Source organism: Musa acuminata, chromosome BXJ2-6 (genome assembly GCF_036884655.1).
Source record: "Musa acuminata AAA Group cultivar baxijiao chromosome BXJ2-6, Cavendish_Baxijiao_AAA, whole genome shotgun sequence".
NCBI classification, from domain to species: Eukaryota; Viridiplantae; Streptophyta; class Magnoliopsida; order Zingiberales; family Musaceae; genus Musa; species Musa acuminata.
Window position 1 is genome coordinate 26,723,669 of NC_088343.1, and position 72,089 is coordinate 26,795,757.

The window sequence follows — 72,089 nt, forward strand, 5'->3', positions numbered from 1 at the left end:
GTTAGTGGATATAAATTTGTTTTTGAGAACAATGATTGTTCGATATTATTAGATGATAAGATCATCACGAAAGGAACATTGCATAATGGTTTATTTATGTTAGACACCACTCCACATATCATGAATGTAAATGTGTCCAAAAGGAAACGAGATGAGTTGAACAGTGCATACCTGTGGCATTGTAGGCTAGGTCACATCCATAAAAGAAGGATTCAAAAGTTGCTAAATGATGGATATCTAGATCCATTCGACTATATGTCTTATGCAACTTGTGAGCCTTGCATTCGTGGAAAATTGACCAATTCTCCATTTAGTGGAACTGGAGAGAGAGCCACTGAGTTGTTGGAACTCATACATAGTGATGTATGTGGACCCATGTCAACTCATGCCATTGGAGGTTACTCCTACTTCATTACATTTACTGATGATTTCTCAAGGTATGGATATGTGTACTTAATGAAGTACAAGTCCGAGGCCTTTGAGAAATTCGGAGAGTATAAGAATGAGGTGGAGAACCAGACTGGAAAGAGTATCAAAACTCTTCGATCAGATCGAGGAGGTGAGTACTTAAGTACAGAATTTACTCAGTTCCTCAAGGACCATGGGATATTATCCCAATGGACACCTCCTTACACACCTCAGCTCAATGGTGTCTCTGAAAGGAGAAATCGTACTTTATTAGATATGGTACGGTCCATGATGAGTTTCGCTGACCTACCCATCTTATTCTAGGGATATGCCCTAGAAACCGCAGCTTACCTTCTGAACAGAGTTCCAACTAAGTCGGTAGTGTCTACACCATATGAGATATGGAAAGGGAAGAAGCCTGATCTTAAGGTTGTTAAGATTTGGGGCTGCCCAGCCCACGTTAAAAGACACAACCCCGATAAGTTAGAATCAAGGACAGAGCGATGCATATTTGTGGGATACCCCAAGGAAACTTGTGGGTATTATTTCTATCATCTCGAGGACAAAAAGGTCTTTGTAGCTAAGAGAGCAGTGTTCCTTGAGAAGGAACACATTCTTGGCGGAGACAGTGGGAGAATGATAGAGTTGAGCGAAGTTAGAGAACCAAGCTCAAGCACCACTCTACAGCCCGAGTCTGTTCAGGTACCTAATACACAAGTTTCAACTTTACGCAGGTCTGATAGAGTATCTCATCCTCCTAAGAGATATGTGGGACATATTAGAGGAGAGGATGCTGAGGATATTGATCCTCAGACCTACGAGGAGGCTATTATAAGTATAGACTCCGGGAAGTGGCAAGAAGCCATGAATTCTGAGATGGATTCTATGTACTCCAATAAGGTTTGGAACCTAGTTGATGCGCCCGAAGGTATTGTACCCATCGGTTGCAAGTGGATCTTTAAGAAAAAGATCGGAGGAGATGGAAAGGTAGAGACCTATAAAGCAAGGCTAATGGCTAAAGGGTATCGTCAAAGGCAAGGTGTTGACTACGACGAAACCTTCTCACCCGTAGCAATGCTAAAATCCATCAGAATTCTATTGGCTATTGCAGCACACTATGGTTATGAGATCTGGCAGATGGATGTGAAAACCGCATTTCTCAATGGGAACCTCGAGGAGGAGGTGTATATGATGCAACCTGAGGGATTCGTGTCCAAGAACTGCCCAGATAAGGTGTGTAGGTTGCTTAAATTCATTTATGGACTAAAGCAAGCTTCCCGAAGTTGGAACATAAGATTTGATGAGTCAATCAGATCTTATGACTTCGTTAAGAACGAAGATGAGCCTTGTGTGTACAGGAAGGTAAGTGGGAGCGCTATCACCTTTTTGGTGTTATATGTGGATGATATCCTCATCATTGGGAATGACGTAGGAATGCTATCCACTGTAAAGACTTGGTTATCTAGACACTTCTCCATAAAGGACTTAGGGGAAGCATCCTATATCTTGGGGATTAGAATCTATAGAGATAGATCCAAGAGGATGCTTGGCTTGTCCCAGTCCAGGTACATAGTGTTAGGATCGAGAGCACTAAGAGGGGGGGGGTGAATTAGTGCAGCGGAAATCTTTCAGCGATTAAAAAATGAAAGCTGCGTTCGTTCGATAAAAATGATTTCGATGTAAAAGCCGATTTTAAGATTACTTAAGATTCAATGCAGTTTACGTCTAAACATAATTTACGTTTAAATGCAGTTTGCGTCTAAACGCAGATTTACGTCTAAACGCAGATTTACGTCTAAACTCAGTTTACGTCTAAAACGTAGTTTTACGTTTTAAACGTAGTTTGCGTCTAAATGCTGTTTTACGTCTAAACGTAGATTTACGTCTAAACGCAGATTTACGTCTAAACGCAGATTTACGTCTAAACTTAGTTTGGGTAGTTTTACGTCTAAACGCAATTTTACGTCTAGACGTAGTTTTAAAGGGATCTGAACTTAGAAACTCGTTCGTAAAAGCGCAGAAGACAGTTTTGCAGAATCAAGGCGTAAACGTAAACTGCAATGTAAATATCGTACGAAAACACCGATTTACGTCTGAATGCAGATTCGGAAAGAACAGCAGTTAGAACTTGTTCGTAAAAGCGCAGAGAGCAGTAGTTATGAAGGAGGTTTGCAGTAATGATAAAGTGCTCAAAATAAACGCAAACCAGAGATTTAGAGTGGTTCGGTCAGTCTTGACCTACTCCACTTTTGGCTTCCTCCACCGACGAGGTCACCGACGTCAACTAGAGGCCTTCCTTCAATAGCGAAGGCCAACTGCCCTTTTACAGTTTCTCTCCTTTTGACAGGCTCAGGAGACAACCTTTACAGACCCTTTCTCTCCTCACTTTACAACTCAAAACTTGAAGAACAGAAGGAGGAGACTTAAAGGCTTTACAACTCTTTTGAGCTCTTAGAAACACAGAAAAGATTAAGATTTCGGTGTAGGTCTGTGTCTCTTCAGTGCTGAATGGGTGGGGTATTTATAGGCCCCAACCCAATTCAAATTTGGAGCTCAAAACGATCAAATCCCGGAATTCCGGGATCAGGCGGTTGCACCTCTTGACTGGAGAGGTTGCACCGCCTGGCAGAGCTCGAAGACTGAGCCCAGGCGGTGCCACCTCTTGACTGAGGCGGTTGCACCTCTCTGCCAGTGCTCGAAGACCGAGCTCAGGCGGTGCCACCTCTCTGTCAGGGAGGTTGCACCGCCCAGTCTTGCTCGAAGACTGAGCTCAGGCGGTGCTACCTCTCTGTCAGGGAGGTTGCACCGCCCAGTCTTGCTCGAAGACTGAGCTCAAGCGGTGCTACCTCCTGGCTGGGGAGGTTGCACCGCCCAGTCTCGCTGGGAGGCTTAGCCCAGGCGGTGCCACCTCCTGGCCTGGGCGGTTGCACCTCTTGGTGTAATCAAGGTCCGAATGGTTAGCTTCATTCGGCCCAATTTCAATCTTTTAGGGGCCCAATTGCCCCAAGATTAAGCCAATGGGATCACCTCCCATTTTCCAACTTAATCAACGTGCTAACTACGATTAAATCTAAGACAATTTCTGCAGCTTTGCTTCGGTGCGTCAATCGCTTCTTCCGGCAAGTTTCCGGCGAACTTCCGTCGATCATCCGATGAATCCTCGATGATGCTCCTGCGGACTTCCGGCAAACTCCTGGACTTTGCGACGATCCACTTGGCGAGTTCCGACGAGCTTCGCTTGGCAAGCTTCTGGACTTCTCGGATCTGTTCTCGCAGAACCTCCGACGACCGTCCGAACTTCCGTCGAACTCTCGAACTCCCAACGTGATCATGAACTTGACTCCGGCACAACTCCTGCTGCTTATCTAACTTTCATCGTAGTTAATCCTGCACACTTATCTCAACACATAGATTAGACAACAAATGACAATTGACTTCATCATCAAAATCCGAGATTCAACAATCTCTCCCTTTTTGATGATGACAATCAATTGATAATGGAGTTATCCTTAACTCCCCCTGTCTATATGCCATAGTTGAGATAAGTCAACCTTGAATTCAAGACCCAAGAATTCAAGTGACGTATTGATAAGTTAGATCAGTTAAACTTATCAATACTCCCATCATGATACTCATGATGTATCTCTTCAAAGATGATGTCAAGGCTTGACATACATCATCAAGTTTGTATGATTGTGTTTGTAACTATTCATCATGTAGTTTGGACATTATTATATAAAGCTTTGAAGCACTATTACATGATGCACACATTTGAAATATTCTAACAAGTTTTGTATTTTCTTCACATGATAAGATATCAACTCAGGGCATAATGCAAACTTTAGCACATGTTCATATATTTCTTGGTGATGCAAGGATGGCATAATCATAGCAGTGTTTATAGCATCACTCATAGTATTTCTAATCATAGCAGTGTTTATCAATTCATGTATTTCTCCCCCTTTGTCATCAACAAAAAGCATAGTAATTATGATACCAGGAAAATAATATTGGCAAGCTTATAGAGTAATTTTACATAGATTGCTTTAAATACTTATTCCCCTTTTTTGTAAAGATTTTGCAGGATGGAATACATACACATCATTTCATCAAATTTATTCATGAAAGTGTACGAGAAAATCTGTTTTATAGCATTCAAATAAATAAGATGCATTCGGACAAGATTTTGTTGCAGATTTTCACATAGAAACATGGCAATCAAGTGATTTGATAATTTAATATAGTCCAAAAAATAATTTTAGCAAGTTTATCTATTCGGACACATCAACATCCCTAATTCTCTTCGAATGAAATCAAATTGTTCTTCACTTAGAGGTTTTGTAAAAATGTCAGCTAGTTGATGTTTAGTATCAATAAACTCTATGGTTACGTCATGATTAGTGACATGAACTCGTATAAAGTGATGTCTAATATCAATATGTTTTGTTCTTGAGTGTTGTATAGGATTCTTGGTTAAGCAAATTGCACTCGTGTTATCACATTTAATGGGAATATCTTTAAGATTAACTTTGTAATCTTCTAAAGTGTTTTTCATCCATACAACTTGTGCACAGCATGCACTTGCTGCAATATATTCAGCTTCGGTTGTTGATAGTGCAACCGAGTTTTGTTTCTTTGATGACCAGGAAACAAGGGCATGTCCTAAGAATTGAAATGATCCTGATGTGCTTTTTCTATCTAATCTACAGCCAGCAAAGTTTGCATCAGCATAAGCAATTAACTCAAAATTCTCTGATTTTGGGTACCATAATCCTAGATTTGTGGTACCATTAAGATATCTAAATATTCTTTTAACTGCTTTGAGATGAGATATCTTAGGGTTTGATTGAAATCTAGCACAAAGTCCTACACTGAACATGATATCTGGTCTGGTTGTAGTGAGGTAAAGTAAACTTCCTATCATACCCCTATAAGTTTTTTGATCAAAGCTTTCTCCACTTTCATCAATTTCTAACTTAGTGGAGGTGCTCATAGGAGTATTACTAGCCTTTGAGTTGTTCATACTAAACCTTTTTAATAAATTCATGGCATATTTAGTTTGACTAATAAAGATGTCATTGCTTAGTTGTTTGATTTGTAAACCTAAGAAGAATGTTAATTCTCCCATTAAGCTCATTTCGAATTCAAGACTCATAGTTTTAGTAAAAGATTCACAAAGAGATTCATTTGTAGAGCCAAAGATAATATCATCAACATAAATCTAAACAATGAGAAAATTATTTTCAAAATTCTTGATAAATAATGTAGTATCAACCTTGCCTTTTGTAAAGTTATTTTTGATAAGAAAAGAACTAAGTCTCTCATACCAAGCCCTTGGGGCTTGTTTTAAACCATAGAGAGCTTTAGTTAATCTAAACACATGATTAGGGAGGCTATTATTTTCAAATCCAGGAGGTTGTTCAACATAAACTTTTTCGGAAATAAAGCCATTTAAAAAAGCGCTTTTAACATCCATTTGAAATAACTTAAGATTATTACTACTAGCGTAGGCAAGGAGCATCCTTATGGCTTCCAATCGAGCCACAGGTGCGAAGGTTTCTTCGTAATCGATACATTCTTCTTGGTTGAAACCTTTGGCCACTAATCTAGCCTTGTTTCTAACCACAATACCATTTTCATCTTGCTTGTTTCTGAAAACCCATTTAGTACCAATTACTAAATGGTTATTTGGCCTAGGAACAAGCGTCCACACCTCATTTCTCTCAAATTGATTTAATTCATCTTGCATTGCGATAATCCATGAATAATCTTTCATGGCTTCATCAACACATTTGGGTTCAATTTGGGAGAGAAAGGCGGCGTTGGCACAAAAATTTTTAAAAGAAGATCGTGTTTGAACCCCCTTTGATGTGTCTCCTAATATTAGCTCCTTAGGATGAGCATCTACATACTTCCAATCCTTGGGTAAGGATGTTTCGGAAGTGGATGCATCCAAGTTGCTAGTTGGAGAAGGGGTTTCATTTAAATTTAAGGAATCAAAATTAACATCATCATCAAGATCATTTTTCTTAATTTCGAAAATCTCATTAAAAATAACATGAATGGATTCTTCAATAATTAAAGTTCTTTTATTGAAGATACGAAAAGCTTTAGAAACCGAAGAATAACCAAGAAAGATTCCTTCATCGGATTTAGCATCAAATTTTCCTAAGTTATCCTTTTCATTTAAGATAAAACACTTACACCCAAAGACTTTAAAATATGAAACATTGGGTTTTTTGTTATTCCATAACTCATAGGGAGTTTTGGTGAGTAAGGGTCTTACTAGTACTCTATTCAAAATATAACATGCAGTGTTTACGGCTTCGGCCCAAAAGTATTTGGGTAGGCTGTGTTCATTCAACATGGTTCTTGCCATTTCTTGTAGATTTCGATTTTTTCTTTCTACTACCCCATTTTGTTGAGGATTTCTTGGAGTAAAGAAATTATGGTTATATCCGTTGAGTTCACAGAATTCTTGGAAATCGTGGTTTTGAAATTCTCCACCATGATCGCTTCTTATTGACGAAATCATAGAAACCTTCTCATTTTGAACAAGTTTACAGAACTTGGTAAAATATCTAAAGCATTCATTTTTTTGTTTTAAGAAGTAGGTCCATGTATATCTGCTATAGTCATCAACAATGACAAAGGCATATTTGCTACCTCCTAGACTTGATGAAGAGATTGGTCCGAACAAGTCCATATGGATCAATTGTAAGGGCCTAGAGGTACTTATTTGATTTTTAGTCTTAAAACTACTCTTAATCTATTTACCTAATTGGCAAGCATCACATACATTATCTTTGATGAACTTGATATGAGGAATTCCTCTTACAAGTTCTTTAGATGATATTTGAGTGATTAGTTTCATGCTAGCATGACCTAATCTTCTATGCCATAGCCAAGCATCCTTATTTAAAACTGAAAAACACATTTCATTACACAAATCATTGATGTCAATAGTGTATACGTTATTTTGTTTTAATGCAATCATAGATATGTTTTTATGGGGTTTTTCAATGATACAAGCATTGGATTCGAATTTGACAATGTATCCTTTATCACATAATTGACTAATGCTCAAGAGGTTATATTTTAAACCATCAACTAACAAAACATCTTCAATAAAGAAGTTGGATTTGTTACCTATGGTTCCTTTGCCAATGATTTTACCCTTGTTGTTGTCTCCGAAGGTAACATAGCCTTCATCTATGCTAGTGAGCTTAGAGAATTGAGATGGATCTCCGGTCATATGCCTTGAGCATCCACTATCAAGGTACCATCTCTTGCTCCTAGCTTGGGATGGTGTGGGTTTCTACAAGAAAGGATAATTTTTAGGTACCCATTTGCTTTTGGGTGCCTCACAAATAGATCTACACTTCTTATCATGTTGCATAGAATTTGTCATGGTTCCTTTAGGAACCCAAATCAATTTGTTTGGACTTATTTTCTTGAATGGACAACAATGTGTCTTGTGTCCAAATTTACAACAGAAGTTACATTTTGCTTGGTGTTGAACATGTAAGATGGAGCCTTTTATAAAAGTGGTTGGATTTAGGTGAGGACTTTTCACAAATCCAATTCCACCTCTTTTTGGAACGTGACCCTTGTTTGCAAGGATCATGTTCAATGACTTGCTACCAACCTCGAATTTCTTCAAGGTGTTCTTGAGTAGCATGTTTTCTTTTTGGAAAGTTTCTAAGTCATGACATTTGATACATGAATTTAAACTATCATGATGTTCAACTTTTAACTTGTCAAACTCACAAGTAAGACTATCATGCACCTTTTTCAGCAATTTATATTTTTTACTGATACTCTTGCATTCGTCAAGTAACTCATTGAAAGCATTTAATAATTCATCGAAAGATAAATCAGCATTTAATGAATTCATTACCTCCTCTCCAATAGCCATTAAGGCGTAATGAGCAACTTGCTCGGTGTTGGACTCCTCTTCCTCAGATGCGCTCGAATCATCCCATGTTGCTTTGAGCGCCTTCTTCTTTGTTGTTCTCTTTTTGGCTTGGGGACAATCACTCTTGTAGTGTCCCGGCTTTTTGCACTCATAGCAAATAACTTGATCCTTCTTGGGTTCAAGTTTATTTTTAGTATCATTCTTAAATTTGTTTCTTTTAATGAATTTTTTAAATTTTCTAGTTATAAGTGTCAAGTCATCGTCACAGTCCTCATCACTTGAGTTTTCTCTCAAGTGATCTTCAGAGGTTTTGAGTGCCATATCCTTCCTGTTCTTTGGAAGGATGTCTTCTTGCTCTTCATGAGCCTTACAAGTCATTTCGTAGGTCATTAATGACCCGATTAATTCTTTAAGAGGGAAATTTCGCAAATCTTTTGCCTCTTGAATAGCAGTGACTTTGGGATCCCAACTCTTAGGAAGGGATCTTAGTATCTTATTAACAAGTTCAAAATCCGAAAAGCTCTTTCCGAGTCCTTTTAGACCATTGACGACTTCCGTGAAACGGGTAAACATGTCGCCAATGGTTTCACTCGGTTTCATCCGAGAAGTTCGAAATAATGTAACAACAAATTAATTTACGAGCTCTTAGGAAGGGATCTTAGAATCTTATTTACGAGCTCAAAATCCGAAAAACTTTTTCCAAGTCCTTTTAGACCGTTGACGACATCCGTGAAATGGGTAAACATGTCGCCAATAGTCTCACTCGGTTTCATCCGAAAAAGTTCGAAAGAGTGTACCAAAAGGTTGATTTTTTACTCTTTCACTCTTCTTGTGCCTTCGTGAGTCACTTTGAGTATTTGCCAAATATCAAATGCGGTTTCACAAACTGAAACACAATTGAACTCGTTTTTATCAAGTGCACAAAATAAGGCATTCATAGCCTTTGCATTAAGAGCGAAAGCCTTCTTCTCCAATTCATTCCAATCGATCATTGGAAGAGAAGACTTCGAAAATCCATTTTCGACAAGATTCCAAAGTTCAAAATCCATAGAAATAAGAAAGATTCTCATTCGGGTCTTCCAATAGGTGTAGTCTGTCCCATTGAACATGGGTGGACGTGTAATAGAATGGCCCTCTTGGTTCCCGGCGTATGCCATCTCTCTTGGGTTTTAATCTGTTTGAGAGTTAACCCCGCTCTGATATCAATTGTTAGGATCAAGAGCACTAAGAGGAGGGGGGTGAATTAGTGCAGTGGAAATCTTTCAACGATAAAACACGTTCGAACGATAAAAACGATTTCAGTGTGAAAGCCGATCCTAAGATTACTTCAACTTAAGATCAAGCGAGATGACGTTAAAATCAATCTATGAAGGCAATTTGCAGTTATGATGAAAACAAGAATATAAGCGCAAACTAAAATACGACGTTCGTACGAAGAAGCTGATTTACGTCTAAATGCTGATTCGTAAATCACTTGATTAGGCGAGATGCAGTTTAAGCAAGGATATAAAGGCAGTTTGCAGTTATGATTGAAATCAAAATGTAAACGTAAACTGAAATATGATGATCGTACGAAAAAATAGATTTACGTCTAAACGCTGATTAGGAAAGTGCAAAGCTTGAAACCCGATTGTATAAGCACAGAAAGCAGAAAGCAGTAAGCTTTAGAGGAGGTTTGCAGTAAAGGTAATATGCTCAAAGTAAATGCAAACCGAGATTTAGAGTTGTTCGGTCAATCTTGACCTACTCCACTTTTGGCTTTCTCCACCGACGAGGTCACTGTTGGGAAATCATAGGGGGGCGGCATCATATGCGCAGCGGAAGAACAAGAAAACAAAAATCCCCGATTCCCAAAAAGATGTTCATCGTCGTGCGAAGATTGGTGCGCAAAATCCGCAAAAACACAAAACTGCGTATAGAGATTGTGTTACCTAGGGAGATCGTATATCCCTGTTTCCTTGCAGATCCTTAGGAGAGGGTGAAGGAGGTCAAGCGTCCTCCTCTCTAGCGGTGATCCACACAGCAGGGTTGCGACGACGCTCCTCAAAACTCCAGGCCTACTCTGAGGTGGAGAGGGAGAGGAGAATAGGAAGGGCAAGCAAAACCTCTAGCCTATGAGGCTGTGAATCCCTCCTATTTATAGAGATCCCGTGTCAAAACCCTAATGGGTCCTTTCCCTAGTGGGTATTGGATCTGCATCCAATAAGACAAGGGCTCCGTCGGATATCTCATATCCGAACCTCTACTCATCGCAATGCCTACCATATGTGTGTGACCCTCTAGGCCCAATATCGAGCTGGCCGTGAGTCATACCTGTCAGAACTCCTTCTAACTCAGTGAATTATTATCTCTGTAATAATTCACTCGACTCATCGACTACGGAAGTACTAGGCCACTACGCCGTAGTCCCCAGACGATACAGGGGAATCCAATCCATTGGACCTGTCTGTCCTTAGTTACCATGTACCTATAGTCCCTCATCCATCTAATATCCCAGAGACCGTATATTGAGCATGGTGCTGTCAGACCCATACGGTTTCTACTCGAGTCTCGCTCTAATCGGATTCTCCCGGAGAACTCTTTCTCTCTCAACCCGAATGACCCTGGCCAGGGATTTGTCTGAGCAAGAACACATGGGATATTCCTCTCATGATACCGAGAGTGGATGATCCTCTATCGACACTCAATAGCCCTCGTAAGGTCGACTACCACTCCCAATGACCCGCTGTACTAGATCTGGGAACAGTCAAACCTATAAGTCTGGTATCAAAGAGTGGAGCACTCATACAGGACATCCTTGGTGTCTCAAGTCTAAGAACCAGATACACCACTAGGACTACGGAATCGTTGTCTGACAATAAGGCATCATCAACCATCCAGCATTCCGTAAGCGGATCAATCAGTGAACTCATTCTCCAATGAGCACCTGTACTGTATCCCTAGTGTCCCTACACGAGCAGCTATGAGACCAGCTGTATCCATCATATGGACGGGTATACAACACACCAGTCTATCCGGTTATCACGATGTCCCTCTCGAGTAACCTATGACCGGGATTATTTAGGATATGTGTTTAAAGGTGAATCGATCTCATTATCGTGATCTCATCACGATCCGATTCCCATTGCACAAATCCAAGGACATCACAATATATATGCATTTATGCAATAGTTATAAAGTGATATATGCCAAAATATAATAAGCAAAAAGATTCTGTATCAAGTCACACGTGCCATCACTCACGTGATTGGCTTGCTGGGCACTTATGACTAGCAGTCACCGACGTCAACTAGAGGCCTTCCTTCAATAGGCGAAGGTCAACCACCCTTTTACAGTATCAATCCTTTTGACGGGCTTAGGAGACAACCCTTACAGAATTTTCTCTCCTCTCTTTACGACTCAAAACTTGGAAGAAAAGAGGAAGAAGAACTTTTGGCCTTTACAACAATTTTGAGCTCTAAAAATCACAAAACAAGATCAAGATTTCGGTGTGTATTCTGTGCTTTTTTAGTGCTGAATGGGTGGGGTATTTATAGACCCCAACCCAGTTCAAATTTGGAGCTCAAAACTGTCAATTCCCGAAATTCCGGGATCAGGCGGTTGCACCTCCTGATTGGAGCGGTTGCACCGCCTAGCAGAGCTCGAAGACTGAGCCTCTGGGCGGTGCCACCTCCTGTCAAGGGCGGTTGCACCTCCTGCCAAAGCTCGAAGACCGAGCTCAGGCAGTGCAACCTCTTGACTGAGGCGGTTGCACCGCTCAGCCAGTGCTCGGAGACCGAGCCCAAGCGGTGCCACCTCCTATCAGGGGAGGTTGCACCGCCCAGTCTCGCTCAGAGACTGAGCCCAGGCGGTGCCACCGCCTGGCTGGAGTGGTTGCACCTCCCAGTCTCGCTCGGAGACTAAGCCCATGCAGTGCAACCTCCTGTCTTGGGTGGTTCAACCGCTTGGCAGAAATCAGGGTCCGAATGGGTTGATCCATTCGGCCCAATTTGGGTTTTTCAGGGGCCCAATTGCCCCAAGATTAAGTTAATGGGATCACCTCCCATTTCCAACTTAATCATTGTGCTAACTACGATATTCCCTAAGACATTTACTGCAACTTGCTCTGGTGCGTCAATCGCTTCTTCCGGCGAGCTTCCGGCGAACTTCCGTCGAGCTTCCGGCGAACTTCCGTCGATCATCCGATGAACCCTCGGTGATGCTCCTGCGGACTTCCGGCAAACTCCTGGACTTGCGACGATCCACTTGGCGAGTTCCGACGTGCTTCTTTGGCAAGCTTATGGACTTCTCGGATTTGTCCCTGTAGAACCTCCGACGACTGTCCGAACTTCCGTCGAACTCTCGAACTCCCAACGTGATCATTGTCTTAACTCCGGCGCAACTCCTGCTGCATGTCTTACTTTTATCGTAGTTAATCCTGCACACTTGTCTCAACATATGGATTAGATAACAAATGACAATTGACTTCATCATCAAAATCTGAGATTCAACAGGGCATTCATGTAGGAGGTGTTTTCTTAGAGAGGAATTAGGAGTTGTAAGGGAATAGGAGTCTTGACTAGGAGTCCTATTAGGAGTTGGTTAGAAGTAAGAGTCTTAAGTAGGAGTCCTATTAGGAGTTAGGGTTTAGAAGCCCTATAAATAGCCACGTATTCCTTCTCTTTTCTTAAGCAATAGATGAATCTTTTCTGCAGCCTTTGAGCAGTAACTTGGAGGGAGGAACCCCTATAGAGTTCCAAGGAGACCAATCCCCTAAAGAGATAAACCCCAAGTTTAGTATCTGCAAGGGTTCTAACAGAGTCCTATTAGGAGTTGGTTAGAAGTAAGAGTCTTATGTAGGAGTCCTATTAGGAGTTAGGGTTTAGAAGCCCTATAAATAGTCATGTATTCCTCCTCTTTTCACAAGCAATAGATGAATCTTTTATGCAGCCTTTGAGCAGCAACTTAGAGGGAGGAACCCCTATAAAGTTCCAAGGAGGCCGATCCCTTAAAGAGATCAACCCCAAGTTTAGAATCTGTAAGGGTTCTATCGGTCAGCCTCCTCAAAACCTCCTATAGTCCCTTAGGACCTATAAAAGAGAAAACAGGTTTAAGAAAATGCCTCACTCGGGATCCACAAGCAATCGTTTCAGAAAACACTTCATAGCTAATGCAAATTACAAATAGATTTTACAAGCTCTAAACAATTGCACAACAAATGATCTAAAATGGTCCACTACAGGCCGAAAGAAAATAGGGCTGCTAAGCCTACTGTCAGCCTTTTACATATTGTGCAAAGCTTGAACAAACCAAAATACACGGACATACATAAGCATTGCGTCGAACATCTCATTTACAATTTTGTCCGTGACATTCTTCCCCACTTATTCCTTCAACGTCCTCGTCGAAGCCTTTGTCGACATTGCAACTCCTCGTCTTTGTTGAGTCTTCAATTTTTTGTTCAAGTTGTAATGCGCCTCTTGGTTCCCAACTGCTCTACACTACTATTATTGAATAGTCGAACTTTTGATCAATCATGTTGTTTCAACTCGCTAATGACTTTGACTCTTGTGTGGGGTTGGCTGAGCTGTGTTGATCCTTGTTGGTTCCTACGGATCCTTCATATGAAAGAAAAGACCATCCTTACTATGCGCTAGTCTCTCAAATATCTTATGCTGCTTGAACTGGGCGGATGCTTATTGGAGTTTTAACGAGCATCGTCTCGCATACTTTTGAAGTTTTTGGGTCCTTCCTCCACAAAATTTGTCCATCGACTCTTCTTTCACTTAGTTGTCACTTTCAAGTAGATTTGCATCACTTCCGCTTTCGATTGGCATTCTGTTATAAAATGAAGCAGATAATCTACTCTCAATAGCACTAATCACCATTGGTGAGTATTTGATAACTATTGTCTTCTATTTAGTTTCTTCGAATGGTTTTTGAATATGTGCAAAGCTCCTCTACTGGATAGATAAGAGAATTGGGGTACTCAGTTTCACTTATTCTTTTAAGAGTTGAGAAGGCAAAGGTTACTTGACTTCGCCTGTCTCCTCGAGGGTTGTACTCCATACATCGAGCTAGTTACTAGCCTTCGTCTGCTCATTGCTCACACTTCTGAAGCACTTGAAGTGTTTGCACTCCTTGCGTTGAGTTAGCTTTTGTGATTCACCTTCTCAATGCCATCGAACTTTTGGAATGTAGGAAGTTTTCACCTCAACTTAGAGTAAGTCTTTAATAGTTTTGGTTGCCTTTGGGATTGTACCGTCTTCTCCATCAACTTTGCCGCTTACTCCATAGAGTAGCAAAGGTATAGCACCGCGTACTACCTGCTTCGTTCCTTGGTCATGCACTCTTGCACGACCCGAGGTCCTTCACTTTCAACTATCTTAATGAGAAGCTTGTTGACACCGGTCTTACGAAATTCCTTGGCCTCTGCCTTTCAGCCTTGTCTTGGTACTTGGAGTTTGTCTCTGCATGCTCCACCTTCTTAGTCCCTTTCATGACCAAGCGCTCTCCCTCCATGAGAGCAAGGAATCAATGACTTCACGAAAGTCCCGCCTCTGTGGTACCATGGCATTGCCATGCCCATGGCCCTACTATCTGTCTTCTTATATTTGCATCCCCTTCTTCACGATCGGTAGATGTCTCTGGGGCACTCTTTTGAGTCCACCTCCATTTTAATTGATGCTTTGTTTTGGGTAGCTAAGTCCCTCTAGACTCGTCATCGCTTCCTCGCCCCTTTCAACCCCCTACTTCAACACCTTTGTGTTCTCCTAGTAGTTCCCCTTGGTCGATAAAAAGACAGACTGTAACTCCCATGTATGGCCTCTGCCATCATGTTGTAGGGTTTACACCGATTCTGTTCTCCTTAACTTCCTTGGTAGCAACGTTCGCGTATTTGACCTTGTCCTCTGACTTGCTTGGCTCCCTTAAGAGAATATGAGCTCTAAAATAGTCCAACTCTCCAACTGCTTTGATCATACCTCTGCATGATCAAGTCTCTCCCATAGGACTCATTGATACTTGCATTCGAACTTTTCCCTCGGTGGTACACAGCCCCCCTATATGCTGATGACTAAGGCTTTCATCCGATGCAAAATTTGCTACACGCACGTAAGATTCGCCTCTATGATATCATAACTTTCACTCCTTGAATCCATAGCCCTTCTTGCTGTCGTATTGTTCATTGAAGTGGAGCTCCCAATAACTCCCGATCATATCTCAGTATGATATAGTCCCTCATGGGACTAGATTCGTGTGTATCGCATTGCCACAAACTGTTCCACCACGATTCGCTGCACCTTATCGCCTCATGGTGACATCTCTATTGTATTCTGATCCTTGTGGGATGAACTCGGATTGTGATCCATCCATATGTAGCCTCTGCCAACACATCGTAAGGCCTCTTCCACCTTCGATTGTGTTCGCTCATTTGGCAATCGACCTTCGTCCACTCGCTCTCGGGTCTCACCTAGACGAAACACCACTCTAGGACAGTCCGTCGCCTAGTAGCTCTCGAAGTCCACCGACTTCGCTGAAATTAGTGCACCATTGTCTGGATCCTAGGCCTCTGCCCCTACCAGCACAATCTTCGCTGCACACCGCTTCCTTTATGGTAACTTGAATGGTAGCACTATGGCATATTCTTCAAGAGTACCCACCTCCTCGTCCTCTTATCCCGTGTTAAGGCCTTCTGAACCCAACTTTGCCTCCGTAAGTTGAGTCGCCTTAGTTACTTCATCAAATGCTTCTCCGAGATAAGGTGCATGTACCTAAAAGCTCCCTTCTTCTTTGGCACCATGCAAGCTAAGTCTGCTCCATCGGAATGAAGGACCTGTTGGAATGACACGATCCCGCACTTGCCTCTACAAGAGTTCATGTTCTTGATATCTGTCCAAGGAAAGCTTTGTGCCTCCGTTCCATGTTTCATCTTCTATGCCAACTCCCTTCATGCGGCTTGGGTACTTCGCTAAGTTACACCCAAGTTGCTCTGCTCCTCATTTTGCATTGAGTTGATGGTGGCCCTCGTGCTCACCATTCCATGGATCAACCCTCCATTGAGTTTGATCTCCATATCGACTCCAAGTGTGCCTTTATTTGTGTTGTATTGGGTCGATCCCCCACTTGATCTCGCAATGCATTCCCCCAATGCATTATCTCAAGCGAGATCATGCAATGACTCCTCGCCGTTCGCTCTGTCCGTTGAGCTTTGTGGAGTTATTTTGAGGTACTCCTCCTCAACATGTGCGGTTTGTTACACATAGTTCTCCCTCTGGAGAGTCAATCAAGACTTTATCCCTCCTAGATATATGTCCCGTTGGAGCAACTTCTCTCTTCGCTTCCTTCTCTCTGAAAGTTTCGGAGACCACCATCCCCTTGGACTACTCCGCCTTGTTGAACAAATTATGTATTATTTTATCTCTCGCAAACGCACTTGCTAGATTGCGACTCCACGTCAATACAGTCCCCGCTGCACCACTCAAGGCCTAGCAACATGATGAACTTGCTACACATTTCAATCTCCCACGGACGTATCCTTCTCATGCCAAAGGGAAAGTTTCAATGCTCCATAGTGCCAAGTTTCAATCGCCTTGGGATGGCCACGAACACTCTATCGTTTGGATATAAGCCCTTGCATGAGTATCAAATTATTTGAGTTAGCAATTCCCCTCACCTCTATGAGTTTTGCATAACTCTTTCGGTCGTTGAGCAACTCATTCCACCTTGCATAGTCTCATCCTTTACCAAGCACCTCGCTTGTCTTGAGCACCATCATATATGGTTGTCAACGTCGAGTGGTAGCTCGAACTCAGCCATCTCAACCTTTGTGCATTACGCATTCTTCCAAGCTTGTTTGTCCTCATGGTGCCGCTTACGCGAAGGATTGATCATTCCTCTTAATGTCAATCTCAGATGCCTGCTCCTCTAAGCGACTCCTTTTCCCTACATCTCCATGCTCCTTTTCCCCCAAACGGTCGTGCGTGCTAACTGCCCTCAATGTTAGCCCCGCTAGGTCCCCCACATTTGTATGTCAAGTATTTCTATGAGTGATTGTAAGGCTCTGATACCATCTGTCATAAACTTAGCTGGTTTTGCCTAAGTCGTGCGGTACCCTTGTGTGTCCGTCCGTAAATGTCAGCCTCCTCGAAACCTCCTATGGCCCCTTAGGACCTACAAAAGAAAAAAATAGGTTAGAGAAAATACCTCACTCGGGATCCACAAGCAATCATTTCAAAAAACACATTATAGCCAATGCAAATTACAAACAGACTGTACAAGCTCTAAACGATTGCACAACAAAGGGTCCAAAATGATCCACTACAGATCGAAAGAAAATACGACTGCTAAGCCTACTACCAACCCTTGACATGTTGTGCAAAGCATAAACAACTCAAAAATCACATACATACATAAGCATTACGTCGAACACCTCATTTATAATTTTGTCCGTGATATCATAATGGCTTGCTCTTCATGATCTTCTAAGGTGGGTTGGAGAATAAGTGTAGTGTAACTTTTGGCTTCTCTGAAACACAACATAGCACAAGCTCCATATTTCTGTTCCCCAAGTTTGCTTGTGGTTTTGTCTTTTTCGGATGATACTTCTCTGGTTTTCTGACTTTTAGTTCAGGCTGCAGGAACATGTAGTCTGGCACTGGTATTTCCTATTGTGGATCAGGGCCAAGCAAGATGCTGCAGGAACATGTAGTCTGGCACTGGTATTTTCCCATTGTAGATCAGGGCCAAGCAAGATGTTGTCATTGTAGTTGATTGTGATGATGATATTAGTGATGTTGACGACAATACCCACATTTCTGCTGGCTGGAGAATTTTGTCTTGTAACATGCATAATGCATTGATCTCATGTTGATGCAGTTGGAGTAACCTACAACATATTTTTATCTGCTATCTGCGAGATCAGGATTTGAGATTACAAATCAGTTTCTCTATAAACTTTGTACTTTAATCATCTTCAGTCTTTGGGGTCATCCTTTTAAGTCGCACGTCGAATCTGCAGCTTTGTTTGCTTCAATCTAGAACTCGTTGCCCTTAGTTTGGAGGACAAAATGACTGTACTGCGAACACTTAGTGCTATTAAAGTATTGTTTGTCCACAGGAAAACTATTAGCAACATACTGTGAGATGATGGATGGATATCGGTAACCAATTTGACCTAAACAGAGTGGCGAGGAAGGAAAGAAAAAAATCTTAAAGAGCACAAATAGTTGGGAAGACTATGGTTTCATCTTTGTTGTACAACATACACCAATGGAAGAACACGTATACAACATCAGTTCTTACAATGAGGCAAGAAGACCACTGCAAAATGTACATCAAAATTCTATTTTGCTCTAATCATAGATAAAGTAAAAGAAAAATCTGTAATAAAACAAGAGTGGCAAATATTTCATGTTGATAAATTGCAGTTCAAACAAACTTCACATTTCTGCATTCTGATTGATCCACGAAAAAGACAGCCTTCTCCGAACAAGCAAGGAATATAATCTAATGCTGTCATGGTGTAATTCAATTCCAACATGCAGAACAACATAAACCCTAATGGAGAAAACCCTTGGCTAATTTTTTAGGTTCTAGCTTTCTAAACCTATCTGAGACTGCATGCCCTGACTGCAAATGAAGGCAAAAAATTGGTTAGCCTTATGTGAAAGGATGATTAAAAAATTCACAAAGATGATGATTCAGATGCATACCTCGGCCACTCAACCATTAAGAATTATGACAGAGGGAGCAAAGGGGTTAGATACTGTGGTTGCAATACTATCGATCACCTCTGTGGTTGATCTGAACTAGAGGCAGCTCCTGCAGGGGGCGGTGTCGACATGTTGCTCGCTGATCCATTCTCAGCAGGTGGACTGACACCCCATTTCCCTTCAGATTCCAGTGGCTCTAATACATGTACACCGCCATCTGTCAGACCCAAGGCAAATTGGTTTGGCTCTGAAGGATGTGCGGCAATCACGACTGGGTACACAGTTGTGCTGTCAAAGCAAGTAGGAAGTTATCAGAAATAGTGGATCATGTGGAAAACAGTTCAGCCTCAATCTGATGCAGAATCATATGCAGGTAAAACTGCAGATGGCTTAAAAGAGCAGGCATCACACTTCTTAGCCACATGTTAACAGAGCATGCTTCATCATCGCTAGCAGTTCAAAATGAATCCAAAGTCAGAATCATCAACACCTGGACCAACTTTTTTGATCATCTTTATTAGTTTATCTTTTTTAAGCCTTTCCGAGAGAACACAGCCTTAGAAAAAAAAACTACAGAAATAGATAGATGGCAAAATGGCCAAAAGCAAACAAAATATAACATGGAGCACACTTTATACATAAATGTGTGTGTGGTGATTCTTGTTAAGGAGAAAATAACCAAGTCAATAAACAGGCTACATTTACAAATGATGAATACCTAAGATTGTGCACTTTGTGGCTTTTCTGCAGAGATTCATATCCACCAAACATCAACTTATAGCAAATGAAAAAAATAATTTTAACAAAAAATAATTTTTCACATACCTGACACTGGGAGGGAGATAAGCAGCAGGAAGGATCCGACATCTGAGCCTCAGGTTCATGGCATTGAATATACATACAGTGGCATCCAAGAAACTAACATATATCAACTGACTGTCACAAGACAATGTTGCATGAGATATGGGCGCAGAACCATCACGAGGAGCCCACTGAAAGATAAGCCAAAAATTGTTATGGAGGTTAGCATAAACTTTCTCCCATATTCACAACCTGACATAAATACCTGCTTCATGCATTCTAGTTTAGTTGTCTCAAATATAGCAATCTGGGTCTCATGCACAACTAGGAAGTGTTTTTGATCTTGATGGAACTGCACACGTGTGTCTGAGATCGTTGATGGAGTATACCCAGAGGGAATTTGCAAAAATCTGCTTCTCTGTTTCTCCCATCCGTCAGTTCCCCACACACAAAGCTGCAACATAAAAAGGTACATTTGAAGAGGTTAGGCTGTGATAGAAAAATCATAGGTGAACTCATACCTCCATAAATAGAGCCCATCAAAGACAAGTTAAAAATTGACAAACTAGACATCAAATTATCTGCATCATGAAGAAAGGATCAGCCAATAACCTGAGCATCAGCTCCAGATGAAACCAGCACATTTAGAACATTTGAGAAGGCAAGGCCAGTAATTCTCTTTGAGTGGCCTCTAAGTTTACTCTTAACCTGCAAATGCATGAATTATATGAATAACATGCTTTCTCCATCAGACAGCATCACATGTTGCCTTAGTAGCAAAGTACCTCATCAACACGGACATTGTAGGTTTGAATTGTAGAATCATCCATTCCTATAGCAATTATATTATTGTCTTGAGGATGAAATGCAAGAAAAGTTGCTGCAGGTGGGGGGGGCATGAATGTCGTCATAGTCTGCATTGTACAACAATATTGGTCAATTTAAAATGTGAGCTAAGCTATTATACATCATGTAATCTTTACGTCTAACCTTAAATGTCATCATGTTGAATAGGGATATTTTCCCTCCTGAAGCTGACATGACGTAAGAATCATTCTTCGACAATGCAAAGCAGTGGACTGGTTCTTCAGGATTTGTGTCAGTTATATCATTAGTCATCAATATACCACTTGGTGGTTGCCACAGTTGAGGGGCAACACTTGCAGTTGCCTGTACAATGAAGCATTCATTTAGCAAAACTAACACCAGAATTTTGTATTTCAACTAGTTAAAAAGGTTCTGATAATTTATGGAGACATTTGTCATTTCCAGTACCTTTCCACTTGAATTGCGTTCATTTCGAGGCCACTTCCAGAGGAGATGAATTGCATTTGATGCTAAAGCTAAGATGGCAAAGCCAGAATTGGTGTAAATCAGTCTTGAAATCTGAAATGCAACATTCTATTCAGGACCTTGAACAAATATTTTTTCTAGCATGATTAGCAGAATACTTCGATTGTGAACTCCAAAGTTATAACAGAAGTCATCAGTCTAACATGTTTATTTGAGTGGTCTGAAAATTGTTGAGAAATGAAGAGCTGCATAACCTCTTTACCAGTGATTTAAAAAGCGCTAGGCGTCAAAAGGCGCCAAGGTCCAAAAACGCCCGAGGCGCTAGGCGCTCGCCCGAGCGAAGCGAGGCACTAAAATATAAAAATATATAATATAATTAATAAATATAATTAATAAATATAATTATTTAAAATTTTAAATAAAAATATGCTATTAAATTAAGAAAATCTAAGATACTTCCATGCAGGATCTTTTTTTGATATCATTGGAGACTCTATTGAGGTGCTCTCTACACTTGCCATTTATGTTGAAACCTAACAATAATTTCAAATAAATAAAAATTAATAATATTAAAATCAAAATAATATATTATTAATCTATTAATGAAAATTAATCATTTCAAAATTCAAATAAACTTAATATTAACAGTATACTAAGCCTGACGGAGAAAGGAAGCAGTGGCGAGCGACGGCGGGAAAGGGAAAGGGAAAGGGAGCGGGAGGCGCGAGCGGCGGGAGGGCTCGCGGGAGGCGCGAGCAGCGGGAGTGCTCGCGGGAGTCGCGAGCAGAGGGAAGGCTCGCGAGAGGCGCGAGCAGCTGGGAGGGCTCGCGGGAGGCGCGAGCAAAGGGAGGGCTCGCGATTGGGCTCGCGGGAGGCGCGAGCAACTGGAGGACTCGCGGGAGGCGCAAGCAGCGACAGCGACGAGCAGCGGCAGCGGGAGCGACGAGCAGCGACAGCGGGAGCGACGAGCAGCGAGATCGGGAGCGACAGCGGCAGCGGGTTAGGGTTGGGTAAGGGTTATATCGGTTTAGTTGGTTCGATTGAACCAACTAATAACCGAACCGGGATCGAACCAGACCTAAAATCCTGGTTCGGTCGGCCTTGGTTTACCCAGGCGCTCGCCCGAAGCGCTCAGCGCCTGGGCTCGGGCGAGCGCCCAGGCAGCGCCTGTTTGAAGCGCGCCGCCTAGGACATTAGCGAGGCGCTCGGGCCTCGCCTCGCCTCGCCCGAGTGCCTAGGCGAGCGCCCAAGCGCCTCTTTCAATCACTGCTCTTTACCATATTATCTTATATTCTTATTCAATACATGCAACATCAAGTCAGCACCTCTTTCACCAGACACTGAAATTCCAGACATGAGGGCACGTGGATGTTGAAAGAATTTTCCTTTACCCTAAAGTAGAGGGCTGCCAACCAATTTGTTGTTTAATACTTGTTTACCAAGACACTTCTTCTATAACCATCCAGTCTCTTTCTTACCCAGATTTATTTCCCATGTGGCACCACAAATATGATGCTTATAGATCTAATTACAGAAACTACTCTATGAGATAGGTATTTTTATATTTCACTTCCTAAAAATAAAAAATGATGCTCTGAAAACCATAAAGACATTTGAAATGACTTGGCTGTTCTCTTCTTAATAATGTTTTCTAAAAATCATGGATCTATGTTTTGACTGGACTAGTACAACCTTGGCTGTATGTACCAGTTCGATGACATGTTAGGCACGGACCATGGCACATGCCTCCCAATAGCATGAATGCCCAAATATTAAAAAAAATATGCTGCATGTGTTGGTACGCTGGCATGTAATGGACCCATACTGGTCCGAATTAATGGAATTGCAATTGGTCTAATACCCAAAACATCGAACCATGCTAGAAATATAACTCATTCATTATAGGTGTAGATTTGTCCTTGATTATAGGTTCTAGAATTAGTCTTTGCTATGACTATGGGCATGATCCTCAAGGAGAAAAAATAGTACACAAAAGACAGATCTTGAAAAGTAACTAACAACACATAAGTTCAGAAAAGTCCACAAAGCTTTAGCAACATTCTCCAAGCAAAGATAGACTTAATCGATAAAGCAAAAAGAATTGGAAATCCGAAAAGAGAAAACATGTGTTTCCATTTACAAAAGTCATAAAACCTAAACCTACAAAGCACCCAGCATAACCAGAATAAACACATTATAGCAACAGATAATCAAAGTTTTAATAAGACCATTAAACAAACCAGAATGTCACATCTCTGAGGATCACCTAGAACTATGTATATTTCACTGAAAGAGAGCTTCCATTTGATGTGACAACCATGAGATTTGTGGCAGTTGATAATTCAAAACTAGCAAAGGTAGTCCAGACAAAGTTGAAACAGAACATAATATCCTACAGTTGCAGCAGTATTCAAAGACAACCACTATCAGTGCTAGACCAAGATTTTAGACCTTGAGGGTACTTCTTAGATCTTACTAGTCCAACTGGTATAATAATCCTTGAGATACATAGGATACATGAGCTATAAAAACTGAAGAACACTCTTAAATCATATGGTATTCATAACAGAACTCACTGATACCAATATGACTAAAATAGCAACCTAAAGATCTCTACCATAACAACTAAAAATAAGGATTAAAATCATCATAAAAACATTAAAAAAATAGAGAATCCTGATATAAGCCCTACAGGACTCAACTTAGGAGCTATCTAGACCCAAACTTGACTTGGAAAGGGCTGAATAACCCCGATTTTGGTATCCATTCCTGCTATAAGGAAATTCACATTTCCACCCTCTTATATCTCGATTAGAAGTGGCATAGATGGGGCTTTTATTCCTATTCCAACAAGGATTGTGCTGAGTTTGTCTTTCTTGAGCTACAGAGCTTTCATCTCCTCCTAAGACTGTTAGGAACGAGTCGGCACTAAGAGGGGGGGGGGGTGAATTATTGCAGCGGTAAAATCACGTCTTCAAAATCCTTCATACGGTTAAAACCGGTTTCGTAAAGATGTTAACTTTAAATTGTACGGAAACGTACTGAAGGAGGAATTCAGTTTGCAATAAAGATAAATAGCAAGAAGTAAATGCAAACCAGATTTTAGAGTGGTTCGGTCGTTGTGATCTACATCCACTTCGTCGATTCCTCTTCCGTCGAGGTCACCGGCATCCACTATCGATCTTCCTTTAATAGGCGAAGTTCAACCTCCTTCTTACACCCCTCTTCTTCTTTTATCGGGTTTAGGAGATAACCCTTACAAGCACTCACTCCTCTTTTACAAAATTCTAAACTTAGAATGGAGGGAATTTCTCAAGAGGTTGCAGCAACGTTTTCTCACTTTTAAATTCTCTGTGCTTGTGTAAGTTAACCAGGGATGAGAGGGGTATTTATAGGCTTCAAATTGATTCAAACTTGGAGCCTAAAAAGATCTTATCCCAGGTTACCTGGGTACTGGCGGTACCATCGCCGTTCCTGGGTGGTACTACCGCCGCAGGATCTGGTACTGGGCGGTACCACCATCGAACAGGGGCAGTACCACCGCCTAGGAATCCTGGGGTGCTGTTCCCCAGGCAGTGCCACCATCGACCAGGGTTTCAGCACCCTTGTTGGGCCTTGAATCTGACCCAAACCAGTCCAACTTCGGGCCCAGTTAGCCCCTAATAGAGTTTATGGGATTACTTCCCAATCTCAACTCTAATTATGTGCTAACTACGATTCCTAAGACATATTTTAAGCAAAATAAGTCCGATTTCTTCCGGCGAGCTTTCGACGATCTTTCCAACGAACTTCCGACGATCTCTCGACAAGCTCCTGACTTCCGGCAAGCTTCTTGGAGAGTTCCGATAGCTTCTTTGGCAAGCTCCTAAACTTCTCGGTTGGTTCCGGCAGAACTTCCGACGAAAGTCCGGACTTCCGACGAACTCTCGAACTCCCAACAAAATCGTGTTCTTGACTCCGGGACTTCATTTTGCTTTATGCCTTACTATCGTAGTTAATCCTGCACACACAAAAATACACTTCGATCTAGACAATTAATACTAAGCATTAATCATGTTGTCCGGCATGTCATTGGTCCCTCGACGCTTCGTCCAATTCTTCGATGCATCGTCCTCTCTTACGGCCTATTGCCCAATCGGTCAGTTGACTTCGCAACTCCGATATCTTTAACGCAATATCCGCTCTTTTTGGCACGATGCTTGAATCCATGGCCCAAAGCCTTCTGTCGATACGTCGACCGATCCTTCGACTCAACGTCCAATCTTCTGACACGTTTTCCTCCGGCCCAACATGATTCTTCCTGCTTTAATTGTCTCTCCTTTATCGAAGCATCCTACGTCACTCAAAACGTATATTAAATCATAAACACTTATCAATTAGTTTCATCATCAAAATCTGAGATTCAACAATCTCCCCCTTTTTAATGATGACAACCAATTGATGACAGAGTTAACCTTAACTCCCGGAGTTTAAACAAACTCCCCCTATCAATATGCCATATTGATAAAACCTTGAATTCAAGCTGAATTCAAGTCGTTGCAAATTTCATCATGAATATTTGTAACACGTCATCATGCATAGCATGATCATACTTCTCCCCTTTTGTCATCAACAAAAAGGAGAAGTTCCAACTATCAAGTGTTTGAGATGTAAGTTCAAATCATTACATGAAAAACATAATATCAAGTTTTATCATCATACAATTTGTAAGCTAGAAAATTTAGCAAGTGTTACATCATGCAAGCTATCAAGTTTGAGATGTTCAAGAAAACAACTCTTGCTTTTTGAAATATAAGTTTTGTTTGATGTGCAAGTTCACTTTTTTTTTTGCTTCTTGAGATAGGCAAGATAGCACTTCTTGGTGATGTTCAAGATAGCAAGTTCTACATCATGCAAGCTAGTGAATCTTACAACATTTTAGAACATGCATAATCATCAAATCATCATAAATTTTAATGATGTGCAAAATTATAAATTTTGCAAGTTCGTATTTGTGCGTCTTGAGATTTGCAAGATAACACTTCTTGCTTCTCTTTTGATATGAGCAAGCTAGCAAGTTTGCTTCTTTTGCAATGTGCAAGTTTCCAAATTTTGCATCTTGAGCTAGCAATATTTCTCCCCCTTTGTCATTGTCAAAAAGAAGGGACGAATACAGTTTTGTATCTCTTTTTCCCTTTATAATAATTTTCAAATCATGACAAAGGATGAATAATCAAAAAATCAAGTTATGAATGTCAAAACAATTTTTCATCATGAATATTTTATCATTGCATGCATGATCATCATAAGTTGAAGTATTGCATGCATAATATCGAATCATCATTCATAATTACATTAATGTTTCAATCATTATTTCAATATGTTTGTGCATCATTATGGTTTCAATTTACGACATGCACAATTTCAAAACTTTGCATATGGTATCCTTACTTCATGCATGACATAAATAAATCAATCACCATGGGCATATCATACATGATATTCATGCATTCATGATACATCATTTTAGCAACAAATCATAGCATTTCAAATCATGATGATATCTAAATGTCAAATTATATTACATCCTATCATGTATGATCATAACTTCTCATTTGTTTGTATCAAAATAATATCAAGAGTGTTTACATGCATAATTTCATATCATCACATGAAAAATATCAAGAAAATTTTGGTGATAAATAATGAGGACAAATTATGAATATCAAGAGACCATGATTTATTTTAACAAATCTCCTCTTAAATAAATAACGAAAAGAATTCTTAGGAGATCAAATGATATAATATCTTGATTCATGCATAAGAAATCTCAAGTTATAAATTTTAAAAAATCAAGATAAAGCTCATTCAAATTCAAATCATCAAAATTACTTTCAAGAGATTCAAAATGACATAACCAACATTATTAATCTCTTAGTGAAAAATCGATAAAATAGAGAAAAAAAATTTTCAAGAAAAATGCTTTTCTTTTTTTAGTTGTTTCAATTCATGTGATTTGTTTCATAAAAGCATGCTCAAGTTTTTCATATGAAAACAATACATCATGGTTTAAAATCGAATGAGTAAATCTCATAATAGAAATCATCAAGACCAATAAACCATAAATTACCCAAAAATCATCATTACTTCAAATCATCATGCATAATTTAAATATAAAATCATCAAGCATAATACTTACATTATTTCATATAAGCATGCCTTTCTTCATTTATGCTAAATCAAAACATGCAGCCACTTTCATTATGGTAAAAATCGATAGTCCATAAATCACTAAAATCATCATGCATAATTTCGAAATATAAATTTATTAAGCATGATCATTATGTATCACTACTTTGGGCATGACATCGAAATATGGTTTCAAGTTTTCAAGGTATGCACAATTTCATATTAAGCATGATATCAAACCTCTTAACATTTTCATTAAGACATCAAGCATGGTTTCAATCAAAATCGAAAATCATCAAGATACACATTATTTCTTTAAAACATCTAGCAGAATTTAAGTCTAACATTTTGTTCCTTTGTCATAACACATACAATTTTCATGATCATTACTAGAAGGATAAGCATGATTCCTATTTTATTTTTGTATTTTTCATTACATCATTAAACATGCAAATTTCAAGAAAAATAATTAAACTAAAGTAAAAATAACTCATTAAAAGCATCATGTAATTTCGAAATAAATTAAGAGAGTTTCGTTTACCTCGTCGTCAAAAGCCGTTAAGACGTAGTATGCCACCTTGTCTTTATTGATTTTTTCATCATCTTCAGAGGAGCTCGATTTGTCCCAAGGAGCTTCCTTCTTCTTGCGTTCATAGCAAGTAGTTGCGTTCTTTTTGTTCTTTGATTTTTGTTTCATGAATTTTTTAAATTTCATGAGAAGTCTTATGCTCGAGTGGTCTTCGATTGTTCTTAATCCGAAATCCTTCCTGTCCTTTTGAATCCCAATTCTTATTAAGAGAACGTAAAATTTTGTTTACAAGTTCAAAATCCGAACAACCTTCTACCAAGTGCTTTTAAACCATTGACTACATTCGTAAAACGGGTGTACATGTCTTCAATGGTTTCGCTTGATTTCATATGAAACAGTTCAAAATCGTGCATCAAAAAATTAACTTTAGAATCCTTAACACTACTTGTGCCTTCGTGTGTGGTTTCAAGAATGTGTCAAATATCGAAAGTCGTTTCGCACAAAGAAACCCGATTAAACTCAGTTTTATCTTAGGCACAAAATAGAGCATTCCTAGCTCTAACATTTAAAGAAAAAATCTTCTTCTCCAAATCATTCCAATCTTTTATTGGAAGAGAAGACCTTTTAAAACCGGATTTAACAATGTTCCATAAGTTCAAATCCAAAGAAAGCAAAATAACTCTCATTCGAGTTTTTCAATATGTGTAGTCCATCCCATTAAAAAAGGGAGGACGAATGAGAGAGTGACCCTCTTGAAAGCCGAAAAGAGTCATTTCTCTTTGGGTGTTAAACCAAATGAGAAAATGAGGCTCTGATACCAACTGTTAGGAACGAGTCGGCACTAAGAGGTGGGAGTGAATTAGTGCAATGGTAAAATCATGTCTTCAAAATCCTTCGTACGATTAAAACCGGTTTCGTAAAGATATTAACTTTAAATTGTACGGAAACGTAGTGAAGGAGGAATTCAGTTTGCAATAAAGATAAATAACAAGAAGTAAATGCAAACCAGATTTTAGAGTGGTTCGGTCGTCGTGACCTACATCCACTTCGCCGATTCCTCTTCCGTCGAGGTCATTGGCATCCACTATCGATCTTGCTTTAATAGGCGAAGATCAACCTCCTTCTTACACCCCTCTTCTCCTTTTATCGGGTTTAGGAGACAACCCTTACAAGCACTCACTCCTCTATTATAGAATTCTAAACTTAGAATGGAGGAGGGAATTTCTTAAGAGATTGCAGTAGCGTTTTCTCACTTTTAAATTCTTTGTGCTTGTGTAAGTTAACCAGGGATGAGAGGGGTATTTATAGGCTTCAAGTTGATTCAAACTTAGAGCCTAAAAAGGTCTCATCCTAGGTTTCAGCACTCTAGTTGGGCCTTGAATCCAGCCTAAACCAATCCAACTTCGGGCCCAGTTAGCCCCTAACAGAGTTGATGAGATTACCTCCCAATCTCAACTCTAATTATGTGCTAACTATGATTCCTAAGACATATTCGAAGCAAGAGAAGTCCGATTTCTTCCGGTGAGCTTTCGACGATCTTTCCGGCAAACTTCCGACGATCTCTCGACAATGTTCCGGCGGATTTCCAGCAAGCTCTTGGACTTCACGATGATCTTCTTGGCGAGTTCCGACGAGCTTTTTTGGCAAGCTCCTGGACTTCTCGGTTAGTTCCGGTAGAACTTCCGACGAACGTCCGGACTTCCGATGAACTCTCGAACTCCCAACGAAATCGCGTTCTTGACTTTGGGACTTCATTTTCCTTTGTCTTGCTATCGTAGTTAATCCCGCACACACAAAAATACGCTTCGATCTAGACAATTAATACTAAGTATTAATCATGTTTTCCGGCATGTCATTGGTCCCATGACGCTTCGTTCGATTCTTCGGCGCATCGTCCTCTCTTGCGGCCTAATGCCCAATAGGTCAGTTGACTCCGCATCTCCGATATCCTTGGTGCAATATCCGCTCTTCTTGGCCCGATGCCCGAATCTATGGCCCGAAGCCTTCTGTCGATACGTCGACCGATCCTTCGGCCCGACGTCCAATCTTCTGACACGTTTTCCTCCGACCCAACATGATTCTTTCTGCTTTAATTGTCTCTCCTTGATCAAAGCATCTTGCGTCACTCAAAACGCAGATTAAATCATAAACACTTATCAATTGGTTTTATTATCAAAATCCGAGATTCAACAAAGACAACCAGGGATCCTCCCAAGAGCTAGGTTATCCATATCCTAACGACCTTCTTTAAGCAGTATTGGGCTGCACTAGAGTGCATATGGGCCAACAGGAGTTAATATGGGTTGCTTCAAGCTGAGTAATGTTGAATCCTGCATAATGCCTATGTAGGAGCACTACCAATCTCATGAATTTAATAATAGACAACTCGAGTGAACTTGGGCCAGAGGTAGCCAGGACAAAGTACAGGATTATTCGGTCCACGCTAAGCTGGGATCATTAAGTATGACCACTATGATCAGTGATGTCTTTAGCTTGATCAGAGTACAAACAGCAGTCACAGTAGAAGAATATGTTGACATCTTGATCACTATGTCATTAACTTATTTATACTAAAATGTTTTACAAGAGCCAGATCAACATGAATAGCATCTCAGGAACATTTTGAAAATTATGCAAAAAAGAGAAATCACATGCAATAGATAATACACAAAGCAAGCAAAAATTATGGCTCACAATAGATGATATTTTCAAACTATGTAACTGTTACATGTTCCTGGAAGACATAAAAATGGAGAGGGTGAAGTCAAAGTAAATTAGATGACCTGCTAATTCAGATATCATGAGATTTCCTAGATATATTAGAAGTTATTGAAGGCTTCTACAAGATGGCTGGCTATCTGATCTGAATGATCAAGAACAATGTAAGCATGAACTTTGCTAGAGAAAAAGATTGTGAAAGGATTTTGGAATTGAAAGCTAATAAAAACTAGCACATCAGATTTTTAGGAGGATTCATGGAATGACATAAAAAGGATGTCGCTAAGCATTTACCTTGTTTGCCTTTTAAAGTGAAGAATGGGTATCCAATGCAAGGAAGTTGCAGAATCTACCTATAAAGTGGGAGGAGTATGTTGTAATATATTTATTGTCAGATCACCTTGAACAAAAGATTGTAAGAGTATCATATAGTCAATTTCTCTGAATTAAATGTTTCCTTCCCATAAGAATTATTTCATGGTAAGTGCCTGAGGACTTATGTTGAAAAGATCGTTGACCACAGTTAGAATAATTTGAGATGGCAGCTTTACTTATAATTTCAATGAAGGCTGGAGAAAGCTTGTGCCCATGGTTTGCTTTCTACAAGTTTTCATCTTAAATAGATGTATAAGATCGGAAAGGACTACTCCAACCATATGCAAGTAAAGCATGTGGCAGTTAAAGCCTAGATCCACATCATCAATAAAAACAAATTGATGGAAACATAGCAACATCAATAAAATGAAAAATTATTTTACTGATTGCCTCACATAGCAAACAAAGCAGTCAATTTTCAAGGATAACTTTAGAGGCTAAAAACATGCGCATTATAGATTGATCCACTACTAAAATTAAATCCTCTTGTTATTGAAAGCATGTGATACTCAAAATAGCCCATCAAAAACACTACCAAATATGTCATCTTAAATTTGTCCAACAGGTAGGCATTTTTTAACCTTATATATGACCAATTGAAATATTCAAAAATCTGCAGAACATGCCAGGTAACAAAAAGGACTAAGTGCACTTTGAACCAGTCACAAGAGTTGCCTGAATAGATATAGTATTTCCATCAGTAGTCACAATATGAATAAATATAAAAGAACTTTCCCAGAGAAACTTTGACATAGAGATAAAACCTTGCTTGTTCTAAGATTATCCACAAGCCTTAAAGATCGACACTGAGTTGGTTCATTAAGTTCAGAAAGTATCCAGATCTTTGATTTGTCCATCGATTCATCAGCAATTTTAGGTTTTACATCCACCAAGTTTCTGCAATCACCGCTCTGTCAAAATCAGATACAAAGTTAGCACAGTCATAATGTATAATAAATTCACTAAAAAAAATAACGTAAAATAAATTCCTGATTAAACTGGGTGAAAACATAGAAGGCTTCATGAGAATAGAATGATGCTTTTAGAAGAAAATTGCATATTAAAGAACAATTCACACACCATTCCAGCTATCGCCATAGGTGGTAGAGCAGTTCTATCAGTTATTCCAGAAGTCGTTGCAACAGCAGCAGCAGACAATGGGCTTATTATCGGCTGTTTCAGATAGCATAGATAGCATCATATCATTTGCACTTTATGTCAAGAACAAGTAGTTTGACAGGAAAGGGCTACCTTTGTTACTGTCTCTGAAACAGTTCTGGAAGTATCAAAAGAATGATTTTCAAGTGTGCGCAACAGACGAAGCCCATCAGAATTTGCCAAAATTTTAATTCCATTATCATGTGTAGAGACAGCCAATAGTGTTCCCTCCTTGTTAAACCGTATCCTTGGACTTGCCTAAGGTTAGAAATTGAAGATTTATAAATAGAGCATATTCTAAGAGAGTTTTCTTTATGATGCCAGCAAAAATACAACGTACTGGTAGGCCACCATCAGCATCAATCGTTGTTAATAGACTAGTATTATCCATATCCCAGAACTTAATCAGAAATTCATCGCCAGCAGCCAAAAACCGATTTCGTGTGGTATCAAATTGCACAACACCTAGGGAACGTTTTCGAAATCCTTGGTATGTCCTCTTCACGGCTCCTTCACTTTCATTCCACTCCACAATGAACGTTTCCCCTTCTTTACTGGTCCCACATGAAAAGAGCCTACAGACAGCAAGAGGAAATTTTCAATGAGAAATACAGATCCCTAAAATATTTATTCTTCATTTTGCTAAAAAGCCACCAACTCTGAAATATACCTCGAACCATCAGCACTATAGGCCATTGTGGTACACCAATGTCCAGGAGCATCATAATCCACCCTCGATCCTAAATTGTCATACAACCATGCTTTTATTTTTCCATCTAATGCTGTTGAAAAGATGAACTGTATGATAAAAGAAAGAAAAAGATCAATAAGCTTTCAACGACTCATTAATAAAAACTTCCACAAAATATCAATATGCCATGAAGACAATTTGACTTAAATTAAAGCCTAAATAGGTAAATTACCTGAATGTTCTCCTTGTGATGTGGGCAAACAGAATACACAGGTGATTCATGCCCCTCAAAGGTGTAATGTTTTGTGCCACTAGTTGCATCCCACACCTAACGTATCACACAAATACACAAAAGCTTCAAGCAACAAGTGTATATAATTCAGAGGTCAGAATTCTTCATATACCAACCTTAATTGTTTTGTCATCTCCACAGGTTATAATTGAAAGCTGTTTATTAGGATGAGCAAATGCAACATCATTGACACCGCCAGTATGAGCATCAATCTGTGAAATGAATGTTGGAAGAAATATAAATAAAAATAAATAGAGCAAGAAGTGTATTTCAAGATGCATTGATTGCTTTATAACCTCCAAGTGCTGTCTGATATCATCAGCACCATGATAAGAAAATATTTGGACAATGTGCCTTGAATAAGCAACACCTACACAATGTTGAGGAAGGATTACTGTGACAAGTCCCTGATAGTCTTCTATTTTCTTGGTGCATGGAATTAGTATATAAGATACAAAACAAAAAATACTTGTTTTTACAAGCTTACCAAACAAGGAGCCATCTGGGCTCCATATGATGCGATTAACTGACACAGCAGGATCCTTAACCAAAGAAGCCTGAGTAGCATAGAGCCAAACTTAGATTCATTCTGCATCACAAAAGTAATAATGCACCAGAGGACCATATAGCAGTGCTTTGCATCAGTAAATGGAAAGCCAAACCTGAAGGGACATGGAGCAAGATCCAATTTCCCAAACCTTAAAGTTCTTAAGGATTAACCTCTCCCTAGAGCCTACATCCCATAATGCGATGTCACCCACATTTGTACCAACTACAAAACGACAACATGACAACAACACAAGAAAGACCAGCCTCAGCAAGTGATGGCAGATAAATAAAAGCTAATACCTGAGGAGAACAAGATAACATAAAAAAGGTCCTAAAAAGCACACCAAGAAGAATAGTCTGCTGGATTGGATGAAAATCCATGCTCATGGGGTTTGAGCCTTGACTCAGCGTTCGTGCAACCATCTTTGGCAAGTCCTCCAGGGTGTACATAGCCTGGTTATGATTTTGAGGATAGGAAACTGGCAGTATATTCACAGGCAGGTTTACCTGAATTAAGAAGTAACTATTAAAGAGAAACACCAAGCACCATTAAGCAGGATATAGAAGAAACGCCCAGCAGACCTCATCAGATATTCCAAGAGGCCTTGTTCGTTTTGGCACATGATCAGAATCTCCATACTCGATAGAAGGGTTGGCTGTCGGAGGAGTCCTCGGATGCTTCAAAATTGCAACTATCAACAGAGCAAAATAATTATACAAACAGTGGCATTCCACAATTTTCTTCTATCACTAGCCAGTATAATCCACATACTACCAGGATTTGTAGGTGCACTGAGTCCAATAGCTCCACCAGCAACAGCTGGAGGATTAGACATCCAGCCAGCAAGGGGCGTAGGAACTGGTGCTGGTACAGGTTGAAAAGGCTGAAGAGGAATTATTGAACAATCGTGAGATATCTCATGAAAAACATGCATGCAAATTAAAGTTAGATAAATTACCCCATGAGCACCCAATGGAGGAAAACCTCCTGCTTTCGGCATGGATCCAAGCAGTGGACTGTTTGCTGGTGATGGTGCAAGTGCACCGTTTGGTTGTCCACATGAATGATCAACAAATAAAGTTTTAATGTCTGGATTTGGCCTAGGGTTTTTGCATAGCTGATGCTGCCAGTTTAAACTGCCAGATCATAGAATGATAAGAAAACTTTAATACTCATTAACAAACCCCATATAGTAAGATAATTGAAGCCAACTGAACCAATTTTCAAGAACAAATCAATTGAGATATAAATTAGAAACAAGCTTCTATATGCATCATGCCAAGTTCATGTCATTCACTAAATTTTTAGGATTAGCTTCCTACATGCACCTATGGCTATTTCAATAACATTGTTGTCCTCTAAGTATACTGAGAAAACAACGCTGCCATCTTACTCTCTGCTAAAGACCTTTACTCGCTGATGGAAAAAATTAAGAATATAAAGTTTGATACCGGGGAGGGTAAAATGCAGAATGGATTTCGAAAGGAAACCGATGCAACAGTTTCTCAGATAGAAAATGCCATAGTAGACAAAGAACGAACTCTTGAAGAAAAGTCGCAGTACAGTTGTATTTGCTGGAATGAGTGTTTTAAATAGAAAAGGCATGAACTCACAATAAAACTTAAAGAAGATCGAAAAATAGTTCATCACCAAGTTAAAATCACAAAGGGATACAGAAATTCACCACCTCAAGGATTATAAACGAGGATACATAACAGAAATCAAAAGACTCACGACTCAAGGACGCATCCCAGAAATACAGAGTTTAAGGGAGTTCTCCAAGAGAGCTTCTGCCAAGATATTATCAATTTCTAAAGTTCTTTCTAAGTCCTAAACACCAAAATAAATACTAGTGCATGAAACAACCCTTCATGCATAGGGAATTTCGAAATTAAGTGTTTATATCTGCTAACCAACTCCTTTAATGCATTCCTTGGTCATGAAGACATGTTCATAGCTGCTAACCAACTCCTTTAATGCATTCCTTTGTCATGAAGAAAAGCATCTTGAAACAGCTTTAACTTTGTGCAGGGAATATGCTGATGAGCTGTCATATTTGAGTGGGTTGAGTTAAAGATTATAAGGCATCATTGTTGGTTGAAAAAATACTATATCATAATCAAGGTTCATATGATCATATTGTAGTAAATTAGACACTCCCATGTCAATCGCCCCCGGTTGAAAAAGACTTGTTCTCAAGTCCTTGTTTGATTCATCAACATGATTATAAAAAGGACTTAAATCAGCCACATTAAATGTTGGGGATACTCCGTAATCTTCAGGTAGCTCAATTTCATAAGCATTTTTGTCAATTCTCTTAAGCACCTTGAAAGGACCATCAGCCTTTGGTTTTAGTTTTCCAAATTTGCCTGGTGGAAACCTCTCATTCCTTAGATGAATCCAGACCAAATCACCAGCATTAAACTCGGCATGTTTTCTGTGTTTGTTGGCAGCATGCATGTACCTCATTTTACTTCTCAATGGTTGCTTTCACACCCTCATGCAGCTTCTTTATCTGCTTAGCTCTTTCATCAGCATCTCCACTAAATTGTTTTGTTATAGAATGAGGGATTAAATCCAAAGGACTAGCAAGATTAGCACCATAAACAATCTCAAAAGGACTCTTACTGATACTATGATAGATAGAACGATTGTAGGCAAACTCAATTTGTGGAAGAATGAGATCTCATTGCTTAATATTCTTGCCAACATAGCTTCTAAGCAAATTTCCCAAGCTTCTGTTCATTACCTCAGTTTGCCCATCGGTTTGTGGATGATGCGAGCTGCTGAAATTCAAAGAAGTACCTAGCTTCCTCCAAAGAGTTCTCCAAAAATGACTAACAAATTTTGAATCTCGATCAGATACCATAGTTCTTGGAATACCATGCAATTTAATAATCTCCTTAAAATACAAATCAGTAATATGAGATGCATCATTCGATTTATTGCAAGGAACAAAGTGAGACATTTTTGAAAATATATCAACAACAACCATGATAGAATCCTTGTTCCTTTGAGTTATTGGCAATCCCAAAACGAAATCAAGACTCACTTCCTCCCATGGAGCATTTGGCATAGGCAATAGAGTGTACAATCCAGAATTTTAACTTCTTGTTTTTGCCAAATGACACACTCGACATTTCTTTACATATCTTTCCACATCTCTAAACATCTTAGGCCAATAGAAGTTTGATTGAATAAGAGTTAAAGTCTTATCTCTACCGAAATGTCCACCCAAAACACCACCATGAGCTTCAGCTAGAATTACTTGTCTCAAAGAACAAGATGGAACACATAAAGCATTAGCTCGAAAAAGAAAACCATCAAGGATAGAAAATTGTTGAAAGGAACCTGATTTGCAATTCTGCCATATTGAGCCGAAATCTACATCATTCTCATAGAGATCTTTGAACGTCTCAAATCCAACAACTTTGACTTCCATTGCGGATAATAAAGAATGTTTTCTGCTCAATGCGTCAGCAACCACATTTTGAACATCAGATTTGTGCTTAATTGTAAAGTTATAAGATTGCAAAAACTCTACCCAAGCTGCATGCCTCTTGTTTAGCTTGTGTTAGTGATTTATGAACTTTAATGCTTCATGATCTGAATATAACACAAATTGCTTGGCAAGAAAGTACGGACTCCAATGAGATAAAACTCGATATATGGCATAGAACTCCTTATCATAGGTAGAATATTTCCTTCTTGTATCATTCAGCTTCTCACTAAAAAATGCAATCGGCTTTCCGTCTTGACTCAAAACAACACCAATTCCCACATTAAATGCATCACATTCAATCTCAAACACATTGTCAAAATTTGGTAGAACTAAGATAGGAGCTTCGGTCACCTTTCTTTTTAAAAGCTCAAAAGCATCATTGGCCTCATTAGTCCATTTGAATTTATCATATTTCAAACATTCGGTGATTGGAGCGACAATAGAGCTAAAATTCTTGATGAATCTTCTGTAAAAAGAAGTTAAACCATGGAAACTCCTCACATCATGCAATGAAGCGGGTGTTAGCCAACTGAGAATAGCTTCTACCTTACTTTGATCCATCATGATTCCATCTTTTGAAACAACATACCCCAAAAACACAACACTAGATTTAAAGAAATCACACTTCGTTAGATTAGCATAAAGCTTTTGCTGCCTCAAAATAAAAAAGATTTCTTTCAAATGATTCATATGCTCCTCTTCGCTCTTGTTATACACCAATATATCATCATAGTAAACTACAACAAATATTCCAATGTATGGCTTAAGTATGTGATTCATAAATCTCATGAAAGTGCTAGGAGCATTAGATAGCCCAAATGACATAACCAACCATTCATATAAGTCTTCTCTAGTTTTAAATGTTGTTTTTCACTCATCTCCTGGCCTCATTCTTATTTGGTGATAGCCACTCAAATCAAATTTAGAGAAAATAGAAGCACCACATAATTGATCAAGTAAATCATCTAACCTTGGAATAGGAAAACGATAATCCACTGTGATTTTGTTGATAGCGCGACTGTTAACACACATTCTCCAAGAACCATCCTTCTTAGGCATTAACAAGGCGGGAATTGCACAAGGACTCATGCTCTCCCGAATTAACCCATTTTTCACCAATTCATCAACTTGCCTTTGAAGTTCTTCATGCTCCTTAGGACTCATTCTGTACGCTGCCTTATTAGGTAGAATAGCCCCCGGAATAAGATCAATGTAATGTTGAATGTCTCTCAAAGGTGGAAGGCCATGTGAAATCTCTTCCGGTATAACATCTTGAAATTCCTCTAGGATTGGTTGCATGATTTCCGGTGTCTCCTTATGTTGTTCGTTCTCCTCTACTACCATTAGGGCCAAAACATGACCACCCTTATCTAATTCACATTTGCATTCACCATAAGACATAAAAGCACTAACTTCCTTCTTTGGTGCACTGATTTCGGAAAGTTGTAATGGAGCTAAGATAATCTTCTTTTCATTCACCTTAAAAGAATAAGTATGTTTATAACCATCATACAACACCTTTCTATCATAATGTCAAGGTCTTCCCAACAACAAATGACAAACATCCATAGGAGCAACATCACACCGAAAATGAAACTAAACATCTTTTTGTTACCTTGATGTCATTTTCTTTTTGCAACCAACATAATTGGTATGGATGTGGATGAGAGATTGTGTCCAACTTCAGCTTCTGCACCATCTCCAAAGAAACCACGTTCTCAAAACTATCGCTATCGATGATCACCAAGCACACCTTGTCAAGAGAAGTGCATTTTGTGTGAAACACGTTTTTTCGCACCCAACTTTTATCATCGGCCACATAAGACACTTGCAAGCTACGTTGCAATACAATAGACAAACCATGATCTGCATAAGTAACCTCTTCCTCATCTTCATCATATTTTGGTTCGTCGTCAGCTTTGTCTTCTCCTCCATCACTATGATCTTTAACCAAAGTTACAATCCTCCTATTTGGACAATCTAAAGCAATATGCCCAAAACCATGATATTTGAAGCATTTTCGACCACTTAGGGTAGAAGAATTAGGCATTTTTTTACTGCCAGCAGATTCTTCCCTTTTCTTGCACCTTCGATATCACCTTGCTTTGGACAGTAGGCTTGGAACTTCCTCCTTTTGTATAGTCTTCTTTTGAGCCGTACCAAAAACTCTTTTTAACTTATGTTGCTTTTCAACTTTTAATGTCAGCTTGCTCACATCATTTAAAGACCAATATGACTGCAGTTGAATAATTTTAGCAATCTCATACTTCAGATCTCCTAAGAATCTTGCAATGGTTTGCTCTTCTGGTTCCACAAACTCTCCTTTTAACATTAGGTTACGAATTCTGCAATGTACTCTTCCACACTAAGATCTTTTTATTTAAAATCATGAATTTTGAGAAAGATCTCTTGCCGATAATTGTCAGGTAAATATTTTCTCTTCATCTCCCTTTTCATTTTTTCCCAGTCACGATCTTACTCTTCCCCTCACGTTCTCTTTGTTTCTTCATATTTTCTCACCAAAAAGATGCATTCCGTCTAAGTTTTAGTGCCACAAGTTTGACCTTCTTTTGTTCTGGTGGTTCATGAAAATCGAAAATTCTTTCTACTATATTAAGCCAATCGATAAAGTCATCAACATTTATTTTACCTTCAAACTCTGGAATCTTCAATCTAGGGTTATATTTATTCTGCCACTCGTCTTGGACTCTATTTCTTGTCTGACATCTTCTCGACTCCCTTGGGAGAGGAGGTGTATCTTCATCAGAAGTATATTCATGGACATCATTTTCATGCTGGTTTTGTCTACTTTAAAGTTCTTCGATTATTTCATTCTTTTCTTGTAGACTACGCAACAATCTTCGTAGCTGCAGCCTCAACGACTCGGCATCATCTTCATGGTCGCTACCTTCATCAACTATATCTTTTCCATTCCGCCTTGTCATGATCTCTAGCCTTTAGCTCTGATACCAAACTGATACCGGGGAGGGTAAAATGCAGAATGGATTTCGAAAGGAAGCCGATGCAACAGTTTCTCAGATAGAAAATGTCATAGTAGACAAAGAACGAACTCTTGAAGAAAAGTCGCAGTACAGTTGTATTTGCTGGAATGAGTGTTTTGAATAGAAAAGGCACTAACTCACGATAAAACTTAAAGAAGATCAAAAAATAGTTCACCACCAAGTTAAAATCACAAAGGGATACAGAAATTCACCACCCCAAGGATTATAAACGAGGATACAGAACAGAAATCAAAAGACTCACCACTCAAGGACGCATCCAAGAGATACAGAGTTTAAGAGAGTTCTCCAAGAGAGCTTCTGCTAAAATATTATCAGTTTCTAAAGTTCTTTCTAAGTCCTAAACACAAAAATAAATACTAGTGCATGAAACAACCCTTCATGCATAGGGAATTTCGAAATTAAGTGTTTACATCTGCTAACAACTCCTTTAATGCATTCCTTGGTCATGAAGACATGTTCACAGCTGCTAACCAACTCTTTTAATGCATTCCTTTGTCATAAAGAAAAGCACCTTGAAACAGCTTTAACTTTGTGCAGGGAATATGCTAATGAGCTGTCATATTTGAGTGAGCTGAGTTAAAAATTATGATGCATCATTGTTGGCTGAAAAAAATATCATATCATAATCAAGGTTCATATAATCAGATTGTAGTAAATTAGACACTCCCGTGTCAAAGTTTATAGCAACTTTCTCAAATCAACAAGATAATTTAGGTAACATTTACTCGAGCAAGCCTATTCTCCATGCACTAATCTGTTGCCTAGTATTTCATGCCATATACATCAGACCTTCTTTCACTAGTTTATTTAGACCCAAGGTACGTGAGTCACCTCAGAGACAATTCATAACTTAACCAATTTATAGTAGCAAGTCTGTCTATAGTGTGCTTGTTCTTTATTCTGGATACAGCAACAATAAAAAATTACAAGGGTGAAGCTTATTTTGCTCGTTCTAGATGCAAAATGAAAAATGACATATGACAGATAAAAAACATGCAGACGTAACTGTGGTAAAAATGAATATGCAGACACAACTGTCATCCAACATAAAGTGTGAAAAAAAACAAATGGTATTATTTGCTCAAATTAGTCAAGAGAGATTCCTGAACAGAAACAAAGATTTCTTTCTAGATATTAAATGATGAACCTACTTTTTTCTGAATAGATTGTTTGATTTATTTAGCTGAAACAATTTTGAACTTCACTAAATGATGCTTCAATAAACAGATCCTTCATCCCCCTCTTCAGTAAAATATAAGCACCAACAATAGAAATCGGTGTAATCAACAGCACAGAAAAATTATTAACTTCTTATAATCATACCTCTGGTTAATTAAAGTGCGCAATCTAGAACTCTTTAGGTTCGGCAACTGCAGTTTATCTCGGAATAGTGGGTTTGCTTCAATCAGCTTCTTAAGCTCAACAAGCATTATTGTCCGAGCTGATTTTGTATCCCCATACTTCGAAAGTTGCTCATTTTCCCTGAAAATCAAGCACATTAGGCATGGAAAAAGCAACAAACTATGACAAAAGAGCAACACTAGCTGAATATAAATTGCTAAAACCTCAAACCTGAAATTCTCCAAAGTTAAAAGTTGTGTGATTTCCTTAAATAATTCCTCGTTGAATGAGGCAAAGACCTTCAAATCCTTCACAAGGATTTCAACAGCTTTTGCTCGGTCATGTCTAGCAACCAAAAACAAGGAACAGCTTTCAAAGCCTACACTCCAAAACAAACAAAGCAAAAAAATTAAAAAGAAACCAGAAGCCTACTTGTCCAATGCTTCAAGGTACTTCTGCTTCCGGATTTCAAAAAATATCTTCATGGAGTACCGGTTGTCATCAACCTTGGTAAAGCCAGAGAGGTAACGCTCAACGTTATCCCAATTTCCATTATGCACCTCATCCTCAAAATACTTCATATTGAAATAGAAGCCAGAGTCCTGCTCAAGCCTGAGTTTAAAGCCCATAAAAAGAAGTGCAAAAGAGTCGCAAGATAGATAAGAGAAAAAGATAAATAAGAGACTAAGCCAGTGATCAACCAAAAATTAAGTTTTAACAAGGAAACCAACTTGTGAACTGTTTCTTTAAACTTCTCCTCATCGAGGAACTGCAGTATCAGAAACACCAGCTCTCTACTGAGAGATGACATCGTCTTGCGCCGTCTCCACCTCGAAACCCTAAATCATTAAAGAAAAGGGAAACAGATAGCAAATAAAATAATAGATATTCCCGTGGATATCACGAAATTGAATAAAAGATCCAATCTTGGAGCACATCTCACAAACAAAAACGAAAAAGGATCCAAAATGGAGCCCATCGATGAAACCAAAGTTTTCCCAAACGCAAAGAAAACCCGAGACGCCTGCATGAAAGCCGCCAAAATCCCTTCTATGGATTCGAACAAGATATCTAGATGAAACAACGGAATAAAGAACCACAAGCTTAGGGTTCGACAGATCGGCGAGGCAAGAACAGCACCAAAGAGCGTAAATCGAAAAGAAAGGAGAAGCAACGGGAAAAATAAGGCGGACGAGGGGGAAAAAGGGCCAAAACTAAGTCTTTTGCACGGCTCCTCCAACGAAAAGGGGAGAGACCTGGGCAACGGTCCGAGCTCACCTCCAAGAAGAAGACGGGGGAGATGACGACGACGAGCGATCGGAGGGAGGAAGCGAGACCAGAGACCAATAATTTAGGTAGAAACCTGCAGAAATCGAAAAGGAAAGCGGAACAGAAACAGAAGAAGAATATTGGCCCAGTTTGCGATACGGATGGGTCGATTTATAGGCAAACGTAGACAAATCGGAGAGGTTGAACTGCTTCTCTAACATAAGTAAGTTGGCGTATCAATGAGAACCTGTTTCACACACATATGGCTAAATAGGCCATGCATCGAGGGTCCCACACTTCGAGGCGACGACGAGTCTGACGATATTGAACGCAGTGGAATTCGCGAGGTTGTGATCAATCAGCCGATTGGATGATACATTTCAAATAGAATATTTCTTCGAGACATGAGAGAATGACGCGTTTCGACCACGACGAGGTGCCCAGCTCGGTGATCGTCACGAGAAGACCCGCGGCGGCGTCGAGCAACCCGGCCGGTCCCTCCACCGCTTCTGCCGCCTCACGGCTTTCTATCTCAGCCCAACGGCTGCTCCTCCTCCCCCGGCCACCCGTCCCCTCCGGCGTTGGGGACGGCCCCCTCGATGCGGTTCTCGCGGTGCTCGGGACTTCGCCGCCTCACCGTTTTCTAGCTCCCCTCAGCGGCTGCTCCCCCTCCCCCGCCGCCCATCCCATCCGGCGTTGGGGGCGGCACCCTCAGGTGGTTCTCGCGGCGCTCGGAGAGCTCAATGTCAGAAGCGCGCCACGCCAGGCCGAGGTCGCACGCGCCCCCTGAGCTCTCCGGCGCTGCGTGCTCTGGGGCGACGCTGGCGGTTCATCTCCTTCCGCTGCCAGTGTCAAGACTCCTCTCCATCAGCTCCTGAATCTTTCACAAGAAGTATCTCAGAAAGACACTTTACAACATGAGCATCAAATGGGGATCAAGAAATTTATCATGCAACGATATGCAGCTGAAAATACAGCAAGGAATCGTCCAAGAGATTGCAAACTTCCAATGACAACAAAAAACATGGCGACTTCGAACACCACATCCACTCGCCTGCAGGCACTCTAGCTGAACACCTGCGGCTTGGCGCAGTTCTTTGTGCACTGCAACCAGCACGACAAGAGTCCCATGATGCCTCCGCCTGGCGCGCTGGGCTGGCAAGCATCGCTCTCTCGTCGCTGCAAGGCCCTCAGGAACTCCTCTGAGCTCAAGTTCCCATCGCGGTTTGTGTCGAAGACGTGGAAGATGACATCCACCATGTTTTCCGTCAAAGAGATGCCGCAGACCTATGTCGATGTAAAATCCATATTTAGACAACTTTCGTCCGGCACAAAAAAGGAAATAAAACATTAGATTGGTGCGCATCATATGACAGCAACAATGCTTATGCAGTTGATGATCTTTTGGAAATAAGTCAATAGAGTGATCGGACCATATGCAATGATTGTAAGAAAACCTTTAGATGATCGAGGCAACAAAAGACAAATGGTTGAGTCAGTCCTGACACTATCTATTACTAGAAAGGGTTGGTCTGAACTCTGAACAATACATTTTATGTTTCAGTTGCATTAGAATTTGTTTAGCTACAGGAGACATTTTTAATACTAGTAGTGATATGGACAAAAATGGCCGGATGACACGCCATGACAACATCCCCCCAGGAAAGCCATAACGCTGACTAGACCCGCGCTGACAACTCTCACTGTCGTGCGACGACCTCCGACCTCGCACAGTTGACCACGGCAAAGCAGGACAACGACCTGCCCCCGCCCATACCCTGCTGCAAGCTGCCCCGCCACGCGACCCCAGCGGCCGCGTCGGATGCCATCAGAGGCACCATCTCACTCCTGCAGGTGGCCACGTCAGGTAACGCTAAACCTATCTATAAATACGCCCGAACTCTCAAGAGAGAGGGGGATCACACACTCAACGCACGGAGGTTTTCTCCTCCTCCTAAACCCCCTCCACATCTCTCTAACTTGATCGTCGGAGGGGTCGGGCCGAGTCTCCGACCCGACCTGTGTGCAGGAACGAAGGCGAGGTGGCCTCTTCCCGGCGCTGCTGCGGAGCTGCCGACCCGATCTACCGCTCCGAACGACCGATCCCGACCGGGAGACCCCGAGGGAGCTGCGCCCGAGATCCCCGACATTCCGAGCCCCAGAACCGAGCCGCGACGGCCCCGAGGCCACGGCTAAAAAAAAGTTACTTACACTAACATAATGGCGCTAGAAGGAGGGCCCGGAATGACGGTACGTTAGCTTTCTCCTTGGTTGCTCCGTTGCAGCCGACCTGCACCAGCAGCAGCGACTTCTGGGGCCGGTCTCGGCTCCTCGGCCTCTCGATCACTCGGCCCCACGCGCGCGGCCAACCCGCGCGCCTTGGGCCCCTCGGTCCCACGCGCGCGGCCACCCCGCCCGCGTCCCACGCGCGCGGCCAACCCGCCCGCGTCCCACGCGCGCGACCAGCCCGCGCGTCCCGAGCTCCTCGGCCACGCGGCCAACCAGCCCGTGCGTCCCGAGCTCCACGGCCCCACGCGCGCGGCCAACCCGCGCGCCTTGGGCCCCTCGGTCCCACGCGCGCGGCCACCCCGCCCGCGTCCCACGCGCGCGGCCACCCCGCCCGCGTCCCACGCGCGCGGCCAACCCGCCCGCGTCCCACGCGCGCGACCAGCCCGCGCGTCCCGAGCTCCTCGGCCACGCGCGCAACCAGCCCGTGCGTCCCGAGCTCCTCGGCCACGCGCGCGACCAGCCCGCGCGTCCCGAGCTCCTCGCCCACACGCGCGGCCAACCCGCGCGTCTCAGCCACTCGGCCCCACACGCGCGGCCAACCCGTCCGCGTCAGCCTCACGCGCGCGACCAGCCCGCGCGTCCCACATGCGCAGCCAGCACGCAGCCTCGCTGCCTCGGCCACTCGGCCTCATGCAACATGCTGTCACGCAGCCTTGCTGCCTCGGCCACGCGGCCTCATGCGCAGCCAACACGCAGCCTCGCTGGCTCGGCCACTCGGCCTCATGCGCGGCAAACACGCTGCCTTGCTGCCTCGCTGCCTCGGCCACAAGCGCCTCGACCCCTCGGTCCCACGCGCGCGACCAGCCTGCCCGCGCCGAACACCTCGGCCACAGCCTACCCGAGACCTCCTCGGCCATGGCATGCCCGAGAGCTCCTCGGCCACAGCCTACCCGAGACCTCCTCGGCCACGGCTTGCCCGAGACTTCCTCTACGCGGCCTAAGTAGCTCCTCGGCCATGGCATGACCGAGAGCTCCTCGGCCACGGCCTACCCGAGACCTCCTTGGCCATGGCTTGCCCGAGACTTCCTCTATGCATGCACAAGTAGCTCCTCGGCCACAGCATGCACAAGGAGAGATATGGCGTCGCTTGAGAGACTTGGCCCATGTGCAGCCAGCACGCAGCCTCGCTGCCTCGGCCACGCGGCCTCATGCGCAGCCAACACGCAGCCTCGCTGGCTCGGCCACTCGGCCTCATGCGCGGCAAACACGCTGCCTTGCTGCCTCGCTGCCTCGGCCACTCGGCCTCATGCGCAGCCAACATGCTGCCTCGCTGCCTCGGCCACAAGCGCCTCGACCCCTCGGTCCCACGCGCGCGACCAGCCTGCCCGCGCCGAACACCTCGGCCACAGCCTACCCGAGACCTCCCTGGCCATGGCTTGCCCGAGACTTCCTCTATGCATGCACAAGTAGCTCCTCGGCCACAGCATGCATAAGGAGAGATATGGCGTCGCCTGAGAGACTTGGCTCATGCGCAGCAAGCACTACGCTACCTCGGCCACTCGGCCTCATGCGCAGCCAACACGCTGCCTCGCTGCCTCGGCCACTCGGCCTCATGCGCAGCCAACACGCTGCCTCGCTGTCTCGGCCACTCGGACTCATGCGCAGCAAGCACTACGCTACCTCGGCCACCCGGCCTCATGCGCAGCCAACACGCTGCACGCTGCCTCGGCCACTCGGCCTCATGCGCAGCAAGCAGCGCGCTGCCTCGGCTCCTCGGCCTCATGCGCAGCCAGCACACTGCCTTGCTCGCTGCCTCGGCCACTCGGCCTCATGCGCGGCAAGTAACACGCTGCCTCGGCCACTCGGCCCCATACGCAGCAAGCTGCCTCGCTGCCTCGGTCACTCGGCCTCATGCGCAGCCAGCACACTGCCTTGCTGCCTCGCTGCCTCGGCCACTCGGCCTCATGCGCAGCAAGTAGCACGCTGCCTAGCAGCCTCGCTGCCTCGGCTCCTCGGCCTCATGCGCAGCAAGCAGCACGCTGCCTCGGCCCCTCGGCCCTGTGTGCAGCCAGCACGCTGCCTCGGCCACTCGGCCTCATGCACAGCAAGCAGCCCACTACCTCGGTCGCAGCCTGCCTGCACCGAGCACCTCGGCAACTCTCTGCCGAAATCCCACCTCAGCGCGGCCTGCCCGCCTGAGCGGTGTCCCTCGGTCGCAGCCTGCCTGCACCGAGCACCTCGGCCAATCACTGCCGAGATCTACCTCGGCGCGGCCTGTCCGCCTCTATCGTGTACCTCGGCTGCATGGTGCCCGAGTCCACGTCCTCGCGTCCTGCCCGCCTGTGTCGTGCTACTCGGCCGCATGGCCCTTGCGACCACGCCTGCGCGGTCTGCCCGCCAGCGTCGTGCTCCTCGGTCGCGTAATGCCCGAGACCACACCTGCGCCGCCAGCCGCCTGCGTCGTGCTCCTTGGCTCCATGTTCCCGAGACAGACCAGTGTCGCCAGTACGCCCGCGTCGTGCCCCTCGGCTTCATAAACCCCGAGACACGTCTGCGCGGCCAGCCTGCCCGCGCCGAGCTCCACGGCCCTATCCACCTGGTTCATGCCCCTCGACCGCGGCTTGCCTGCGCCGAACCCCTCAGCTCCATGCTTGCCAAGCCCACCACCACGGTCGCAGCCTGCCTGCACCGAGCACCTTGGCAACTCTCTGCCGAAATCCCACCTCAGCGTGACCTGCCCGCCTGAGCGGTGTACCTCGGTCGCAGCCTGCCTGCACCGAGCACCTCGGCAACTCTCGGCCGAAATCCCACCTCAGCGCGGCCTGCCCGCCTGAGCGGTGTCCCTCGGTCGCAGCCTGCTTGCACCGAGCACCTCGGCCAATCTCTGTCGAGACCCACCTCGACGCGGCCTGACCGCCTGTCGTGTTCCTCGGCCGCGTGGTGCCCGAGGCCACGTCCTCGCGTCCTGCCCGCCTGATCGTGCTACTCGGTCGCATGGCCCTTGCGACCACGCCTGCGCGGTCTGCCCGCCTGCGTCGTGCTCCTCGGTCGCGTAATGCCCGAGACCACACCTGCGCCGCCAGCCGCCTACGTCGTGCTCCTTGGCTCCATGTTCCCGAGACAGACCAGTGCCGCCAGTACGCCCGCGTCGTGCCCCTCGGCTCCATAAACCCCGAGACACGTCAGCACGGCCAGCCTGCCCGCGCCGAACTCCTCGGCCACGCGCGCAACCAGCCCGTGCATCCCGAGCTCCTCGGCCACGCGCGCGACCAGCCCGCGCGTCCCGAGCTCCTCGCCCACACGCGCGGCCAACCCGCGCGTCTCAGCCACTCGGCCCCACACGCGCGGCCAACCCGTCCGCGTCAGCCTCACGCGCGTGACCAGCCCACGCGCCTCGGACCCCTCGATCCCACGCGCGCGGCCACCCCGCCCGCGTCCCACATGCGCGGCCAAATCGCCCGCGTCCCACGCGCGCGGCCAGCCCGACCGCGCCGAGCGTCTCGGCCACTCGGCCCCGCACGCGCGGCCAACCCACGCGCCTGGGCCCCTCGGTCCCACGCGCGCGACCAGCCCGCGCGTCCCACATGCGCAGCTGCCTCACTGCCTCGGCCACTCGGCCTCGTGCGCAGCCAGCACGCAACCTCGCTGCCTCGGCCACATGCGCAGCCAACGTGCTGCACGCTGCCTCGGCTCCATACCCCCCGAGAAACGCTTGCGCGGCCAGCCTGCCTGCGCCGAGCTCCTCGGCCATATTCACTGCTAAGTCTGAGGATAGCTTGCCCACCTGGGTCACAGCCCTCGGCTGTAGCCTGCCTGCGCCGAGCTTCTCAGCCATACGCTCCCGAGTTCACCCCAGCGCGGTCTGCCCACCTGAGCGGTGTCCCTTGGCCGCACTACCGAGATAAACCTCAACACTGTCTGCCCGCCTGAGTGATGTCACTCGGTCGCTGCGCCGAGCTTCTCGGCCACACCCTATCGGGTTTACCTCAACGCAGCCTACCCGCTTGAGTTGTCTCTCAGACCGAGCCATCTCCTCGGCCGCATAGCGCCCGAGATGCACCTGCGCGGCCTGTCCATCTGCGTCGTGCTACTCGGCCGCATGGCCCTCGCGAACACGCTTGCGTGGTCTGTCCGTTAGCGTCGTGCTCCTCGGCTCTTCGGCTCTACGCCACCCGAGACCACACCTGCTTGGCCAGCCCGCCTGCGTCGTGTTCCTTGGCCCCATGCTCCCGAGACAGGCCCACGCGGCCTACCCACTTGTGTCATGTTCCTTGGTCCCATGCCTCCCGAGACACACCGACACGGTCGGCCCTCCTGCGCCTTGCCCCTCGGCCATACGTTGCCGAGCTCCCATCAGAGCGGCTTGCCTGCCTGAACATCGTCACTCAGCCACAGCTTGCCTGCGCCGAACTCCGGGGCCGTTCATCGCCGGGACACACCTGAGCGGTTCACCCGCCCGCGTCGTGTTCCCCGACCTTCAGCTCTCGGGACACACCTGCGCGGTTCACCCGCCTGCGTCGTGCTCCCCGACCTAGCTCTCGGGACACACCTGCGCGGTTCACCCGCCTGCGTCGTGCTCCCCGACCTTCAGCTCTCGGGACACACCTGCGCGGTTCACCCGCCTGCGTCGTGCTCCCCGACCTAGCTCTCGGGACACACCTGCGCGGTTCACCCGCCTGCGTCGTGCTCCCTGACCTCTAGCTCTCGGGACACACCTACGCGGTTCACCCGCCTGCGTCGTGCTCCCCGACCTCCAGCACCCGGGACACACCTGCGCGGTTCACCCGCCTGCGTCGTGCTCCCCGACCTAGCTCTCGGGACACACCTGCGCGGTTCACCCGCCTGCGTCGTGCTCCCCGACCTAGCTCTCGGGACACACCTGCGCGGTTCACCCGCCTGCGTCGTGCTCCCCGACCTTCAGCTCTCGGGACACACCTGCGCGGTTCACCCGCCTGCGTCGTGCTCCCCGACCTTCAGCTCTCGGGACACACCTGCGCGGTTCACCCGCCTGCGTCGTGCTCCCCGACCTAGCTCTCGGGACACACCTGCGCGGTTCACCCGCCTGCGTCGTGCTCCCTGACCTCTAGCTCTCGGGACACACCTACGCGGTTCACCCGCCTGCGTCGTGCTCCCCGACCTCCAGCACCCGGGACACACCTGCGCGGTTCACCCGCCTGCGTCGTGCTCCCCGACCTAGCTCTCGGGACACACCTGCGCGGTTCACCCGCCTGCGTCGTGCTCCCCGACCTAGCTCTCGGGACACACCTGCGCGGTTCACCCGCCTGCGTCGTGCTCCCCGACCTTCAGCTCTCGGGACACACCTGAGCGGTTCACCCGCCCGCGTCGTGCTCCCCGACCTTCAGCTCTCGGGACACACCTGCGCGGTTCACCCGCCTGCGTCGTGCTCCCTGACCTTCAGCTCTCGGGACACACCTGCGCGGTTCACCCGCCTGCGTCGTGCTCCCCGACCTAGCTCTCGGGACACACCTGCGCGGTTCACCCGCCTGCGTCGTGCTCCCTGACCTCTAGCTCTCGGGACACACCTACGCGGTTCACCCGCCTGCGTCGTGCTCCCCGACCTCCAGCACCCGGGACACACCTGCGCGGTTCACCCGCCTGCGTCGTGCTCCCCGACCTAGCTCTCGGGACACACCTGCGCGGTTCACCCGCCTGCGTCGTGCTCCCCGACCTAGCTCTCGGGACACACCTGCGCGGTTCACCCGCCTGCGTCGTGCTCCCCGACCTTCAGCTCTCGGGACACACCTGAGCGGTTCACCCGCCCGCGTCGTGCTCCCCGACCTTCAGCTCTCGGGACACACCTGCGCGGTTCACCCGCCTGCGTCGTGCTCCCTGACCTCTAGCTCTCGGGACACACCTACGCGGTTCACCCGCCTGCGTCGTGCTCCCCGACCTCCAGCACCCGAGACCACGCCTGCGCGGCCTGCCCGCCTGCGTCGTGCTCCTCGGCTCTTCGGCTTTACGCCACCCGAGACCACGCCTGCGTGGCCTGCCCGCCTGCGTCGTGCTCCTCGGCTCCTTGGCTCTACGCCATCCCGAGACCACGCCAGCGCGGCCAACCCGCCTGCGTTGTGCTCCTCGGCCCTCGGCTCTACGCCATCCCGAGACCACACCTGCGCGGTCACCCCGCCTGCGTTGTGCTCCTCGGCCCTCGGCTCTACGCCTCCCGAGATCACACCTGCGCGGTCACCCCGCCTGCGTGGTGCTCCTCGGCCCTCATCGGCTCTATTTCTCCCGAGTACAACTCTGCCGGACTTCTTGACTGAGTTACGCACCTCGGCCTCATGCTCCTCGAGACGCGCTCGCGCGACCGGCCCTTCTGCATCATGCCCCTCGGATCCGCATGAACAACCTACCTAAAGTAAGAAGCCATGCATCGGACTCCCTGCATGCAAAAACCGACGCATAGCTCCTTTCGGGGGGGCATATGATATGGACAAAAATGGCCGGATGACACGCCATGACAACATCCCCCCAGGAAAGCCATAACGCTGACTAGACCCGCGCTGACAACTCTCACTGTCGTGCGACGACCTCCGACCTCGCACAGTTGACCACGGCAAAGCAGGACAACGACCTGCCCCCGCCCATACCCTGCTGCAAGCTGCCCCGCCACGCGACCCCAGCGGCCGCGTCGGATGCCATCAGAGGCACCATCTCACTCCTGCAGGTGGCCACGTCAGGTAACGCTAAACCTATCTATAAATACGCCCGAACTCTCAAGAGAGAGGGGGATCACACACTCAACGCACGGAGGTTTTCTCCTCCTCCTAAACCCCCTCCACATCTCTCTAACTTGATCGTCGGAGGGGTCGGGCCCAGTCTCCGACCCGACCTGTGTGCAGGAACGAAGGCGAGGTGGCCTCTTCCCGGCGCTGCTGCGGAGCTGCCGACCCGATCTACCGCTCCGAACGACCGATCCCGACCGGGAGACCCCGAGGGAGCTGCGCCCGAGATCCCCGACATTCCGAGCCCCAGAACCGAGCCGCGACGGCCCCGAGGCCACGGCTAAAAAAAAGTTACTTACACTAACAAGTAGTACACATATTTTTGTGTAACTTTTTTAGAATTTCTAATAAGAAGAAATACAAAAGCTAAAAAAACAAAAAACTGTTAATACAAGCAGTCATATGAATATTTCCAAAACTACCAGAATATATAACCTTGTGTGTACCTAAGTCTGGAAATTATTGTTGTTACTTAAGAGGGATGAGAAGAAAGGTCCATAATTTGTCCATACTAGTTGACAGACCTGCTCATAATCCTAAACAGCCAAAAAATTTTCGAAGCACACAAAGAGAATAGTTGATCTTACATGAGATGCAGCTCGTATAAAGTCCTGCTTTGTCAACAAGCCATTCATTTTCCCATAACTAAAGATAGCTAGAGTCAACGGTCTCAATCTTCTACGCAATTCTGCAAAAGCTTTGAATTCCTGGAAGTTACAGAATTAAAAGGTAAATTAAGGATAAAAAGGTTGGTTATCTAAAGAAGTAGAAGAAAAGACTCTTACTTCAAAGGTGAAGTGCAAATCTCTAAGCGAAGGGCTATCGTCCAATTCATCCACTCGATCTAGTAACTTGTCTACATGATTCATGTCTGCTGAAGCAACCATTGACAGAGCAAAATCCTTGGCAGAAATTGTTCCTCTTGACTTTAAATCATAATGAGAGAACTCTAAGCGCACAATCTATTTAAGCAAAAGGATACAGACAGCAATGGAAGTTAACTGCTACAACAAATTGTAAGAAGAAAAAACATTGATCAAGAAATAGTAGCAGTTAAACATATATGTTAGCAACAAAAATATGCATAGTACCTGAAGGTAAAGGTTATAATGTATAAAAAAGAAGGAAAAATGTCAAGATAATTTTAAAGCATTTCACAAGTCATCTAAATGCATCCTTCCTACTGAATTAACAAAATCATGCTACAATGTACCTAGAATTGCAATGATTATTTAAGCTAAAAAACTAGAATAATAGACCAAGGACTAGAAGAACTGATAGTGCAAAGCAGTCTTGCAAGCAGATTTGCCATAAACAGTAAATACTAGACAAAATTAATTTATTTCAGTTAATACCTGAAATCAAATTTTACTGGTTTTAGTAGTTATGAAGTCAAATAAATTATTACTCTGAAGATTATATTCTCAATTTTTAAATTAATATAACTGTTCGAACAAGTTCAAGCCAATCTGCACACATAGCTCTTAATCAATGGTAGCCAAAAAAATTTCCAGAATCAAAATCCTCCAAGATGTTAGACATTCAAATTTCCAACCATCCCACCACTTTCATTGGCATTGCAAATAGAGTTACCACATTTGTTTTATTAACAATATCAAATGCTCTATAATTATTTCTCAAGAAACATTTTGGAAGACCAGTTCATCATTTAATGGAGACTAGAAGGCTTTCGACTGAGAAACCTTCAGAAACTAGTCATTTTGTTGTTATCCATGTGCATGGATGTATATGCCTTCTAACAATAACTAGTGAGGGAAAAACATAGATAAGCTAAGAAAATATTGCAAAAGTACTGACTAAACTTACTTTATAAAATTTGGCAATATTTTCAATCATATAAATGGAAACACTTCACAGAAGATGCGGATACTGAGTTTTCTATTAAAGAAATGCTGGTATCACTCCCAGCCTTAGTGTGCGATGGTCAGTGCAACAACAATCATTAGCACCTTAAAGGTAAAAAAGGAACAAACTGGAAACCATACTTAATCCCAGTTTCAGCTACTGGATTTAAGTAGCCTATTATAATTGATGCAGGAGAATTAACTAAAGAGAACTCCTGAGGCTCCATCTATTAATCACAACTTCCTGCTGTGACATACAGCACAACCATTACCATCTCCAAAAATTTCTTTGTTATCTTCAAGTGATGTAGATTCAGACTTTAAAAAAGAGTAAAATTTCAATACATTGTTAATCATTCTGGAATCATGGATTTAGCATTCAGCCAATTCAGACGCATGTCAATGACTCAACGTATCAGGACTTCAGTTTGGACCTAGTACATCCTGAAACCGAAACTTTGAGAAATAAAAAAAACAGGTAAAATTTGCTGGAACAAGCCAGGGGCAGGGACCAACTAGGTTATGCTGAAACAGAACAGCAATCTTGCCAATACTTGATCCAGCAAACTAAGTTAATGGTGTCTCTATAATCTGTTGTAGAAGTCGATTTGAAGAATGTTTAAATTAAGACGAACCTGGTGTAACTATCTTAAATCAGATCCCAACTCTCAACCGTTTAGCATGAATTATGCACATTTTTATTTGCAGCTCATTAATAGTGGTAAGTGCCTGGCATATGGAAGTTATTTTCCATATCATGAAAGACTCAAAAGTTAAAGATTAACATAGACAATTGCTAAAGGCTAACTATAAAATATTGGCATTTTATAATTCTTTGCCACCTCCATTGCTCAACTTTTGGGTGCTTTATGTAGGTTGTGGGATGTGATGTCAAAGCAAACACCATGAAATTGGATCAAATCATAATGCAGGTTATGTAAAAAAGAAGACATATCAAGTCAAAAGCCTTTTGCGCATAATGGCAGTTGCACAAAAAGCTTTGCAGGCAACAGACGCAAATATTGCTTAAACTGTAACAGAGAAAATTATACTTCAATCAGGTGATGCCATGAAATGATACTATGTATCAGCTTTGGGAACTAGACCTACAACTATAGATGTGATAGAGACAAAACGAATTAATTTTCTGAAAGAAAAAGTCAATACAACCATTTTGATGTTTATTTCCAACTTATAGCAATACAAATATGAGCAACAAAATATTAACCACAGGCAGAAATATTATTCCACCACACTCATTAGTTTAAGAAACTGTATCATTCAGATGTTATGCATTGAAAAGCAGTTAATTAAATGATTTCTCGACAAAACAATAAACAATTGACAGAAAAAATTCAGGAATGAACATATTAATTTCTGATAACTAAATGTATAAGAACTTTCAACAGGAAAGATAACCACAAAAGTGTCAATTATTGTATTTTTAAATCAATGAGAGAAAAATTGGGGTACCTCATCATGCAAGTCCCTAAGAAATTGAACAAACTTATCAAGTTGGAGACATCCTTTCCCATCTTTGCCAAAAAAGTACTCAACCAGACCTCCATTCTCAATAGAGCCACCAACTTTTAGACCAATGCGTAGTCCATTATTATGAGAAGCCCCTTGTCTGTTATAAGAACGCATTAATCCCATCACTTTCTTGAACTCTTCTCTTTCTATCTCTCTGAAAAAAGATGCAATTAGTGTCTAGAACTCTAGATAATAGTATGAACTCTTCTCTTTCTATCTCTCTGAAAAAAGATGCAATTAGTGTCTTGAACTCTTCTCTTTCTATCTCTCTGAACATAGTATGAAGTTCAGATTAGGGGGATTATATACATGACACAGTATAAAAAATGCAAATGGAATTTTCTGCTATAAAATATGACTTCTTAAGCAAAAAAAATAAATTTTGAGGCAGAGATGATAGCATTTTAGTAAACTAGATCTGTTTGCAAGCTATTTATCTAGAGAGAGAAAAAAAAATTTTTCCTTCTCTCTTTATAGAATGACATGAAAAAGGTCACAGTTATTAAAACAATGATCTATCAATTCCCATGGACCTTTGACTAGATTTACGAACCAAAGAAATTTGTCAGGTAAAATATGTTATTAATTACCAAATAATCTAAGAATTCAGATCAATCTCAGTTCATTAAAATTAACTTTGTTAGATTAGTAATTACTGAATGAAATTTAACCACTTAGGAATGCAAATTTTGCATTGAGAATATTGTAATAAAGAGTCTAAATTGTACAGCACAGTTTTGAGTGATTCAGAACAAGGATGCCTCAATATGAAGCAGACTGAAATTGTTTGAAGGCTTAGACCAATATATTAAATTAAATTTTATGAAGACTCTATTTAGAGGAATTAGACAACCAATTCCAAGATGAGCCCATTCTTGCTACCATGTAATAACAGAAATATCTTTTCATGATAAAATCTGTTAGGAAATTTTTAGTTTCGACTAGTTAAACAAACACACAAACAAAGTTACAACCAAGGTATGCAATATTGTACTGTACCAGAGTTTCGACGTTCGATCGGTATGATACGCGGTATACCGTTCGATATACTGCTCGGTATATATATATATATATATATATATATATATATATATATATAATAATTTTATAAAAGGCGATGTCACATCACCTCGACTACGTCGCCTTTTCCTTCTCCCACGCGGGGCGATGTGCCGAGGTGATGCGACGTCGCCTCGTTTATATATATATATAAGGTTATATATATTTATATATAAATATATATATTAATATATATATATATATATATATATATATATATATATATTTCGTTCCGTCCGGTAATGGACGGTCTGTGTACCAGTCAACTGACGGACCGGTACATACCGCCCGTACCGGACGGTATTATTCGAAATTGCATACCTTGGTTACAACTATATTTTTTGTGAGAATCCATCCTTTTAATAAAAGAAATCATTATAGAAAAGGATTGGTATGCAACATTTCTGCCATGTGCTTGCCCTAGGACAGCAAGGTCTGCTGACATCACAATTTTAGCCCCAAAATACAGCACAAAACATGGCCATGCCATCCTGCCAGTATGATGCAATCAAGGTAGCATGCATCAGAGTGGCCATGCTGTTCAAAAGCTGCTCTAAGAGTATAAGCATGTTATACCAATGAAAAGAGGCATTTGATACACCAACTACATTTGAAATAACAAAAAAGGGTTGTTTCTTTTATCTTTCTTGAAAACACAGAGAAAAGGTTGGTTAATGACAAAAATAAAATGGTATAAAGAAAGGGCAAAAAATATTGGTGCAAAAGAAAGGCACAATAAATAATATAAGATGAATAAAACCTACCCGTTGTTGTCAAGATCAAACATTTTAAAGGCCACACTGAAGCTTGATTCAGGAATGCTAAGCAAGGTCACAAAGAATATATATCTGGAAAGAAGATAAAATGAAGGGTGAGAATCCAAAATGTTGTTTTATTGTGCTATAAACAAGTTGGAAGTCTTAGATGGAATAATAGGATATGAGTCCACCATTGTTGTTTTAAGATGGAATAATCCAGAATGCTGTTTTAAAGAACCAAATATTTTTTACTTACTCTGGGAAGGATATGAGTCCATCGTTGTTAGTGTCAAAAAGCATAAAGAACGTAGATGGAGCACAACGCAATTCTCCAGGATCATGTTCCCCTCTCAAATATCCGTCTCTAACAATATCGGAATCTGATGGAGGAAAAACAGGAACAACTGCTCTCATCAAATCTGCAGGTGTCATGCATACTTCTCCTTCTGGGTTCTTAGATGATGCAAAATACTCAAAAATCTGCAACAAAAAAAAAGGTAACAATTAAACAGCTAATCCCATACTAGTGGATTGTATTAGATCAAAATATCAGAAAAATAGTATGTGGCATGGACACAGCAACAAAGACAAACCCATACCATAAATTCAGAACAGAAGAAAACAAAATATGAAGGAAGAAATTTAGACATGGATAATTTAAGTAAATCAACATATCAACAAGCACCAAATATTTAGCACATATACCTATATGAAAGACAGTGTAGATATTTTAAATGTACTTGTACATGTATGTATATGGAGACCAACATCGCATGCAAACACGTATACATATGTTCCAGTTAGTACAACTATGAATACATTTAAAAAGAATACCTTTTCAGGAGAACTTCGCAACCTTATCCGTTTCTCATATTTAAAAAACACCCTTCTCCGGTATGAATCTGCACAAATTAACTGACAAGTGCTCAGTCTACCATCAAATATTGAAAAAAATCATGCACAAACAGCTTCCTATCTCCTTTTTGTGTGTGTATGTGTGTGCCAGGCAGCAACACAAGTTATCGAACTGCTGCTAATTCATTTTTATTCATGTTGTTGCAATTGCATATATTGATCCATGCAGCACTTGAAAATAACAAGGCAAATGAAGATCCCAAACAATAAAATAGCATTCAGAATGTATGAGTTCCTTCAAAACTAAGACATTTTCTGCAACTATATTTGTTTGACTCTGTCAGTTAAGGTTAACCCAAACAATTTAGAGTGGAAGTTACCATGCAGTACTCATCAAGAGAAAATTGTCTGTACTTTGTACTAAATATGATTTTAGCAACTATACTATGCATGAACTGGATGTCTAACTCTTCACCAAGTAGAACTGGAGTATTAATAAAAACAATATCCCACATATATGGAATTTCACCAACAAACTTGGTCAATCCTTTGCCCATGAAAACTTTGCATGTGTCCTTGTAATGAAAGTACATCCATCCTCAGGACCAAGAGATACAAGCTTTAATCTTAAAGCGAAGAAATCTAGTTTGAATGAACAAAGCCACTATTTACTTCTGATCTCTCTTCTCTGATTGGACTAAATCTATTCCAGAAAGTATCTGTAATTTCTTATTCACATCTGTTTCACCAACCATCCATTAACTTCAAAATGTGACATTCATAATGATGATGATGAAGTTCACCTTTGAATCATCTGTTACTTTATAAGTCCTTTTTTACTATATCATTCCTACAGTTATCTGTACACTTTTGGCAGTCAATATATAAGAGATATAAAGATCACTTCAACCAGACATCTCCCATCTCTTGTCCACAAATATCTTCTTTTTTTTCTGTAAGAAACCATTATGAACTAAATTTTTAGAACCTCATCATGCTTAAATTTAATTTCTATCTAGATTTTGCAATGTCAAATTAAAAGAAAAGGTGCATTGTAATAATAAGGTTAGATATGCAAGCAGACACACTTTCCTAAAGTAATAGCTTCTTGAATTTATTTTCTGAACTACTACTGTTTTGCAAGTGCTTCTAAGACCCATCAACCAAGCTATCTTCATGCTAACATGCATATTGGAAGATAGTTCTATGCAGAAGCTTACAATGTTTTGTCAAGATTAGGTATGAATTACTACAAATTAAAAGCCCAAGCAAATTGTTTTAGATCACATTTATCTGTGCAATATGTTCTCTATTAATAGGCCTACCAGGCACTTCTTACAAAACTGACTTCTTTGATCGTTACAGAAATCACTTTGTACTTCCCATAGCTGCTTCAACCCAGACACAGCTTATATCATTTATAATTCAGGCTATTACACCCTTCTAGACAAGGAAAACTTCGTTTACATAAAGTCCATGTGTGAAGCATTATCATATACCATGGCAATGTATTTACTCTTTTTTTTGGCAATCATGTCACAAAATACAGCCCTTTAATGATCTGAGCCATATTTGCAAAATACATTCAAATATAACAGGTCCATTGGCCCTAAGCTAGTTTATGCAACATCTGTTAACTGTACTGTACAAATTCAAATCAGACTAGCTAAAATGCACTTGTTCAGAACAACAACCACAGCTTTATTTTATCATCTCAAATATGAGTAAGGGTAAGCCATTCGCGACATCCATGAGAAAAGGAGGCCCTTTCCTTGTAGTAGCAATTAAAAAGACAAGAAATCAATTGGAAATTGACCAGCTAAAGTATTCACATGCACTCACATGGCCAAACTCCATTTATTCCTCTGATATAAGTATTTAATATTCTCACTCAAGGAACAAGAAGTTGTAACGTCTAACCACTGCATTAGATGTTGAATAATCAAAAGCCAACAACATCTCGCTATATCTGTCTTGTCTACATCCTCGAAGTAACTGTACCAACTACTTCTCATATCTTGAAAATGATCAAGGCGAACATCAATTTAAAGCCACCTTTTACAATCCGAAACACAAATTAACATCCCAATTATAAAATTCCCCTCTAAATTTTTAATTTTGGCTAAAAGATCAATCGGTTCCAGTAAACAACATCTCGCGACGACGTGACGAAAAAAGGACATATTTCCAACATGAAAAGAAAAGAATAAAATTCAAATGACCCAAACGAATAAAAGGAAAAAACGATCGAGAACGCACCTGCGAACAGAAATTTGGACTTCTTTTCCATCTTCGCATCATCCGTTGCTATCGGGTGCTCGGGCTCGCTCCGCTCCAGGTTGGAGTCGGCGAAGGAGAGGGAGGAATCGGGGAACGACGAGACCGAAGTAAGCATCCACAGGCCGATAGCCGATCCCCCGATGGCGAGTACCCCCGCGACCGCTCTACCGAGAGCGCCGAGGTCACGCTCCTTCTCGGCTGCCGCGAAGCTGCCGAACCACGCGGAGACGCCCCCACGGCTTCTGATTGCTGACTTACGGAGGGCAGATGCAAGGAAGAGAGACATTGAAGCTCTTGATGGAGGACGAGATGGAGACGGAGATGGAAACGGAGATGGCGAGGGCTCGGAGGAACGGAGGGGGAGAGACGACAGACACGGAGAGGGAGTCGCAAGCGAGAAGGACGGTTCATTCGGAGAAGACCGAGTTATTATTAGAATATATTTACATAAAAATAATATATAATATATAAGTCGAGGTGTTTGTTTTATGGCCCCACATGATTTATTTTGAGCTCTCCAAAGACGTGTGGAGGTGCAAATAGGGGTTGTCCGTCCCACTTGGTATCGTTTCTTTATTATCGGTGTGGTGGCATATTATCAATGGCATGGTATGTTGTTCCCTGCACTGTTTGAATGATTAAATCCCAGATGTGGATGGCGTGTTATGCCACGACACCAACCTCGACCGTCTATTGCAATCGTTATAAACTGCTTATTGCCGATTGCAATGGTTCACGACGACGACCGTCCGATTCTAGGTTTGAAAAATGAAATAAACAATGCTAGTTCGAATAGTCAATTTTATAATTAAAAATTTAAATTATAATTTTTAATTAAAATTATAAAATAATAATTGTTCGTGGACTTCTCCCTCTTTTGTTAAGTTAATGTTTACATAAATTATATTTGTTTAAGATATATCAAGATAAGAATTTAATTGATTTAGAATATCTATCTTAGATAAATTTATTATGAGTCCTAATACACTTAAGTGTCCTGAGTCTAGACTATAAATAGGAGTACAATTTTTTTTTTATAGGGCACCAAGTTAGATTCGAGGGGAGCAGCACATGAGCTGCAAACTATTGGTTAAGGGGCTGTAATCAGATTTCATTGATGAAGTTTTTTTATGTTTTGAGCTATTTTGATTCTTCAATTGGTGTTTAGTTTTTATCTCCTCTGTTTTTTGGTTCTCAACAAGTAATATCATAGCCATAATATTTTTTATTTAAGATGATAAATAATAATGTTACGTGGTTGCTACCATGTGATTATTATCATTGTCGATCCTAACTAATTTTTAGAGAAGATAATTATTTGACACGAAGTAAAAAAATTTATTTTTATCATTGCCGATCCCAATTTTTAGAGGAGATAAAATGTTAATCTTAATAGTGTGGGAGATTATCGAAAAAGAGTATGGGGTAGCCAGAGACCCTAAGGAAGATCAAAGAAAAGATTTACATACTCTTTGTTTCCTTCAATAAGCAGTTGATTCCAACTGTAACAAATTTTAAGGAGGCTTAGGAGATTTTGGAGCAGTAGTATCGTGGTAACTCTTAAGGTATTAACCATTAAACTCCAAATTTTTCAAAGAAATTTTAAGAATTTATCTATGGATGAAAGTGTTATGGAGATAATAAATTAGATGAAAAGATGTGCCGAATTAATTTCTGATAAAAAATTATTGAAAAAGTTTTAAAAAGTCTCTTAGATATATGTATATATGATCATGTAGTTGCTACTACTAAAGAATCAAAAAATTTATATAAATTATATATTGGTGAATTATTTGGTTCTTTACAATCACATAAGTATAGATTAAATAGATCTTAAAATACTAATATTGAGCATATCTTACAAAGTAAATTAAATATTTCTCAGAAAGAAAAAAATAATGGTACAAGAAATAAATCAGACAATAAACCTGATGATCAATCAAACAAACATCGATGGTAACAATCAAGATTATTATAAAAGGAATATTCAGTGATACTATTTAAAAAAAGTAGGGTCATACTGTAAATTTTTGTTATTTAAAAAAGGCAACATTAGCAAGCTGATTTTGTAGGGAGAGATGATAAATCTGAAAATTTAGTTTTTGCTTGCCAATCTATTAATGATGCACCAAATAAATGTTATTTTATGATCAAGGTGAAATATGGTGATAAACTTTATTTTAATACTTTAGACGCATACAAAGATCAAGATACGAGTAGACTGAGAAATAAGTTTCTTATTTTTTTTCACTGGATGATGATAATTAGTTGATATTAGTCTAACTTATATTGATAAAATGATGATATTATAGCACTAGATGATGATAATGAGTTGTATGATGTAATCATTAATCAATGCTTGAATCTTCTTACAATTAATGTTCAATTGAAATCTAATGCTATTGTTGAGTAAGATTTAAATATGGACAATATGTAGCATTGGGAATAGTAGCTCATCGATGTCTCAAATTTCAATTAGATTTTCAGCGAGATATACAATAAGAAAGGTGCAATATTTATTTGAAACTTTTTGAAAGATGTAAGTTTGCTGAAGTTATAATACCTATATATTTTTTAAAAAAAGGTAAGACGCAAAATTGATTCAGAGAGATCAAAGTTTTCAAAGAGATGTATTGATAAATCCAATTAACACTGAAGCAACAAATTTAGGCAAAGAAAGTTTTCTCGTAAACCTATAATTATTACTCTTAAGAACTCGATCCACTATAGATGTTCAAAATATGACAAGCTCGGATGATATAACAAAAGAGATCGCTCTATAAATATTTTTAGGCCATCAAAGAATTTATTATTTTGAAGGGATAAACTTGTGATTAGATATATTAACATTATGGGAGGAGTGTTAAGATGATGCTAACATAAGTTTTATTTGTTTAGGAGATATAAGGTAAGAGCTTAATTAATTTATGATACTTATTTTAGATAAGTTTATGATGAGTCCAACCAAATCTCTTTTAAGTGTCATGAGCTTAATTAATTCATGATACTTACAAGTCAGATCAAGGGGGAGCAATAGATGGATGGGTTAGAAAGTATAATCAAAGTTTCATTACTGAAGTTTTTATGTTTTGAGTTAATCTGATTCTTGCATTTGTGATTGGTTTTTGTCTCCTCTAGTTTCCAACATCCTCTTCTCCGATAACGAGCTCGGGGTAGACAACATCACCCGCTTCAACCACGAGTTTCTCCGAAGCATGGGCGTATCCGTAGCTTAAGCACAGGCTCGAGATACTCAAGGAGGCCATCAGGAACAAGGACAAGAGCGCCCCACGTCCCGTGGCCGGGTTCATCGCCGCAAAGGATCTGCAGCTCCTTCCCCGGCTGCCACGATGGCTCAGCCGTCGTCGCCACCCGAGGCCCCAGCGTGGTGGCGATGGGGGTTGGAGAAGGAGCTCGTCGACGAGGAAGAGCGAGCTGGTGTAGTCGAGGCGAGGGAGGTTGATGGTAATGGCACTGTGTCGTGTAGCTCTTCGGATAGAGTTGCTGAAGGTATAAGCTGGGACTCCATGTTTCAAGACTCGAGACCAAGTTGAATGAATCCACCAAGTGTACTGTGGCTCTCTTACTTTCTTTCTCTTATGTAAAGAAGAAAACAGATGTTGCAGTTGTAATGAAATATCATACTCATATAATTGTTTGGCCAATATAATGATCGATAACTCCCTCCGAGTTTTAAGTTAACTAATCTCAAAAGTTTACTGAAGACTGCCATAATTTATTGCAAGTTCCTAAACCACTCGAATTCTGTCTTCAACTTAATGTCACTTTCACTGTTTATTCTTTAAAAAAATATAGATCAAATATCATACTCATCATTTATATATATATATATATATATTCCTAAAACTTAAAACTTAAATGATTAGAAATTGGTCCGGTGTATATTTAGATTGTAACAAAAAAAAGCATGTATTTATTCTCAGAAGTTCTTATTATTATTATAATTTAAGGCTTACGATCATTTGTTCATTATATGAGATTTTTGAGGCCATAAGAAATATTTGTTTAAGTTACCAAAATCTACATGAACAAATAGTAAATCATGAGAGTATAAATTTTATTTTAATATATTTCACTTAAAAGATACAATAAACACTTTTAATTTTATATCATTCTATTGTTGAATCTCGATGAAATCAATTGATAAATTATTGATCTAATCCATATGTTGAGAAGAGTGTTACAGGATTAACTACGATAATAAATAAGACATAAAATAGATATTGGGCTGGAGTCAAAGATCGGATGACACATCGAAGATTCAAACGATGTGCCGGAAGCTCGCCGAGAGTTCGTCGGGAGTTTGCCGAGAGTTTGTCGAGAGTTCGCCGAGAGTTCGTTGGGAGTTCGCCGAGAGTTCATCGGAAGTTCACCAAGAATTCATCGGGAGTTCGCCAAAAGCTTACTAAGAGTTCACCGGAAGTTCGTCGAGATTTCGTCGGAAGAACAATTGACATATCGGACAAAGATTGCTTTGTTAATGCCTTAATCATCGTAGTTAGAACTTAGATTGAGTTAGGATTAGGAGATAATCTCACTAACTTAGTTAGGGGTCAATTGGGCCTGATTCAAGGCTAGTTTATGCCGGATTGATGGCCCAAACAATGACTTGGAGCCTAGTCAAGCGGTGGCATCGTTGGAGCTGGCGATGGAACCGCTTGAGACTCAACCTCCCAAGTGGTCTAGGCAGTGGTACCATTGGTAGTTAATGCTACCAAGTGATAGTACTACCCTATTAGGTAGTGGTATCGCCAAAGCCCAATCTCTGAGGCTCTGTCAGGTAGTAGTACCGTCAAACTAGGTGGTGGTACCACCCAGTGTCAAAGTGTTAGGCGGTGGTACTGCCCAGTACTAATAGTGGTACCACTAGTACTTTGGAAACCCTAGATGAGACACTTTTTAACTCTAATTTTGAAGTCATTGGACCTATAAATACCTCTTTTCTATATGAGAAAGCAACAAAGTATGAAAAAATCTTGAAGTGTTGGGGTGTGAAAGTGCTAAGTGTCCTTCTCCTCCCTTTCTAAGTCTTGTGATCATTCAAGTAAGGTGTGAGGTTTGTAAGGGTTGCCTCCTAAACTTAAAAAAGGAGAAAGAGTTGTAAGGTGGTTGGTCTTCGCCTACTAAAGAAAGACCATTAGTAGACATCGGTGACCTCGACGAAGGAGGAATCATAAGTGGATGTAGGTCACAACGACCGAACTACTATAAATCTGGTGTGTTCTTTCCTTACTACTTACTTTCATTACTTAGCTGCACTATGCATTGTTCATTTACTTCAAGTTGACATCTTCTCGATATGATTTCTTCATTATGTTTTTATCAACTCGGAGAGATTTGGAATTGTAACCGTAATTTTTATAGCTGCACTAATTCACCCCCCTCTTAGTGTCATATTGATCCTGACAATTGGTATCAGAGTAATATTACTCTCAATTTGGTTTAAAACCCAAGAGAGATAATTTTTGCCGATAATCATGAGGGTCATTCTATCATATGTCCTCCCATGTTTAATAGAATGAATTACACGTATTGAAAAACTAGAATGAAGATTTTCTTGATTTCTATGGATTTCGAGTTATGGAATATCATTAAAAACATATTTCAAAAGTCTTCTCGAACGATTGTAATGATTTGGAGAAGAAGACTTTCTCTTTGAATGCCAAAGCTATAAATACTTTATTTTGTGCTTTGGATAAAAATCAATTAAATCAAATTTCTATTTGCGAAGTGACTTATGACATTTGGCAGATACTTGAAATCATATACGAAGGCAAGAGTAGGGTTAAGGAGTCAAAAATCAATATTTTGGTTCATAGTTATAAATTGTTTCGTATGAAACCAAGCGAGACCATTGGAGACATATACACCAGATTTACAAATGTCGTTAATAGTCTAAAAGTACTTGGTAAAAGTTATCCTAATTTTAAACTTATTAATAAGGTATTAAGATCCCTTCTAAAGAGTTGGGATCTTAAAGTAATTGCAATTCAAGAAGCTAAGGAATTGAACAACTTTCTGCTCAAAAAACTTATTGGGTCTTTGATCACCTACAAAATGACATGCAATGCACATAAAGAACTTAAGAACAACTTTCCAAAGAATAGAAAGGATTTGACACTTAGAACTTAAGAAGACCACTTGAGATAAAACTCAAGTAATGATGATGATGATAACTTTGTTAGGATCAAGAGCGACACTAAGAGGGGGATGAATTAGTGCAGTAGAAAAATTATAACTTTCAAAAGTCTTCGTTTCGATTAAAACCGATTCTGATGAAAATCGTTTCGTAAGGAATTTAACTTGAAAGCATATGGGAGTGTAGAGAAGGCAATAAGAAGATAATATAACTTGCAGTAATGTAATTTGCATAAATTAAAAAGTAAATCAGAATTTAGAGTGGTTCGGTCTTTGTGACCTACATCCACTTACAGATTCCTTCTCCGTCGAGGTCACCGGTGTCCACTAATGGCCTTCCTTCAATAGGCAAAAATCAACCACCTTTTACAGCTTTTTCTCCTTTTACCAGGTTTAGGAGATAACCCTTACAAGCCTCACCCCTCTTTCTTGGAGGTTTACAAAGCTAAGAGAGGGAGGGGAGGACTTTTTCTCACTTTTACAATACTTTAACACCCCAACAATTCAAGAATGATTTAACACTTTCGTGCCCTTTCATACAGGAAAGGGTGAGGTTTTTATAGGCCCTAATGACTTCAAAAATGAAGCCAAAAAGTATCTCATCTCGGATTTCTGGGGTACTAGTGGTATCACCGCAATTGCTGGACGGTGCTACCACTTGTAGTCTGACACTAGGCGGTACCACCACTCAGTCTGGGTGATACCACTGCCTAGACCACCTAGGAGAATGGGTCTCTCGGGTGGTGCCACTACCAGCTAAGATTTCAAGTGTTGAATGGGTTGCTCAATTCGGCCCAATTCAGCCTTGTTAAGGGCCCAATTGGCCCATAATTAAGTTAGTGGGATTATCTCTCAATCTTAACTTAATTTACGATCTAAGTATAATAATTAAGACATAATCATAGCACTTCTTGTTTTGGTGCGTCAATTGCTCTTTCGGCGAGCTTCCAGCGAACTTCTGGTAAACATCCGACAAACTCTCGGTAATGTTCCGGCGGACTCCCGGCAAGCTCCTAGACTTTACGACGATCTTCTTGACAAGTTCCGATGAGCTTCTTTGGCAAGCTCCTAGACTTCTCGCTTGGTTTCAGCAAAACTTCCGACGAACGTTCGGACTTCCGACGAACTCTTGAACTCCCAACGAGATCTCTATCTCAACTCCGACACAACACTTGCTTTATGTCATACTACTATTGTAGTTAATCCTGCATACTTTTCTCAACATATAGATTAGATCAAACAATTTACAATTGACTTCATCATTAAAATCCGAGATTCAATAATCTTTCCATTTTTTATGATGACAATCAATTGATGACGGAGTTAACCTTAACTCCCCCTATCTATATGCCTTACTTGAGAAAAGACATTCTTGAATTCAATGCCTTTGAATTCAAGAATCAAACCGATAAGTTAAGTACATTAAGCTTATCAACATGCACATCATGATTCCTATCATGATCTAACATTCTCAAAATATGATGCAAAGTATTTATCAAAATGATGTCAAGGCATGACATCTATTTTTAAGTATAATATTTCAAATATGAAAGATGATAAAGATAGCAATTCATCATTCTATGGCAAGATATTAATTATAAAATAGTAAGTTAAGCTCTAGATATCTTATCATAATGAAAGAAATTGATCAAACAAACATTTCAAGTATATATGATGAAATACATTGCATATATTTGTCATCAATTTACCATATTTTGGTATTATTTCTCCCCCTTTATCATTAACAAAAAGAAGAACAATTCAACAATGCAAGTGTGGTAAAAAAAAATTCAAGCAAGTTTCACACTCAAAAGTTCTCATCATTAAATGTTATCAACATTAAAGCAACATATTCCATCAACTTCTCCCCCTTTGTCATCACAACTTTGCATAAAGAAGATGAAGGAAGGTAAGAAGGGAATCCATTAAGAATTAAATTTATGAAATGATTTGAATCAAGTCAAAAATGATAAATAAGTTTTCGTTAAAACATGCTTTCATTTTGACAAAGAGAAGGGATTCATGAATAAGGATCAAGATATCCATACGAAATCAAATCTCCATTCTTGCAAGTGATTATCATGTACTGAAATTTATCTTTCAAGAATCAAGATATTCATGTGAAATCAAATCCCCACTCTTGCAAGTTATCATCTCATACTAAAAATTCATAAAAATTCTTCCTTTATGGGAAGAGTAAGGAAGAATTCATGTAAAAGAATCATCGTATGAAGGATAAAAGAAATTCCATGAATAAATCTTTATAATGAGAGGAGCATCACATAACATCCATTTCTCATTAAAGATTCATAAGAGTGAAATCCGTGAAAGATGTATTTATCAATGAAATCCATGAAGTGATTAAGTGTATCAAAAATCATTAAGTGATGGAGTAAGAGTATGAAGTAAACTTGATACCAAGGAAGATAAAAACGAAAGAGTCATGAAAGCCCCCATGGAATACATTAAGAGAATGATAGTCCAGAAAAGATATACATTAAATTCATGCATTCAGACAAATTAACATTCTTAATTCTCTTCTAATAAAATCAAATTGTTCTTCACTTAAAGGCTTTATAAAAAAATTAGCTAATTGATGTTTCGTATCAATAAACTCTAAGATTACATCATGATTATTAATATGATCTCGTATAAAGTGATGCCTAATATCAATATATTTAGTTCTAGAGTGTTGAATGAGATTTTTTATTAAACATATTGCACTTGTGTTATTATATTTTATGGGAATATTTTTAAGATGAATCTTATAATCCTCTAAAGTATTTTTCATCCACACAACTTGTGCACAACATACACTAGTTGCAATGTACTCAGCTTCAGTTGTAGATAGTGTAACCGAGTTTTGTTTCTTGGAAGACCAAAAAATAAGTACGTGTTCTAAAAATTGACATGTTATGGATGTGCTTTTTCTATCTAATCTACATCTAGCAAAATTTGCATCAGCAATTAGTTCAAAGTTCTCGGATTTTGGATACCATAATCCTAGATTAGTGGTACCTTTAAGATATCTAAGAATTCTCTTAACTACTTTAAGATGAGATCTCTTAGGATTAGATTGAAACCTAGTGCAAAGTCCTACACTAAATATGATATCCCGTATATTTGCGGTGAGGTATAGTAAACTTTCTATCATACCCCTATAAACTTTTTGATCAAAGCTTTCTCCACTTTCATCAATGTCTAACTTAGTGGAGGTACTCATGGGAGTATTGATAGCCTTGGAGCTGTCAATATTAAACCTTTTTAGCAAATCTAAAGTATATTTTGTTTGACTAGGAAAAATACCATTACTTAGTTGTTTGATTTGTAAGCCTAAAAGAAAAGTTAATTCCCCCATCAAACTCATTTCAAATTCAAGACTTGTACTTTTAGCAAATGATTCACATAGAGATTCATTCGTAGAACTAAAAATAATATCATCAACATAAATTTGAATAATAAGAAAATTATTTTCTAAATTTTTGATAAATAATGTAGTATCGACCTTACCTTTAAAGAAATTATTTTCGATAAGAAATAAGCTAAGTTTCTCATACTAAGCCCTTGGGGCTTGTTTCAATCCATATAGAGCTTTAGTCAATTTAAACATATGATTAGAAAAATTCTCATTCTCAAATCTGGGAGGTTGTTCAATATAAACTTATTCAGAAATAAAGCCATTAAGAAAAGTACTTTTAACTATTACTACTAGCATAGGTAAAGAGCATCCTTATGGCTTTTAATCGTGCCTTAGGAGTGAAAGTTTCTTCATAATCGATACCTTCTTCTTAGTCGAAACCCTTGGCCACTAATCTAGTCTTGTTTTGAACCATGATACCAAATTCATCTTGCTTGTTTCTAAAGACTCATTTAGTACCAATAACTAAATAATCATTTGGTCTAGAAATAAGCTTCCACACCTTATTTCTCTCAAATTGATTCAACTCTTCTTGCATTGCGATGACCCATGAATCATTTTTCAAGGCCTCGTCAATGCATTTATGTTCAATTTGGGAGAGAAAAGTAGCGTTGGTACAAAAATTCTTAAGAGCAGAACGAGTTTGAACCCCTTTTGATGTATCTCCTACGATTAGCTCATTAGGATGAGCATCTATATACTTCCATTCCTTGGGTAAGGATGTTTCAGAAGAAGATACATCCAAGTTGCTAGATGGAGAAGGGGTTTCATTTAAATTCAAAGCATCAAAATTAACATCATCATTAAAATCATTTTTCTTGACTTCAAAAACTTCATTGAAAACAACATGAATAAACTCTTCTATAATCAAAGTTCTTTTGTTAAATATCCGAAATACTTTAGAAATAGAAGAATAGCCAAGAAAATTCCTTCATCGGATTTTGCATCAAATTTTCCTAAGGCATCTTTTTCATTCAAGATAAAACACTTACACCCAAAAACTTTAAAATATGAAACATTGGGTTTTTTGTTGTTCTATAACTCATAAGGAGTTTTGGCGAGTAATGGTCTTACTAGAACTCTATTCATGACATATCATACCATATTTATAGCTTTGGCCTAAAAATATTTGGGTAGGCTATGTTCGTTTAACATTGTTCTAGCTATTTATTGTAAGTTTCTATTTTTTCTTTCTACTACTCCATTTTGTTGAGGATTTCTTGGAGTAGAGAAATTATGGTTGTATCCATTGGGTTCACAAAATTCTTGAAAATCATGGTTTTGAAATTCACCACTGTGATTACTTCAAATTGACTTTACTTATAAAAAAAAAAGATTGCTTCAAATTGATGAAATCATAAAACCCTTTTCATTTTGAACAAGTTTACAAAACTTAGAGAAATGCCTAAAGCAATCACTTTTGTATGCCAAAAAGTAAGTCCATGTGTATCTACTATAATCATCCATGATGACAAACGTGTATTTGCTACCTCCTAGGCTTGATATAGCAATTGGTCTGAATAAGTCCATATGAATTAATTGCAATGACCTAGAGGTGCTTATTTGGTTCTTTGGTTTGAAACTACTTTTTATTTACTTTCCTAGTTAACATGCATCACACACATTATCTTTAATAAACTTAATGTGCGAAATTCCTCTTACAAGTTTTTTAGATGAGATTTGAGAGATTAGTTTTATGCTATCATGACCTAATCTCCTATACCAAAGCCAAGTATCGCCATTCAAAACCAAAAATCACATTTTATTACATAGATCATTAATGTCGATAGTGTATATATTATTTTGTTTTAAGGCAATCATTGATGCGTTTTTGTGTGGTTTTTCAATAATGCAAGTATTGGATTCAAATATAATGATGTATCCTTTATCACACAATTGACTAATACTTAAGAGATTATGCTTTAAGCCATCAACCAATAACATATCTTCAATAAAGAAGTTGGATTTATTACCTATGGTTCTTTTTCCAATGATTTTACCATTGTTATTGTCTCTGAAGGTGACATATCCTTTATCTATACTAGTGAGCTTAGAAAATTGAGATGGATCTGCGGTCATATGCCTTGAGCATCTACTATCAAGGTACCATCTCTTGCTCATAGCTTGTGATGGTACATTTTTCTAAAAAAAATGATAATTTTTAGGTACTCATTTGACCTTGGGTGCCTAAAAAATCGATCTACATAGCTTATCATATTGTATTGAGTCATTTGAGGTTCTTTTAGGAACCCAAATCAATTTATGTAGACTATATTTCTTGAATGGACAATAATAAGCTACATGCCCAAATTTGTAATAAAAGTTGCATTTGTTTCGGGGTGAAACATGCAAAGTAGGGCCTTTAACAAAGGTGGTTGGATTTTGGTGAGAGCTACTCACAAATCCGATTTCACCTTTTCTATGAATGTGACCCTTGTTGGCAAGGATCATGTTCAAGGA

The 72,089-nt window shown here is 41.2% G+C and overlaps 2 protein-coding genes across 5 annotated transcripts; both read right to left on the reverse strand.

The window, feature by feature from the left end:
- Positions 1–18,691: 18,691 nt before the first annotated feature.
- LOC135615229 (protein TPR3-like) lies at positions 18,692–42,963 on the reverse strand. Of its 3 annotated transcripts, XM_065113437.1 has the most exons (27): positions 42,737–42,963; positions 42,190–42,297; positions 41,891–42,070; positions 41,690–41,803; positions 41,441–41,599; positions 34,551–34,728; positions 34,367–34,475; positions 34,174–34,283; positions 33,936–34,098; positions 33,705–33,814; positions 33,530–33,599; positions 33,339–33,412; positions 33,159–33,254; positions 32,983–33,078; positions 32,730–32,857; positions 32,400–32,634; positions 32,153–32,317; positions 31,982–32,074; positions 31,666–31,812; positions 21,094–21,204; positions 20,809–20,988; positions 20,604–20,732; positions 20,431–20,526; positions 20,084–20,272; positions 19,843–20,009; positions 19,018–19,305; positions 18,692–18,934 (listed from the first exon to the last, which is right to left on the reverse strand). In XM_065113437.1, exons 1-26 carry the CDS (start codon positions 42,946–42,948, stop codon positions 19,092–19,094), a joined length of 3,633 nt encoding a protein of 1,210 aa, XP_064969509.1. In that variant the 5' UTR covers positions 42,949–42,963; the 3' UTR covers positions 18,692–18,934; positions 19,018–19,091. The 3 variants fall into 3 exon arrangements, with proteins under 3 accessions (XP_064969509.1, XP_064969508.1, XP_064969510.1); XM_065113436.1 differs by having other exon boundaries at positions 33,339–33,599; XM_065113438.1 differs by lacking the exon at positions 42,737–42,963 and having other exon boundaries at positions 33,339–33,599; positions 41,891–42,060.
- A 682-nt stretch (positions 42,964–43,645) lies between these two features.
- On the reverse strand, positions 43,646–60,490 carry LOC135586677 (calcium uptake protein, mitochondrial-like). 2 transcript variants are annotated; one of them, XM_065113440.1, is made up of 8 exons: positions 60,032–60,490; positions 57,752–57,819; positions 57,174–57,397; positions 56,924–57,007; positions 55,041–55,254; positions 52,488–52,628; positions 52,290–52,409; positions 43,646–44,014 (listed from the first exon to the last, which is right to left on the reverse strand). In XM_065113440.1, the coding sequence occupies exons 1-8, from the start codon at positions 60,336–60,338 to the stop codon at positions 43,793–43,795; spliced, it is 1,380 nt and encodes a 459-aa protein (XP_064969512.1). In that variant the 5' UTR covers positions 60,339–60,490; the 3' UTR covers positions 43,646–43,792. The 2 variants fall into 2 exon arrangements, with proteins under 2 accessions (XP_064969512.1, XP_064969511.1); XM_065113439.1 differs by having other exon boundaries at positions 52,488–52,664; positions 60,032–60,488.
- Between the last annotated feature and the right edge of the window lie 11,599 nt (positions 60,491–72,089).

Excerpts from the sequence above, each read along its gene's own strand:
- LOC135615229 (XM_065113436.1), bottom strand. The coding sequence starts at position 42,948 with ATGTTAGAGAAGCAGTTCAACCTCTCCGATTTGTCTACGTTTGCCTAT. Across the intron at positions 41,600-41,689 it reads TTAACTTTGGAGAATTTCAG|GGAAAATGAGCAACTTTCGA; the intron begins GTTTGAGGTTTT and ends CTTGATTTTCAG. Across the intron at positions 20,273-20,430 it reads CATCTGGAGCTGATGCTCAG|CTTTGTGTGTGGGGAACTGA; the intron begins GTTATTGGCTGA and ends TTTATGTTGCAG.
- LOC135586677 (XM_065113439.1), bottom strand. The coding sequence starts at position 60,338 with ATGTCTCTCTTCCTTGCATCTGCCCTCCGTAAGTCAGCAATCAGAAGC. Across the intron at positions 57,008-57,173 it reads GGACTCATATCCTTCCCAGA|ATATATATTCTTTGTGACCT; the intron begins GTAAGTAAAAAA and ends TCTTCTTTCCAG. Across the intron at positions 55,255-56,923 it reads TTTGATCTTGACAACAACGG|AGAGATAGAAAGAGAAGAGT; the intron begins GTAGGTTTTATT and ends ATCTTTTTTCAG.